General features: G+C 41.5%; 1 protein-coding gene across 1 annotated transcript; it reads right to left on the reverse strand.

Moving 5' to 3' along the window:
• Positions 1-25,006: 25,006 nt before the first annotated feature.
• Positions 25,007-40,369, reverse strand: LOC115049620 (piggyBac transposable element-derived protein 4-like; the record flags this gene model as incomplete). Its single annotated transcript, XM_029511990.1, has 2 exons — positions 25,007-26,097; positions 40,123-40,369. Coding segments are annotated over 2 exons (1,338 nt in total), but the record flags the coding sequence as incomplete, so codon positions are not given.
• Between the last annotated feature and the right edge of the window lie 31,720 nt (positions 40,370-72,089).

Here is a 72,089-nt window from a genome sequence, read left to right on the forward strand (position 1 = left end):
CCAAGATACCATAATGTAGTGTAATAAATTATAGCTGTTGGATGTGGGGGCCAAGTTCCCCTTTCTAATCATTGTAGCATGTTAAATTGCCAATAAACAATCAAAAATATTACACAGTTTTCTTGATCAGGTCTCCCTGAAGAGTCTGAGGACTCCAATGATCCAAAATGCACAGTCTAAAGTGTCCAGGGTTATGTGTGTTTTTTAATTTTGCTAATTTAACAGCTGGAAAAAGGTCACTTTTCTATGTCCATGTTTCAAAGTGTTAGTTTGAGTCTCTTAATTTTCAGGGTAGTATTTTCCGCACAACATGCAATGAACCAGTCAGGGATTCTATATTCCATTCCTTTGGAAAGACAGCAGTGATTTCACCTTTTTGATGATGATGATGACACATTTTTTTTCCAAAAACAGCTGGTGAGTCAATCACATACTATGACTGACCAGTGAATCCCATCCTGATGCACACAGGCAGCAGCTCTGTCTGCCTGGTGGTTAAGGAAGATTTATCTTGAATTAATCATTTGTTAATTATGAAACACTGGTGAATTTAATCATGTAGTAAGAAAGTGATCCTCTGCTGAGAATTATGTGTCATGGATTTTTTCTCTATGATGCACATAGTAGTGCACCAAAACCCACAATATGTTACAAGCAATGCCTTCCCAAAATTATTCAAAGATGAATATGACCTGTGCTCAATGAAAGAAATAACAGTTAGACTGTTGCCTCGCTATTGTGTGTGATTACCGGGCCTGGGTCCTTTCTGTCCAGAGTTGACATGTTCTGCCTGTGTGGGGTTCCTTCAGGTACTTCGGTTTCCTCCCATGCAAAGACATGCATGTTTAGGTTGAATGGTAACACTAAATTGCAGTCTGAATGGTCTGAGGTCTAGAGGTCTGTCTCTATATGTCGCCCCTGTGATGGACTGGCGACCTATTCAGGGTGTACCCCGCCCTCATTTGGAACAGTGGCTGGGATTAGCTTCAGCACCCCCATGACCCTTGCAGATAAGCAGTGGAAAAAGAGAAAGTGAGTGAATGTGTCTTCAAAGATCATACACACACTGCACATCCTGTGCAGAGTAGTGCAGACTAAAAGGTTGACTGTGACAAAAAAAAAAATATTTTCACTTTCTATAATATAATTTCTTACACACATACACGCATTATAAATAAAAACCTGTTTCATTTTCTGGCCCATGTTCGAATGTTCTAACTTTCAAAACCCTGGGGAAGGATAAGATAGTAAGATATGAAAAGAACAATCTAAGGGATTCATTGAAATCAGGCCAGTAAACACAATATACAAATTATACATATTTTATCATCTCCAATTGTCTGGAACATTGCAATATTTGACATGATATTAGTAAAATGTCACAGGAAAAAAAAATGTGGATGTATTTTCATAGCACTCTGGTTCTTTTTACTATTGGCACTGACTCTGACTGTACATAAACTAACATTTAATTGAGAGTAATATAATCAATGTTTGGTTCTCCCGTTCTATATCTGATGATAACAACAACAACAAAAAAAAACAAACAAAAAAAAAAACTATGCAACCTTACTCTGAGACATTCTGGCAGAAGAGCAATATGAGGTCAGCCCTGCAGCTAATTTCCCACTGCGTCACACACATTGGGAGATGTGTGTGTGCAGGGGGATGGGGTTTGTCACTCTGCAACATTAGAGCGTGCGCCCTGTGGTGAAAGGGACAGACTGTGTTTCAGGAGAGCGTGGCAGATGCCCTTTTCACAAGAAAACTCAGGCAGACTGCAAGAGGTCAAAGTATCAGTCAGAGGTGACCCTGTCTGCGGTATGCATGGGGAGGCAAGTTGCAGGGCAGATATTATAATCAGAGGTCACGGGATTACGGTGAAAGTATTAGTTAAGAATCTTTACAATGATGAGTAGACACACACACACACACACACACACATACATTCATAAACAGACATTCATATACAGGTAAAAGCAATGCCTAATGCCATCTCCATGTTTCTGCATGGAAGAATAAAGATTTATTCAAGAAGACAGGAACAATCAACCCTGAGACCTGTTCTCATGGGAAATGTATCTTCTTCTCATCGCTGCATGTGCATAAGTTATTGTGTATGAGTAGAGTGACTTGTAAGTTGCTGGCAGAGGATGGTTGCACACACATATACAAAGATTCTGAATGGGGTTGAATAGTACATCCTACTTTTAGAGGTCTTCAATTTGTGTTCTACTCCTCTTAATCCCAAACACAGTCAAACCTAATCAGCAAAACGTCACACCTGGATTCTCCTGTTTGGAGAAACTACCTGCTTGTCTCCACAGCTTAGAATAATAAAAGTAATGAGAATATTTGTGTAACTTTGTAGGTATTTTGTTTACTATGCATAACACTATATGGTTCTTCTGCAGTGTTATATGCATTTAAATGCATATAAAATGGAACTAATAAAAGTATAGTTTATCAACTATGAAATGTTTTTCTTTGCCAAACTCATTTTTGTTGATCAAAACACTTGCAAAACCTGGGTCAATATGCCACATTCCACTCGCAGTAAATTAAATTGTTGTGCTGAAAAATAAAGCCACTACTGAAGAACAACTTCATTCATTTTCGACCGCTTAGCAGTTTTTGAGTTTGGGGGTTGCTGGTGCCAATCCCAGCTCACATTGGGTGAGGGGCGGGTTACACCTTGGACAGGTAGCCAATCCATTGAGGGTCAAACAACCACTAACACTCACACTCAGACCTAAGGACAATTTAGAGACAATAATTTACCTAAACATGCATGTCTTTGGGGAGTGACAGGGAACCAGAGTACCCAGGGGAAAACTGGATATGCAAACTCTGCACAGAGTGTGTGCCACACTGAACACAGAACAGAGAAGGCTAACGAGAGAGTTGTCTGAGGATATGACAAAGACAATTATAGACAAGTATGTTACAGTAAAGGCTATAAGACCATCTCCAAGCAGCTCGATGTGCCTGTGTCTACAGTTGCTCATATTATTCAAAAGTTATGGGACTGTAGCCAACCTCCCTGGACAAAGCCACAAAAGGAAAATTTATGACAAATTAAAGAGATGTAGAATTTAAAGAGATCCAAATGGAAACAAAAGAACCCAGAACAACTTGCAAAGAGATTAGAGGTGAACTCCAAGGTCAAGGTACATCAGTGTCAGATCGCACCATCTGTTGCTGTTTCAGCCTAAGTGGACTTAGGACCAAGGAAGATTCCACTGCAAAAGCAAGTAAGTAGCAAGTAATAAAAAGACTGTACTTACTGTGAAACATGGAGGAGGCTCGGTTATGTTCTGGCGCTGCTTTGCTGTGTCTAGCATAGGGTAATTTACAGTGGCCTGGAAGTGCAAATCACAACAGCAAAAGAGAAATGACAACGACATTAACCAAACTGGAAAGGGTAGGTACCTTCAGGCGACAAGAATCCGTCCTTTGACCCAGAGGGACATGTTTTCAACACATGAACGGCACTCATGATAGCCTACCTACTTGCTATTATCAAACATAAATATGACGTGATAGTTGACATGCTGTTGACTATTCACAACATGAAGATGAGTATTTGAACGCGGAAGCCCCGTTTTAAAGAAGTAGGGTTATTTAGATGATAGAACTATTCCCTTCTATGTGAGGCATGCAATTTTCACCGAGCTGGAAGGACCACAGTAACTGTTTGGTTATTGGTGGCAGGTTCTTCAACAGAAACATAGACTTCGCATTAAACATGAAGTGGCAATGAGAAGACACAGGAGGTTTACAAGATGTATGTATCATTCCATGAGTCTAAATTATATGTATGACATGTCAATAGATATGATAAACTGAAACCATTTGGCCTGGCTCTCTCTGGATGTATAGATTCATTTTCACAAAGAATCATGTGTTTGTGGACCATCAAGCAGTAATCCATTTGTCATTGCTCATAATTATATTAATTGTGCCTGGGGTGCTGGTGTGGTTCCAATGAGATTAAGAACTGACCTCCTAACGGAAAATTGAACTAGCACTAGCAATGCAATGTACCCTCCACCATGGGTATGATGGGCACATGACTACTATGCAGGCTCGTCTAGCCACGGTTACAGCTCATCAACAGGGAATCAACATCGAGTCATGGTGTTTTTTTTTTTTTTTGTTTGTTTTTTTCAGAAGAGGAAGGTTGGTACATCTGTGTTTGATGGATGAAAAGTACGGTGGAAACTGTGTAGTGATCACCTCTTTCAGTCTTTAATTGACCAGTGCTGATTATTCAAAACACTTTCCTTGTTTGTTACTGTGATTATTATTCACATTAAATGAAAATAACAGCTTTGTTATTTGTTTAATGTCACTGTTTCCAATGACAGTTCTTCAACTGTTTAAAATGAATATATGAATCCATATGAATTATTCTATCCCAAAATTTAATCACATCAGTGGCTGATTACTTTGGATAATCATAGTTGGTTTCCATTCTGAAACTTGTTTGGAGTCCTGAGAGACTCTGGACTTTTCAATAGGCAGCCATGAACACCAGTGCTTAATGACATTTATCTTCAGTAATGTTCTGCAGCATGACTTGGATGAATGTATGGACTCATGGAACAGACACTAGATTCTTTATTCAAGTCCTTTGGATCTGGGGCAGTGATGTCAGGATGTGCGGAAAGGCAGACCTTTCCCACGGTGAGGTTTGATATCACCCCCCTTCCCAGTGGTCATCAAATCAACATTTATCTGAAAGATAAAAAAGTGGACTGTTAGTGGGTAATGTTTAAAGATCAATGTACAAATAATTGGTAATACAAGGGATATTTACATGTCACAGTTACACATTCATCGATAATACAGGACAGTCAATGTAATTTGCAAAGTAAAATGGTTGTGGCAGACCGTTGTCAAGTACAACACAGAGTTGCGAGGTATATCGCCTTGATCAGAGGAAGAGGTTACAGAGGAACTATGCAGGATATTTGCCTTATGATTATTTTTTACCGCAACATAAACGTGCCATGCAAACCATAATTGCTTGTTCATGACATATAAGACAACACAAATGCACACAACATAACACTTATATGATCAATCGTTCCACTGATTTATCAAAGGATTTGTTGAAAACAAATGCACACAGCCAAGAGGGTTGGCAAAACCGAGGAAAGGTGACCAGACTCGCAGAAAGCTAAACTAAATGATGCGATTTATAAATCAATAAAAGTTTTTTTTGTTTTTTTTTAAACAACATTGTGTCTCTAATTAATCATTGCACTCGTAAGGCATTCAGAATGAATGGCACACAACAGTCTTCTCACACTTTTGTAATAAGTTTGTATGTGTATATATACTGTAACTTCCGTAGAGGAATTGCTGAACAATGTTAGGAAACGCAAGTTAGCTAGCTTGGTCAGGTACGCAAATGTCACAACATCCAAAAGTAGCCAAACACAGTGGTTCCCAACCTTTTCCAACTCAGGGCCCACTTTTAAGTCTTAAAAATTTCCATGGCCCACCTCCAACCCCATAAATACACAGGCCATATAATGCATTGGCAAAAATTTGGCAATACATAGCGTTGTGTTTGTTTCTGTTTGTCTGATGTGCCGCGAATGGGTGTCCATCAGGGTCAATGGATGGATCAGTCCAATCAGCGACAATTCATGTCACCTACCCTTTCCTGTTTGGTTAGTGTCATTGTTTCTCTTTTGTTGTTGTGCTTTTTGATTTGTCATTGTCCTTTCCTTTTATTGTGTTTTCTGATTTGCTGTTGTGATTTGCACTTCCAGGCAAGTGTCTCATTGAGAGTTATAGAAATCACCTGATTGCAGTGAAAGGCTGTGCCACAAAATATTAAGTTAAGGGTACCTAATTTTTTGTCCACAACAGTTTTTTAATGTGACTCTGTTGAACCACAATTAAAAGCAATGTCTGATTTTTATTAGTTAATTTTCAATAAATTTTTATTAATCACTTTTGTTAGTTTCAAGTTATTTGAGTGACCAATGTGTGTTTTTCTTTCTTTAACGGAAGGGGACCAATAAGTTTGTCCACATCTGTAAATGATTTTTGAGATTGTGCCTCCTCTGGTGGAGGTAGGAACAGTGTTAAATTTTCCCGGTTTCTCCCCTCTCAAAGAGAAGGCGAGATTAACATCATAGAGCAGCCAACAAATGTGCAATGTGCAATCTCAATGTGGGCCAAAATCTCTGGGGAATTTTGCCAGTGCCTGGTTAATATATATTTTTTAAATATATATTTTTTATAATATATATATATATATATATATATTTATTTATTTATTTATTATTTTTTTTTGGCGCCGTTCTAGCGGCAGCGGCAGCCTGTAGCCGCAGCTCCTCGTTGTGTTTCGTGTATTTCGTGTTTGTTAATTTGTTGGTTCGCTCTTTCGTTGTTTTTTTTCTGTTCAATCACAACCTTTCTGTTAAAGTTGCGAAATGGCTTTAGTTGGTTTGGTTGGTTTGGTTTTTCTGCTACTTTTCCCACTTTTTGTAACTTGGAAGATCGCCGTCGGCAGTTGTGGCATTTGATTGCGCTGTGTAAACCCGCGCTGTTGCCTGGAGACAGGCCTGTGGTCCCGCAGGAGCTACGGAGGAGACGCCGGGGCTGCAGGTCCGGAGCGAAACGGAGGGAAAAAAGGAGAAGACACAAACCAGCGGTCCCAGCGATCATAACATACCGTGACTATAGCATATTTTGCTTCAGTGAAACATGGCTGCACTCGCACATCCCGGACAGCAGCGTTGAGGTCCCAAGTTACAGTTTAGGTACGGGGAGACAGAGACTTTTCCAAATGTCATGAAGGAACGTCTCTATAACCCAGACATCGAACTGCTGGCTGTAGGAATGCGCCCATATTATTTACCAAGAGAGTTCACGTACACCATTGTTATCACTGTTTACATTCCCCCGTCAGCTGATGCAGCGGTAGCCTGTGAAGTCATCAGCTCCACCGTTGCCAAACTACTGACTGAACACCCAGATGCATTCATGTTATATATTTTATTCCCTGTGTGTAATGCTGCTGTTACACTGTAATTTCCCAGTCTGGGATAAATAAAGTATCTATCTATTTATCTATCTATCTATCTAAATCCATAGCACTAAGAATTAAAGTTATCTTAAAGGCAAAGGGGATTCAACCTGGCACTCGCAAGATGTACCTAATGAATTGGCTGGGGAGTATATATATCTTCACAGTAACTGAAAATACCTTTTTAATATGTGTAGATTTTGTGTATTGTAGTTTATGTGCTTGTAATTGGAGTTTCTTAAATTCCAATAATACCAGCACAGAAACTTTTCAGCTCTGTGATAGACCAGCGACCTGTCCAGGGTGAACCCCACCCTTGCCCGGAATGTTAGCTGAGATTGTCTCCACCCCCCTAACACCAAGACGGATGACCAGTTGTAAGCATAGAGGAGTTGGAGTGAGGAATTGTCTGTCTTTAGGACAATGCCAGTTTTGATATTGGAAAAAATAAATCTATATTTTTTTTCCTCCTCTCATCGTTAATACAAACTCAGCTGTTGTGCAATCCCTTTAACTCGATAAAAGAGACAAGATTCCCTCAGCAGATCTACAGTTCTTTGCCAACATCTGCACCATCTTAAGGTAGTACACAAATTTGCCTGCTGCCACACGCATACACACGCACACACACACAATCACTGTAATCTGACTGTTCCAGAAAACTGAATGTGAAATTGCAATTAGTGTAGTGCAATAATTATCTAACGGTCAATGCAATCTTACACTTCACTCCCCCAATGCTGGAAAGCACTTTCACTTCAGGCACAAAGAAGAACAGAACTGGCAGAAAGAAAGACAGAGTAACACAGAATTTAGATGGATGAATCTGGTAGAAATAGCTTAAAGAACAAAAATTAAATAAAGAAGCAAAGTATCTATTTTCACAAGGCTGAAAATATTTGAATACTTACGCTCATATCAACCAGAGGCTCCAAGTTACAGGGGATAGACATTGTTGAACCCACTAGCTGATGTTCTTGAGATCTTACTACAGTTTTCCCAGTTTACTACTCTTTCTACACTGTAAAAACTCTTGCATAGATCCAACTTAAAAAAATTAAGGTAACATTTTCCAATCACTTTTTGCAAGTTTAGTGAACTAACTGGTATTTTGAGTTGGGAAAACTTCATAATATGCATTTCACTATATGCTAAAAGAATAAGTAGAGTCTATGAGAAACAGCCAAGAAATTGAGTAAAATGAATGTCAAAAATGTTAGCATATTAAACAAATCAAACTTAATTAAAATAAGTAAACGGCTTCAAATAATTAGTTATAATGACCATAAATTAACAATTATAGAGGACAGGTATCAATTTTCAAGATTTATTAAATCATTACATGAAAGATCATGTGAACTGTAAACATCTGACCTCAGCTTTGCAAAACATGTTAACAGCAGTGTCTTTAAATTTGTATATATTGACACATTACCTGGAACACTTCACAGACAGATCTCAGCTTTTAAAGTGCATTTCTTTAGTGTGTAAAAAAACATGAAATCGCAATTTACAACCACAAGTTATGCCTTGCAGCATTCTATAAAACTTTCAAAGTACAAACAAGTGTAACATCCTGACAATTTCCACTCATCAGGCTCTGATAAATGTCCTCAAAGACCGGCAGATACCGGACATTATGCACGCATGTCAAACCACATCTTAACTTGTAAAGTGCATTATTTTAGTGTGTAGAAAACATTAATAACTAAAACAATTTACACACCATAAATTACACCCTGCAGCATTCTACAAAACTTTCACAGTACAAACAAGTGTAACATCCTGAAAAATTCCACTCCTCAGGCTCTGATAAAATGTGTAAAATTCTTGAACAGACAACAAACCAGCCGTTCATAAGTGCAGGCTGACAGTCATGTTGGCCTAGGCTAGAAGCTTGTTTTTCAGAGTCATGAACCTGGAAGATGGTTTTGGACGCAGTGTGTCGAGTCCCACAAAAAGTCGCTGAAAGACCTCAAAAGTTTTAACAAGTTTGGAAGGATACTGGAGATTAAGTGCATATGTCAATCCAAGGAGTAGGCTGCATGCTCTAGCCAGATTGCCAAGATCAGTGAGTACTGGGATTCCCTCGAGGATGATGCCCACTCCATCTGGCTCACGACACACATAGATCCTCATAATGTCCGTTTTCAGCTCCTCATGCACACTGGTCTCTGCTGTCCCCTTTAAAACATACAAGCAGTCCAACTGTCTCATTTGTCGATGAAAGATAAGAATACATTAAATAGATGTTATGTTATGTTATGTGATTATGTGATTAACCCTAACATGTAAACGCTACACATATGACCGCCGTTACAACTCACAACTTACTTGGTTTTGGGACTTTTTAATTTCCCCCCTCCTCCTAACCTATCTGCTGCATGCAGTACAGCATCAGAGTGTGTGTCCGTGTGTTCGTGTGTGTCGCGGATGAAAGACCCGGGCCGTTAAAACTACAGACACGACCGGACGGACGACCCGTCACTGTTCAGTAAAAACTTTGTGGCTACGATGTTTTTTGAAACAGTACACCGGTACGACGTCCCTCCGCGGCCCAGCGGTAAAAGTCCCGGTGCTCCAGATGGCCAGTAACGTTACAGCACTGTTCATACCGCCCAGACCAAAACTGCTTCCCCCCATTCAAACGGCTGCAGGCAGCGAGTCACCGCACGGCGGTGTGTAACGCTAACAGTAGACCGCACATGAAAGCAAAACGCTGTACACTCTCACACAGAAATGAAACGCCTGCATACAAATTAGACTACAGTAATAAGATATCATAATTGTTTTATCTCAACCTTAAAAGTTTGGTTGCTAGTGGGAAGGGGACTTTTTGGTCTGGCCTACACGACAGGCCTGTATGTTACTGAAAAGAGCAGCGGATTTATTTAAAATGTCGGACTCCTATAGCGAAAAAAGGAGTGACACAGCATAACATATGATAATTATAAAAAGCACATAAAATATAAACAGTAGGCTATCTGGCTAAAGTTGACTAGCTGTTTGAGATTACAGCACACTTAGGCCAAAGGCCTTTTTGGCGGTAACGTTAAGGCCTAGTGATGGCGGCCGCAAAATTGGCAAATGGAGGAAATATGCTTTTGCAAACAATGCAATGCAATCATGATAATTCGCTTAAAAATCTAAATTTAAACAATGCAAATTGTTACTTACATGTGTCGTAGAAAGTACTGTCCGTCCTAAACTCCGTGAACAAGTGCGTTGGTCCTTTCTGTGGATAGTGCGGTCCAGAGTGAAAAACATACGTACACGTTGTCTATTGCTGCAAGTGGGCGGGAACTCTTCCTCTGTTGAATTTTAGTTCTGATAGAAGCTGTTAAACTGAGTTTCTTGAACATCAATTTATGGTGAAGTCCAATAAAAACAATTTTATGCTAGAAAATACTAAGTTACAAAAATATTCACACTTTTTAGTTTCAGATAACTTAGAAAAACAATAAAAGAAAATAAATTAATTTATCGGAATAAAAACACTTTAAAAAGTAAAGTCATATGTACAGTAACACTGAAGGACTTTTTACAGTGTATCGACTTCGATGAACACTTTATGGATTTCTCACAAGACAAAGTCGATGCGAAAGCTGAGAAGAAACAATCAAAAATTTATTCAGAACTAGCTAATCTGTGAATCACTTTAACTTTGAAGCCAGCCCTCTTATCATTGCTTTTACACTGACAGATCAAATGATTTCATGTTTTTTTTTTATGTATATGAAAACTGAATAGGTCTAAATAAGACCCTGCAGCAGATTCACAGAAGACATTAGATAATAGGAGTGTTTTATTGGGACGAATAATCATACAACAGGTTAGGGACAAAGGACCATGGGATTTGAAGTTTGTAGGCAGGTGGCACTCCTGGTGAGTGCAGAGCACATTACCTTGAAGCTGCTGCAGCACCAGCATCAACAAACTGGGACAAGGAGACTGGTGTTGAGCAGTCGAGGAGTTACCAACAAAGCACAACTGGACAATGCACTGAAGAGTGGATGAGGAACCAGTATCTATATACTCTGGTTAACAAAGTTGATATGAGACAGGTCAAACCACAGCCAAGGTGCACACAAACACACCTGCACAGGTCAGGAAGTTGAGTCAAGTGCTGTTAAATCTTTCAAAGTTACTGGAACAGTGGAACGAAAGAAAACAAGCAGAGGGAATCGCTTCTGAAACCTATATCGAAACCACTGAACTATTCAAATGAAAAAAGCCCAGGGACAACACATCCATTAGTCTAATATGGTAAATATCTCCATGTAAAAATAAAAGCTATGGCATAAAATATTGATATCCACTTCCTAATGGCCTGTTGGGAATGCACATGGAAATTATAATGTACAGAAGCGAGGACATGAGAGGAGGATAATGCAGAGGAAAAGAGACTTGCATCCTCAGGTGAGGACTTTGGAAAGACATTGCAATATGCTGCATAGAATATATTTCATAGCATTGAAAGTTACTGTAACTGTTTTGTTCACACTTTTTTTTGTTGCAGGTGGTCATAAGTCGCAAGACAGACGTTTAATGACTGATATGTGTAAATTTGAAAAGAACACAAAGTGATTAAGACTGGTTTGGAAATTTCCTGAAGTGTCTCTTCAAAAATATTTCCTCCTCATGGTTTTTAATGCATTGTCAGCTGTGACACCTGTTACGGCCGTCGCCGTATTATCGGGGGTTTCTCTGTCTCTCTCTCTCTCTCTCGGTGGTTGTTTGAGCAGATCACCTGACGGATCCTACGAGAAGTGGGGGGATACCAACATCATCAGGAATTCCCCGGAAGCGGCTCCGCCTACCTCTCACCTTCGCTGCGCCGGCTGTAGCTAATAGCTGATCAGCTGGGCCCGCCTGTTGTCTCCACCCCCGACTATAAAAGAACTGTCAACCCTTTGTTCTGGGCGAGCTGGGTTTCCCCATACTCTGACTCGCCGTCGCGCTGTGAACATTTGCTGTTGCTTTTTATTTTACCTTTTACCATCGGGTTTCTATGTTACTTCCGTTTCCCCAAACGAGCAGGTCGTAACATAAGTGGGGGGCTTGTCCGGGATCTAAAACAAATCCGCTAAAGGAGACCCGGAGACCCAGTTCACATTAAATCCAACTTTGGTGTTTTCCAAGTGGTGTTTTCCCTGTGGCTGTATCTCCTACCCTGCCCATAAAAGGCATAGTTCTACTCATGGGTAATGATATTGCTGGGGGTAAGGTTACACCTGCGCTGGAAGTGCCGGCTTCCCCTCTGCACTTGATAACCGATGACGGTGAACCCGACTCTAAACTATTTCCTTCATGTGCTATAACCCGTGCTCAAGCCCGTCAGCGTGACGAATTCACTTTGTCTGATACCGTGCTTAAGTCCGCTTTTTCAGACCAGAGAGATGGGGTATCTGTGACGGAGAATGTTCCTGCATCTCCGCCTTCTAAAGCTGCTGAGCCTGTGCGTCCTTCTAGTCTAAGAGTGACCTCATCGGACAGCCTGACGCTGCTGGTGAGCGACTCGCCACTGAGCAGAGGGCTGACCCGACCTTAAAGTGTTGCTTTCAAAGTGTGGTAAGTGCCGACAAAACAAGTGATGAATCAGTAACCTATCTGATTAACAAAGAAATTCTAGTGCGTAGATGAACTCCTGCTGTGGTTGACCCTTACTCTAGTGCCTATCAGATTGTGGTTCCTGTTGTGTATCCACGTGCTTTCTTTTGCTCATGAAAGTAACTGGTCTGGTCATTTGGGGATAAATAAGACCTACCAAATGATTTTGAAAGATTTCTTCTGGCCAGGACTGAAATCTGATGTTGCAAAATTCTGCCAAAGTTGCCATGTTTGCCACTTAACAGGTAAACCGAATCAAGTCCTTCCACCTGCTCCACTCCATCCTATCCCTGCAATAGGTGAGTCCTTTGAAAAAATAATCATGGACTGTGTAGGCCCATTGCCCCGCACAAAAACAAAATCAATATCTACTCACTCTTATGTGCGCTGCCACTCGCTACCCTGAGGCAATCGCGCTATTTAAAATCACACCTTCCTCTGTAGTCAAAGCACTGACAATTCTTCTGTACATTTGGTCTCCCTCAAGTAATTCAGACAGATCAAGGGACAAACTTTCAGTCGCGACTGTTCAAACAGGTCCTAAAACCCTCAACGTCCAACACTGTGTATCCAGCGCTTACCACCTGGAATCTCAAGGTGCACTGGAACGATGGCATCAGACCTTAAAGTCTATGCTCCGAAAGTATTCGTTAGACACAGTCCTCCGTTTGCAGCTGTAGGCCGTCACCAGCTTGTCCATGTTGTCTACCCCTCCTTTTGTGGCATTATAATCCATGATGATCTCTGGTTTGTGATGTTCCTGGTCACAGATTCTTCCATCCCCGTGCAGTGTACTCATGAGTACCACATTCTTGCCTTTCTTTGGCACATAGGATACCAGGGATGTGTTAGCCGTGTATGCAAACTTGGAAGACTTGACAGGCCTGTTCTTTGAAGTCAGCAGTTGAGGTGGGAGCTCTGACCTGTTTTTCCTTATTGTTCCCACCATGGTCAGCTTCCTCTTCAGGAGCTCCTGTCCCAGTTTGTGCGAAGTAAAAAAATTGTTGCATGTGATGTTGTCCCTGAGACATGTCGAGGACAACTCTCATTCCTTGGTTTTTCTTGTGGGCTCCTCCATCAGGTTTCCCTGTGTAGACTTGTAAGTTCCAAGCATATGAAGAAGTAGCATCACAGGCAGCCCAGATCTTTATACCATACTTTGCAGGTTTAGATGGTATATACTGCCGAAAGGGGCAGCAAACATATCCCCAGCAACCTTGTGTGGGAACTGTTTCTTTTGTGTTTCCGCATCTGTGGTTCCCACACAAAGTTGCAACATTGTTTGTCAACACTGTCTGCTCTCATTTTCTCGCACATTTGACCCTCTGATGTTCTGTGTACCTACACTCTGTCCTCCTCCGGTCTAGGCCTGCTGTGTGTGTGTGTGTGTGTGTGTGTGTGTGTGTGTGCGCGTGTGTGGTACACAGAACATCAATTTCCACACTTCTATTAGCCCCGGGTCCAGTGGACCCGGACATCTTATATGTAATAGAAATGCGTAGGGCGGGTTTATGGTGTGTGGTCATTAAATATGTATTCTGTTATATGTTCTTCACAGAAAATGAGCCAAAGCCAGTGAGTCTCAGTTTGAAAAATTAATTCATTGTATCATTTTTCTTTTAATAAAAAATGAAAACGGGTCCCACAGACCTGAACACCACACAAGGGTTAACCTGAGTTTAGGTTCAGAAGTCATTGAGTTTCTAAATATTTCTGTCAATGGCACTGTTCATGTCATATTCCAGTTTTACCCTTTGCTGTTCACAAACCAACAGATACATTTTAATTTGACCAACGTTCTTTTTTTTTTTTTTTTAACAAAATTTTGTGGATATTCATGGTCCACAGCACTTGAAAAAAATCAATTACATTTAATGAGCAAGTTAAAGCTCCCCTTCATTTATACTGATTTATACTGATACTGCTTACATTAATTGTCTATATTTTCTTTCCTCTTCAGCAATTCCTCTGAATCCTCCACTACTGTGTTAACAAGTGTTTTCTAAAATTCTGTGTTTAGCCCTGGATTAAAATAATTCATTCAAAGTAGCTCAAGCAGAGCATCATAAAATGGATGTTGCTTTCAAAATGATTTATACCAAAGAGGGGACTGTTTAAAGTTAAGCATGATTAAGGTAGATTTAGAGAATATTCCCAAAAACACAGGTTATAAATCTGGATCCTGCATAGATGCTACCCAAACTGCTCTGGATTCCTTTTCCACTACAGTGAGCCTCAACTTCCGGAAGAAAACATTTTATTTTAAGAAGTCACTCCTAACTGCTGAGGAAACTAACACATCTAAAGAGGATGTCAACAGCAGAAACACTCTTATAGCATTCTTATAGTAGTAGTTAAAGAGTCACAGGAATGGTTGTCCTGTTCCTCACTAAGAAAATAAAAAAAGTATTTCTTAAAAAAGGCAGCAGTACGCCTAATACCATGAACTAAACAGTTGCATAATCACTGATAAATGTTTAAGTCTCATATATTTTCTGAGGCTTTTTCTTAAAGTAAAGTTCTGGCTTACAGGTATCAAGGACCAACTTACTTCAGCACAAAACGATGCCCAGTGTCTCATTGGAGCTGACCTCCCTGCTCTGGACAGTGTATACACTAACAGGCTGAGGAAAAAGACTGACAGCATCATCAGGGACACAGCATACCCAGGCTGTCATCCGTCTGAGCCATTACCATCTGGCAAGCAGTGCAGGGCAATCATATTTACCTCCTGACACAAACTGCACTTTCTTGTGTCCATGGACCATCTGAATACACCCTTCCAGTCTACACTGTAAAATACAAGGTAGCTGACCAGCACTGTGTGAATATATTTTGAAAGTACTCCACTGTTTATTGCTACTTTTTCTATCTATCTATCTATCTATCTATCTATCTATCCATCCATCTATCTAAAGCACAAAAATCCATCAACTAGATGGGAAAATTTTAATTTGACAGTGACAGCTGCAAATTGTATGTAATTCAAAATAAGAGCTTTATGTAGAATAAGTCATGCTAAACAAGGGGCAATTTAATTTTCACAATATTTGGAAAAATCTTTTTTTTTTTCTCAAATGTGGTATTTTTTTTTTTTTTTTAAATCAGACAACTTGTAATTGCAATTATTAGTCAAATGATGAATTGCTATTTCAATTGGCTTTACATGATATTCTACAAACATTTTATATAAATTCTCAGATTAAGCAAGGGCAATTAGTAATGGTATTAGATTCTGTAAATGTGCACTACCTGAAAATGCTCAAGACAGAAATAGATACTATTTACACAGCCATTTGAACATGTAACATTTGTACACAGTGTTGTGCAAAAGAAAAAAATATACTCCCTTTGGATAGAGCCGTGCACAACTGTAGACAATATTGCAGTACATATTGGAACTGAACATACACATTACTTTAAATTATTCATGCACATTCCTCTTTGTCTGGCCACATATTTTCATCTACATCACAGCAAATATCATCTCTTGCAATGCAGCAAGGAAAGTATCTCTGGTGAATCAGACTGGTGAATCCACCCTCTGCAGGACTCTGCTGTGATGTCATCACAGGGCAGGGCCATTTGGGTATGTGGATACCGGTCATATACCTTCCACCTCCAGAAAGAGAAAAACTCTTCCACTGTCTGACAACATCTGAGTAGTGACAACAAGACCTCAAACATCAACATACTTGTTCAGATGATCTCCACTTAGACCCCTCTCATTCTCAGGGATTATGTCCCTGTAAAGCAGAGGTCTCCAACTCCGGTCCTGCAGAGCTACTGTCCTGTATGTTTTAGATGTTTCCTGCTCCAACAGTCAAATGATCAGCTCGTCAACAAGCTCTGCTGAAGTCTGATAAGGAGCCACTCATTTGATTCAGGTGTGTTGCATCAGTGGTTTCTCTCTGTCTAATGCAATTCTTTCCACGCCTTCAACCTTTTGCCAGATTGAAACCCGCCTCATCAAGGTATATGAATGTGTGCAGCGGTTCCTTGGCCTCCAACTCCAGTACACGCTTTATCACAGAAGAGGGAGTGAGAAAAACTATAACAGTATGCAGTACAGTATGCACTGTGAATACACATAAACTGTTGTGTAAGTGTAGTGCATGGGACTACACAAAGTAAACAGTTAACATCACTGAGTATGCATAGCAACACATACATGTTTTACCTGTACATGCTGGTGAGGGATCTCTTTCACTCTGACGCTGTTCCATTCAAATGGCACATGTAAAATTGTTTCATGCGCATTTCATTTCTCCTGAGCATTCTGTCAATTGTAGTAATTGAAACGAATGAAATATTCCCAAAGATGCTATCATCTTCTACAACAGCACTTTGCATCTGTCTCAACCTTATGGCATTGTTTGCAGTCACCATTGCACAAATGGCTTCCTCTTGTTGCAGAGACAAAAGGGAGCATCTTCGACCTCTGCAAGGTTGTCTTGCAATCCTATGTGGTGCAGAGTAGAATTGCAGTAAATATGGCAAATCTTTACCGTAACACTACTGTACACAACAATACACTAAATCTGTGCTGCAGCGAAACTCATTCATTTCATCTTCAACCACTTTATCCGTTTCCAGGTTGTGGGGCTGCCGATCCCAGCTCACATTGGACGAGGGGCAGTGTACACCCTGCGCATCTCCAAACTCCACACCCACCGCCACCTCCAAATCTGTACCTCTTTATCTTTCCTTTTTTAATTCTCTGTGTATCTGTTCTTTCATTCATCTTCAACCGCTTTATCTGTTTCCAGGTTGCAGGGCTGCTTGAGCCAATCACAGCTCACACTGGGCAAGGTACACCCTGGACAGGTCACTAGTCCATCACAGGGCCAACACACAGAGACAAACAACCACTCATGCTCACATTCACACCTACGGTCAATTTAGAGTCTCCAGTTAACCTATACATGCATGTCTTTGGATAGTGGGAGGAAACCCACGCAGACATGGGGAGAACATGCAAACAGAAAGGACCTCAGCCAGGAACCAAACCCACGACCTTCTTATTGTGAGCAACAGCGCTAACCACTGTGCCACTGTGCTGCCCAAAAGTCTGAAGTTAAAATGTAAAAGTGGCAAGTTCCTGTCCCACTGCAAACATCATGTATGAAACAATGACAGTGGTGCAGTGCAGATTGTTTAGTGCTGAATTGCTGTCCACACCTGTTCTCCCAATGAAATGTTTGAATAACTGAATTTACAGTGCTTCTCCCAATATTTGGCTGCACCTTTCAACCAGCCTGAGCCATTGTGAGGCTGTGATTGACGACATGATCTAGAATTGTAGCCCTGATTTCATCAGGAATCTGCCTAGATAGTTGGCCTCTTCTTCTATTTTGTCCCCTTCCTCTTCCTCCCCGCATCCTCACCCCTCTTCCATGAGGCTGACCTCCCATTTCTGTGTCACATTTCTGTGCTTGGTTCATATGTGCTTGTAAAGTCGGGGTTAATGGGATTCAGCTTTGAGTGACTGTGGAGAAATCATTGGTTGCAACTAATGCTTCACACAGCCCCTCTCATCAGTGACAGCTGAGGTTCACCTGAGAGAAATTATTCCATTTAGAAGACTAAAGACTAAAGAAAAAAAAAAAAAAACTAAAAATGTATAGAATTTGCTTGACAAATTTTGACAACTAGTTCAATATTTTTGTATGTAATGACTCAAACGATGAAACGAGGACTATTAGTTTTATAGGGAATGACTACTCAGTGTTGACTGACATAAGCGAATGATAAAGTTACAAAACAGCAGACAGTTGTATGAAAGCAATTGATCCATGTCCAAAAGCATTTGCAATTGCAAAGAAACTGCTGCTATGATGTGCACAAATGACTAAATGTTGTGGAAATGTTGTGCAAAATGCACCAAAGCGATGTAGAAAATTTGTAAATGCTAATGCACCTAAAATGAATACACAAGCTAACAATTATTTTTTGGATGTGCATTAACAAATGAAGCAAAGTTCAAGTACAAACACATTTTGAGTTTAAACTTGCAAACTTGCAAAAACACTAGACACATTTCCTTATATAAGATATTTTGTTAAAAATTAAATCTCACAAATCTTAGAATAAAAACTATTTTATTCAATCTGGAAAACACACCTGCATTTTGTACCCCACACACATACCTAAAAAGGTTCATATATAAATTGACCATCAATAAGTCTGAGCCTTGGTGCTACATATTGACCTGCGGTGATATTCTTTTTAAACTTTGCAAAGAGGAAGAGTTGGAAAACCAGAGAGAAGGTTGAGAATGAGGGTAAGAGCAAAGAAGACATGGTAAAAGACACTAACATGTTTCATACTAGATGATGAGATGTGGAGAGGATGAAATAAGGAAGAGTGAGAAGTGGATAAATAGTTATAAATCCAACATTCCTAGTTCCCATACCAAACGTCCACTGCAATTTTTGCAGTGGCTTTTCAATTCCTACAGAAAATCAACTATTTGACTAACTTAAAACTTTGTTCAGCAAGATAGCCTTAACAAATTAACATAACTTTGTGTTGAAATAAATAAAATGGAATGTTAAGCAGGCAGCATGGCAGTGTAGTTGTTAGTGCTGTCACCCACAATAAGAAGACTGTGGGTTTGGTTCCCGGCCTGGGGCCTTTCTGTGTGGAATTTGCATGTTCTCCCTGTCCCTCCCACCATCCAAAGACATACATGTCTAGGTTAAGTGGTGACTTTAAATTGTCCGTAGGTCTGAATGATGTTGGTTGTTTGTCTTTGTGTGTTGGCCCTGTGATAGATTGGCGACCTGTCCAGGGTGATCCCACCTGTTGGTTGGTTGGCTTGTCTCAAGCAAGCCTGTGAACCAGAAATGGAAAAGCGGTATAAGATGGATGGATGGAATGGTAAACTTTAAACATACGACACCAAGAGTGACTGAGACATCATAAAAACCGAAATTCATGTTTCAGTTCAATTTGGCTCTGGCCTCTTCTATAAAAGTTTCTTTTCTCAACAAACTAGTATTGGTTTGCAAAAATGTTAGGTGGGCTGGTGAGTGCATCGTGTTCAATAAGTTGACATGTCACATCCCCAACAACCTTTGAAGCCTTATTTACCTAGCACTTGTCAGGACATTTTTAGATGATGTAACAAGAATTTTAAACAATTGGAACTTGGTTACATTTGTAAGTGTGAAATATATGCTACACAATAAAATGTAAAAATGTTGACATCGACAGAGCTCATTTCTGCTATCTAAGCAAAAACTTCACTCACTTCAAGATGATGGTATGAAATCAAAAAGCAAGTGATCTCTGGTATTATGTTTAATTTCTCAGGCACCCTATTACCATGATTGAAATGACCAAAATATGGAGTTAGATAATGAAAATGGTAAAACAATTCATCAGAGCTACACTGTCACAGGGTGTTCTAAATGTTATTTGGACAGGCTCCTTCACACTCACCAGAATATGCTTCCAGGGGAAAACATTTTTGTTGTAATAATATACTTGCTCCATCCCTTCTGTTAGAATAAATATACATAAAATGATTATCACAGTATTGCTCTACTTTTACTAACCCTGCAAGAATGCAGAAACTTGTGTTTTTCTTACAGGAACTGAGATCATACCTCCTGAGATAAGCAACGACCTTCGAAGAGGAACATGAAGACAGGGAGGAGGCTGAAACCAGATTACTTCGGTTATTAACTAGCTCCTCAAAGTGTTTGTGTGTCATGTTTCAGAGGCATAACTGGAATATGATTATACAACAAGCATCTATTCATCTACTACGTTGCAGCTGTGTGTTCCTTGCCCTTTAGAGCTACAACATCATGTAACTAAGGACCACCCTAAGGAAATGAAAAGGGGGGAATGGAAGAGATACGTCAGAGCAGTTAGAGAATGTAACTGAACATATCTCTGTCTGTTCTCCTTGCAAGTAAAATGAGCGCTGTTGTGCTTTGTCTTCCTTCCCTGTGTGTTTAATAATGTTCTAGGTGGCTTAAACCTGACACCTTCAAATCCACAAGTCAAACACTAGTATGACTCTTCCTTACTGCATTAACTGGCACATTACTTTTCCGTTAGGCTCAGCAAGAGCTCGACCAGCCAAGTTTAATGGAAAAACACAGCAGTGACTACAGCCAGCATTAGATGCTTCACTGCACTGCCAATATTTTGGTCAAATGATTCAATTACTCCTTTAACAGAGCATTGGGCCCAAAAAGAAAGTGCGTATGTATATGCATGTGCAGATGGCAACCTAAAAGCGGACCTAATTGAAACCAGCTCTTCCACTGAAGCGATGCTGGAATGAGGTCAGAGGGCCACATTAGTCTATTATAGACACAATGAGAGACAGAGGGAGAGAGAGGGAGGAGAAAGAAATTAATGTGAGGCTTATGCATACAGTCAGTTTTTGAAGTAGAGAGTACAGAGGGGCAAAGAAGGGAGGGCTTGGTTTAGAATGATGGTTTTCTCTGAACATGATGGCAATTTGATGTCTTTTGAATTCAGAAGTGTCAGACTTTGCAAACTGACAAACTGACAACTCCCTGACAAGAGGAGCTCATGCAAAACAAAACCATTATCGTTATCATTAAGAGTGAGGAAGAAGAAGCTGATTATGAATAGGAACTGATACACAGCACATATCAAATCAAATCAAATCAAATCAGATTTATTTGTATAGCGCCAAATCATAACAAAGTGTACATCAAGGCACTTTACATATAGAGCAGGTCTAGACCAAACTCTTTATAAATTTATTTAAAGAGACCCAACAGATCCCCCGATGAGCAAGCACTTGGCAACAGTGGCAAGGAAAAACTTCCTTTAAGAGGCAGAAACCTCGAGCAGAACCAGGCTCAGGGGGGGCGGCCATCTGCCTCGACCGGTTGGGTTGAGAGAGAGAGAGAGAGAGACAGGCAGGCAGGCATTGGAGATGGGGGGTGTAGGCAGGAACATGTTGTTACATGAAGTTCATGGAGTTGAGCTGTAATACAGAATTCATGCTATATGGGACCAGCAGGTGTTGCAGGAACATGGGATGGAGATGAGTCACCACCTGCAGGATGAGGACAGGGAGAGAGAGGAGAGGAACTGGGAGAGACAGAGACTTTGGCAGAACATGGTTAGTAAATGCAGTATAAATGCTTAGAACTGGGTGAAACTGTTTTTTTTTTGTTTTGTTTTGTTTTGTTTTTTTTAAGAAGGATGGTTTTTATCAGCGCATGCAAGGAGGGAGTTAGAGAGAAAGAGGGAGAGAGGGTGACAGGGAGAGACAGAGAGCGAGAGAGAGAGAGAGAGAGAGAGAGAGAGAGAGAAGCTCAGTCCTTCCCCCAGCAGCCTAGGCCTATAGCAGCATAGCTAAAGAGTAGAGGACTTTAACTTTTTAACTATAAGCTCTGTCATACAGGAAAGTTTTAAGCCTGGTCTTGAAAGTTACTAAAGAGTCCGCCCCCCGGACCGATGCTGGAAGTTGGTTCCATAAAAGAGGAGCCTGATAACTGAACGATCTGCCTCCAGATTTACTCTTGGAGACTCTAGGAACCACAAGTAAACCTCCATCTAGAGAGCGGAGTGGCCTGCTAGGACAGTAAGGAACTATGAGCTCTCTGAGATACGATGGAGCTTGGCCATTAAGAGCTTTATACGTTAAAAGAAGGATTTTGAATTCTACTCTATATTTTACTGGCAGCCAATGAAGAGCAGCTAACACGGGAGAGATATGATCTCTTTTCCTAGTTCCTGTTAATATCCGTGCAGCAGCATTCTGAATTAACTGAAGGCCTTTTAGAGATTTGTTTGGACATCCAGATAGTAATGAGTTACAGTAGTCCAGCCTAGAAGTTACAAATGCATGGACTAGTTTTTCTGCATCATCCTGAGAAAGGATGTTTCTGATTTTCCTAATGTTTCTCAGGTGGAAGAAAGCTGCCCGACTAACTTGTTTTATGTGAGGGACAAAGGACATGTCCTGGTCAAAAATTACTCCAAGGTTTCTTAATCATATATCACATATCAGCATCTCCACAAATTTCCACAAATTTCCATATTTTTGTCTGTTTTAATCACTGTGGCTTAAATATCAGAGCTTTTGAAAGTGGCAGCTGGGACTGAAATGTGAGCTTGGAAGGTTGCCAAGCACCTAGAAAAATCCCAGCATTTCCTTATTCATATACCACAAGCTAGATAGAAATTTAGGAATGTTAGGGATTAGTTCTGATAAAACTAGAAGGAATTTTTCCATTAGACACAGGAAGTATGATACAGGAAGCTATACAGGAAGTCTGGAAGATGCAGTGGCACTCCTGATGTAGACAGCAAATTGTCTGAGTTTTTTACATTTTTGGAATGGTACTGTAGCACAGTAGCATAACGGCTAGCGCTGTTGCAGGAAGGTTGTGGGTTCCATTTCCAGGCCCGTTGCCTTCGTGTGTAGAGTTTAGATGTTCTTATCTTGCCTGTGTGTTCTGGGTATTCTGGTTTTCTCCCAGAATCCAACCACATGCATATCTAGTTTGATTGGTGACTCTAAATTGACTCCAGGTATGAGTGTGAGTGTGAATAGTGGTTCATCTCTGACTGTCTCTTTGCAACCTGTCCAGGGTCCATGTCACCCTCACCCAGAACATTGGCTGGGATTCACTCCAGCACCCCCTGTGACCCTGATAGATAAGCGGAGATGACTGTACATTTCCAGGCAGGGGTAGTGTTTTTTGTTTTCCCTCTCTTTCTCCCTCCCCTGTTTTTTCGCCAAGTGCTGATTGGGGTGGACGGGCTCCACCTGAGCAGATGACTCCTCTACTGAGTGCTGGCTGTCGAAGTGGTCAATGAACTGCCTGGAGTCCTTCATATAGGGAATCTGAATGAGGAGCTGTGTCATTTTTTGAGCTGTTTTGGAGGTATGTGGTGGGAATTACAGGGAGGGTACTTGGGGATACATCATACATTGCAGCACATAGCTTATTGTCTAAATAGTATATATATCTTTCGCAGAGGTCTCCAGTCCTGGAGAGCTACTCTCCTGCACATTTTAGATGGTTCCTGCTCCAACACACCTGATTCAAATGATCAGCCCGTTATCAAGCTCTGCTGAGGTCTGATCAGGAGCCACTCATTTGAATCAGGTGTGTTGGAACAGGAACCATCTAAAACATACAGGACAGAAGCTCTCCAGGACCAGAGTTGGACACCTCTGATCTATTATATGGTTGAGTTGCAGAAAAGCAGGTAGCTTCGGTCTCATTTTGTTTTATTGAATTTATTTTGTTGGCACACCACCTTTGCCCTGCCCTCCCCCACATTTGAGTACTTTGTTCGATCTTTCAGTCCATGTTTGAAATAAACCATCTCCTGCCAGCTGGCTCCTCTTTGATTTTTGAATTGTCAGATTCCTGTTCCTCATCACCCACAGGAGCTGAGGAATGTAGAAGATAATAATCAAAGGGAACTTTTTATCTTGCAAATGGTTTGACAAAGACATGAGTAAAAGCAAGTATAAAAAGCAAAAGTCAAAATTTTAAGGACAAATTAACCCTCGTATTATCCTCAAATAACCCCCTTGGGGTCAATTTGACCCCAGGTATATTTGCCTCCAGAAAATGATTTACAGAAAATTGTTGACCAAGTTTTTGTGTCAGGGACTTTGTTTATTTGTTGAATACATAAATAACCCCTTGATAATGAAACCTATCAGTGAGTTTACCTGCCCTCTAGCGCCACCATCAGGCAAAACTTTTAAATTAGAATTAATTTATCTTGAAAACTTTTCATACAAATCTTCTCAAATTTACTGACAACATTAATGACCACAAGAGTATGAATCCTATTGGTTTTGGTGATGATATGACCTTCCCTGTAGCGCCACCATCAGGTCAAACTTTCAGTTTTAGAGTTAGTGTATCTTGAAAATCTTTCATCCAAATCTTTTCTAATTTGGGGTGCACATTCATGACTCTCACAGAATGAACCATATTGACTGATGTTGATAAGCCCCCCTTTCCTCTCATAAACATATTTATTTACTTATTTTTATCTCCTTTTCTTGTAACATATTTGTGGTTAGTCACTATGAAGTCATACTCACCCCTCCTCTTTTGTTATCCGGGCTTGGGACCGGCAGTGGCAGAGTAAAAGAGTTTTTTTTTTTCCTTTTTTGTTTTTTTTTTGTTTATGTTTTTTTGGTGTTTTTTTTGTGTTTTTTTTGGTGTGTGTGTGTGTGTGTGTAGGGGGGGGGGGGGGTTACATGTTTGAAAATTCACCCATTTGTGAAACAGAAACCATAATTAGAACAACAGTCAGATAGTCAGAACATGGAACAGTTCTTTATGCCCACAGTCAAGCTTTTAGTCTGCACTACTGTACACAGGATGTGCAGAGAGTGTGTGCATGCTCCTTGCAGACATATTTCTTGCATTGCGAACAGGTCATGCTGGTCTTGGAATCATTTCGGGTGGGACAAACCTGACACCTGCCGCGTTTCTTGCCCGCGGTTTGTACCATTGGAGGAGTTGGGGTGTTTGTCTCTGTCTGTATGTCCCTCACAATAGCTGCAGCAGCTGTTGATGCTCTTGGAAGGCATCGTCTTCTCTCAATCTGTGGTTTCACCAGTGCATTACCAAGCTGCTCCAGGAAAATCCTCCTGCGGCTCAGTTTTCCCCTGTTCCAGTCCTTGTTTATTTCACACCATATCACAAACGCATTGTATGCACTCACATCAATGATGTGGAAGAAGATGACAAGGGGCCAACGGGCAGTCATGCGTCGACAGCTGTATGTGGCTGTGACCTTGTCCAGGTTGTCCACCCCTCCCTTTGTCTCATTGTAGTCCAGCACCATTTGTGGTTTTTTGTCTTCTCTGCTGCTCAGGGCATCATCTTTGTGCATGGTGCTAAGCAGCAGGACATTTTTCCCTTTCTTGGGGCAATAGGAGACCACAGTTGCTTTATCAGTGAAGGCAAACACTGAAGATGTTACCTTCCTGTTCTTGACAGCAAGAAGTTCAGAGGGAAGCTCTGGTTTATTTTTTCTCACTGTCCCCAACACCGTTACCTTCCTTTTCAGCAGTTCCTCACCCAGGGCATAAGATGTGAAAAAATTATCACATGTAATATTATGCCCATGCAGTCCTTCAGCCATATCAAGCACAACCCTTGTGCCCTGATTTTTTTCCGGTGCTTCGCCAGGAGATTTGCCTGTGTAAACCTGCATATTCCATGCAAAGCTGGACTGTGCATCACATGCTGCCCATATTTTGATGCCATATTTGGCAGGTTTGCTTGGCATATATTGTCGGAATGGACAGCGCCCACGAAACGCAACCAAGCACTCATCGACAGTCACGTGGGGGCCTGGATTGTAAAGCAGGGGTAAACGCTGCACCCACTTGTCCCACACATCCCTTATTGCCGCAAGTTTGTCACGTTCGCGTCGGCCGTGCCTTGTTTGTTTGTCATCAAAGCCATGGAAAGGATCGTGTCTGCTGGTGGTTGAGAAGCAACAGGAGGGTCAACACTCTCATTCTCATCAGATGAGAATGCCTCAAAATCAGGGTCCTCCTCAACACAATCCTCTGTCTCAGAAACATTCTCCTCTATGTCACTTTCACTGTCAAAGAGCTGTTCCAAAACGTCATTGACAGTAAACCTTTTCCCAGAAGACATTTTCAAATGAGAGAGCGTGCAGATTGCAGTGTACACAGAGCACAAAGAAGAATGATGTGGATAGAGGGCTGCAATGCAAGCTTTTATATGTTTGCTCCTCCCTTATTTTGCATGAACTACCAATGTCCTTGCAGGAATACCCCGCCCTCCACAGAGCGGGAAAGTCCCCCCCCCCCCCAGAGCGGGAAAGTTTCCCCCCATTATGTATCAACTCAAAAGTATCAACTCTGCACCTGCAGGTGTGGGGATGTTAGGTCACACACACAGACAGACAAGTTTTACACAGCTAAAACAGCTTGGGGTCAAATTGACCCCAGAGGAACACCGATGCGTGGAATATGCGTTCAGCACATTGAAAAAATATTATCATGATAATTTCACGCTTAATCAGTTGTCCCCATCAAATTAGGAAAAGTCATGAAATATGGAGCAAAAAAAAAAAACTATTGTTTTTTGAATGATAAACATTGATTGGGGTCAAATTGACCCCAAGGATAATAGGAGGGTTAATTAGTTTACAAATCTAGATGTAGGTAGGGAAGTAGGTGGGTAATCTCTTTAATGTCCTTTTGGGCAACTTAGTATAAGTCAGCAATCAATGTAATAACAATGACAATAACAATATCACTATACAGTACAGACAACACAAGGCACAATACATCATTTAAGGAAGCAAAATGTAAAAGAAAAATGACCTTAAGTCAGTGTTAGTTAAAGATGGTCTCCTATCCCATATGCTATCTCAGCGCTTAACAATTTGTATATCACTTAGGAATGTTAAGCCTACACCCAAAAGGAAGTAAAGACTTGAGCGTTCCTCCATCCAACTAATGTAAATTATTAAACCTGAGGCCCCATTACAATGAAAATATAAAGCATAAAGAAGGGTTTGCATTATTGAGTGGCCATCATGCGATTGACAGGCTGTTCCACACACGACAGGGATACCAGGCCTACCAACAAGATTTAAAGAGGAGGGGGAGACAAAGGTAACAGAGCATCAGAGCTGTAACAACAAATTAAAACTGGGAGGAGCTGTCAGATAAAGGTAGGTTTAAAGATTTCAGGTGGGATTTAAAGGACATCAAAGATTCATTCAACCAGATTTATGCCCCCTTTCTTTTTCAGACTAGCTAGAACAGCCATAAGACCTCTAGGCACTGACTACAAGGTGCATGCTGTTGTGCAAAGAGCCAGGAGAGATTACAATTGTAAATTGAGACTATGTTGATAAAAGCATTCAAATTGTTGCAACTCTGCAGTCTTGTTCAAACAATTGAGAAATTATTTGCAATCTTTGAGTACTTTTAAATAACCTACCTTAGCTTTGCAATATAGTTGGTCCCAGTGTGAACAACAAGAAATCCGCTTAACCATGTCAAGAAAACTGGTGCTGAGGGTAGGATATTCTCTGCGTCAGGTGGAGAAAGCTGTGTGACCCAGATGGTAAAGTATGTGAGGGCATGCCTTAGAGTAAGTTCCAGGATTGTAACTGTGAAAAGAAATAACTATGGCCTGCAAATGGGGTTTTGACAGGCGTAAAGATGGGGACACAAGATAAGACTCACCTGAGAGGACAAGAACAAAAGCCATGGTTATGTGACCAAGAGTCCACTTGCAGTAGATTGTTCTGATCTGAGGCCTCATTTATAAAACTATGTAGGATTGTCACTAAAAGTGTTCTAAGCCCAAAAGCCAAAGTTTGCATATGCCAGAATATATTCAGATTTATAAAACCCTGTGTAAAGGAGACCAGGGATTCCATTAATTTAATGAATAATTGAATAATTGAATTTCCGGTCACTGGCGGTTGTGCTCTCTGCTCTGCTCTCTGCTGTGCTCTATCATCTCGTGTGTTGTTTCCACTGTTCTTCTGCTATTATTTCCTAATTCACTCGATTAATCTGACAGAAAAGTATTTTCACACCAACACTAGGTTTAGAAGTCAATATCTCCCCTCTCTCTAAAGGTTATAACCGGTTCTGCTCCTCCGCTAATCAAACTACCCGATTAGCAATGTCCTCTAGCTCTCTGTCTCCACTCTCTGTTCCTCCTTCTCCTCCTCCTCTCCTCTCCTGTTCTCTGTGCCTCATGTGTAGTTATTCTTCTGCCTCCTTTTATGATAGCACCTCTTGTCATAGATGTAGGATGATGGTAGAAATGGAGGCGAAAATTAATGAGTTAGAATCCCGGCTCCACACTTTAGCTCGCCCAACCTATGCTAGTGTAGCTAGCCCCCCCCCCCCGTAGCCGGTGCGGGCCAACCTAAACGAGCTCATACGGCAGTTAAGATAGTCCCCCCCCCCCAGTGGCTCCCGAGCAGCCGGAATCTAGTCAGGGTGGCTGGGTGACTGTCCGAGACAAGAGGCATAGTCGTAGGCAGCAGCCCCCGGTTCACCACCGACCAGTTCACGTTTCCAACAGGTTCTCCCCTCTCAGCGACACACCCGCTGAAAAGCCGACTCTAGTGATTGGTGATACCCTAAGTGTATCCCGGGGGCCAGAGCAGGCGACATCCAGTCTTATCTGAAACTGCTGGCTAAGGGTAAACGTAAATATGCTAATATTGTTATTCACGTCGGCAGTAACGACACCCGACTTCGCCAGTCGGAAGTCACAAAAATTAATGTGGAATCGGTGTGCACTTTTGCTAAAACGATGTCGGACACTGTAGTTTTCTCCGGCCCCCTCCCCAATCGGACCAGTGATGACATGTACAGCTGCATGTCGTCATTTAACCGCTGGCTGTCGAGGTGATGTACCGAAAACAACGTGGGCTACATAGATAACTGGAAGTCTTTCTGGGGGAGACCTGGTCTAATTAGGAGAGATGGTGTCCATCTCACCGTGGACGGGGCCGCTCTCATTTCTAGGAATATGGCCAATTTTATTTGAAATCGAAAACCCTGACAATTCCGGGTCGAGACCAGGAGGCAGAGCCGCAGTTTAACACGCTCCTCTGCGCCTCAGTCAGAGCCGAGAATAGAATAGTCTCTATAGAAACCATGTCTGTCCCCCGACCACCTAAATTTAGAAAAGTTAATAAACCCAAATTAAACAGAAGAGGAGCTAAAAACAAAAACTTAACTGAAATTAAAACAGCCACAAATTCAGTCTCAAATAACACTGCGATCAAATGTGGACTGTTGAACATTCGATCATTATCATCAAAATCTCTACTAGTTAACGATCTCATAGGTGATCATCATATTGATTTATTTTGTATAACTGAAACGTGGCTGCAGCAGGATGAGTATGTTAGCATTAATGAAGCTACACCCCCAACTCATGTTAACTTTCATATCCCTCGTACCACAGGTCGAGGAGGTGGGGTGGCTGCAATATTTCAGTCAAGCCTATTAATCAACCCCAGACCAAAATCTGGCTGCAGGTCTTTTGAAAGCCTCACTCTTAGTCTTTCCCACTCAGACTGGAAAGGTGGAAAACCAGTTCTGTTAGTTACAGTATACCGTCCACCTGGTCCGTACTCAGGATTCTTATCAGAGTTTTCTGAGTTTATATCAGAATTAGTACTCAGTACAGATAAAATCATTATTCTGGGAGATTTCAATATACATGTTGATGTAGAAAGCGACAGCTTTAGTTCTGGATTTCTTTCCCTACTAGACTCAATTGGCTTTTCCCAGATTGTGAATGAACCCACTCACTTCTACAATCATATCCTTGATCTTGTTCTAACATATGGCATTGAGATTGACAAGCTAACAATTCTTCCCCAAAATTCTCTCCTGTCTGACCATTACCTTATTACATTTGAGTTTACTTTAATGGGCTCCACAGCATTGAAGAATAACTTCAGCTATAGAAGATGTTTATCTGAAGCAGCTGTGGCTAAATTTAAAGAGAACATTCATTCATTCCCAACAATGCCATATCTAAATCTAAATTTAAATGAGGATTTCTCCCATACGCAGGTTGATGACCTTGTGACTAGCACTATGGCCACACTGCGTTCGAATCTCGACAGTGCCGCCCCTCTCAAAAAGAAAGTATTCAATCTGAGGAGGATGGCTCCCTGGTATAGTTACCAAATCTGTACCTTGAAGCAGACATCAAGGAAATTAGAAAGAAACTGGCGTTCCAGTAAGTCAGAAGAGTCTCACAGAGCCTGGAAAGATAGCCTCAACACATATAAAAAAGCTCTCAGCAGAGCTAGAAGTTCATATTACTCAGCACTCATAGAAGAAAACAAGAACAACCCCAGGTTTCTCTTCAGCACTCTAGCCAGGCTGACAGAGAGCCATAGCTCAGTTGAACCAGTGATCCCCTTAGCTCTGAGCAGTGATGATTTTATTAATTTTTTCCAGATAAAATTCGACACCACTTTAACATCTGGAATCATTCTCACCTCTGAATCTCTCAGAGCTAGCTTCTATAGTTTCATCATCCAGACCGTCAACCTGTCTATTAGACCCAGTACCAACTAGCCTCTTTAAAGAGATCTTTTATTTAATTGAGCCGTTCATTTTATATTTGATTAATCTGACTTTATTTCTGGGTTATGTACCTCAGGCACTTAAGACTGTGGTCATCAAACCCCAGCTTAAAAAGCCTAATCTTGATCCAGATGTTTTGGCAAATTATAGACCCATATCGAACCTTCCATTTATTTCTAAAATCATTGAGAAAGCTGTAGTAAAACAACTACACGAGCATCTGGATGGGAACAGTTTGTTTGAAGAGTTTCAGTCAGGATTTAGAGCCCATCATAGCACAGAAACAGCGCTGGTTAAAGTCTCCAATGACATTCTAATGGCCTCAGACAATGGATCAGCCTCCATACTTCTCCTTCTAGATCTTAGTGCTGCATTCGACACCATAGATCATAATATTTTGCTACAGACTGGAACATGAAATTGGAATTAAAGGAACTGCACTAAGGTGGTTCAAATCCTACTTATCAGACAGACATCAGTTTGTTCATGTAAACAACAGCTCCTCCTCATGTACTGTAGTCAGTCATGGAGTCCCGCAGGGTTCGGTACTTGGACCAATCCTCTTTACGCTTTATCTGCTTCCTCTAGGCAACATTATCAGGAAACACAGCATCAACTTCCACTGCTACGCAGACGATACTCAGCTGTACCTATCAATGAAGCCAAATGAAGTCACTCAGATAGTCAGACTGCAGGCATGTCTTGAAGACATAAAAGTCTGGATGACTGGAAATTTTTAACTTCTCAACTCTGACAAAACAGAAGTTATTGTACTCGGCCCTAAGCACCTCAGAAAAATTCTATCTAGTAATTTTTGACCAGGACACGTCCTTTGTCCCTCACATAAAACAAGTTAGTCGGGCAGCTTTCTTCCACCTGAGAAACATTAGGAAAATCAGAAACATCCTCTCTCAGGATGATGCAGAAAAACAAGTCCATGCATTTGTAACTTCTAGGCTGGACTACTGTAACTCATTACTATCTGGATGTCCAAACAAATCTCTAAAAGGCCTTCAATTAATTCAGAACGCTGCTGCACGAATATTAACAGGAACTAGGAAAATAGATCATATCTCTCCTGTGTTAGCTGGTCTTCATTGGCTGGCAGTAAAATATAGAGTAGAATTCAAAATCCTTCTTTTAACATATAAAGCTCTTAATGGCCAAGCTCCATCGTATCTCAGAGAGCTCATAGTTCCTTACTGTCCTAGCAGGCCACTCCGCTCTCTAGATGGAGGTTTACTTGTGGTTCCTAGGGTCTCCAAGAGTAAATCTGGAGGCATTTTGTTCAGTTATCAGGCTCCTCTTCTATGGAACCAACTTCCAGCATCGGTCCGGGGGGCGGACTCTTTAGTAATTTTCAAGACCAGGCTTAAAACTTTCCTGTATGACAGAGCTTATAGTTAAAAAGTTAAAGTCCTCTACTCTTTAGCTATGCTGCTATAGGCCTAGGCTACTGGGGGAAGGACTGAGCTTCTCTCTCTCTCTCTCTCTCTCTCTCTCTCTAGCTCTTTCGCTGTCTGTCTCTCCCCCTCTCCTTCTTTCTCTCTCCCTCCCTCTCGCTCGCTCTCCTTTCCTCCCACCTTGCATGCGCTGATAAGAACCATCCTTCCTAAAAAACACAGTTTCACCCAGTTCTAAGCATTTATACTGCATTTACTAACCGTGTTCTGCCAAAGTCTCTGTCTCTCCCAGTTCCTCTCCTTTCTCTCCCTGTCCTCATCCTGCAGGTGGTGACTCATTGCCATCCCATGTTCCTGCAACACCTGGTGGTCCCATATTTCATGAATTCTGTACTACAGCTCAACTCCATGAACTCCATGCAGCAACATGTTCCTGCCTACACCCCCCCCCCCCCAATGCCTGTCTCACTCTCACTCTCTCTCTCCCACTCTCAACCCAACCGGTCAAGGCAGATGGCCGCCCCCCCAAGCCTGGTTCTGCTTGAGGTTTCTGCCTCTTAAAGGAAGTTTTTCCTTGCCACTGTTGCCAAGTGCTTGCTCATCGGGGGATCTGTTGGGTCTCTTTAAATAAATTTATAAAGAGTTTGGTCTAGACCTGCTCTATATGTAAAGTGCCTTGATGTAACTTTGTTATGATTTGGCACTATACAAATAAATCTGATTTGAATGTCTTATTTATGGATACAAACAATACATTGAAATAATAGGCTCACACATGTTAGTGGTAAGCTGGAGCTGGGAAGCACAGGACTGGCCAACCTTTTCTGTGTAAAATGAAAACCACCATGTCAGTCAATGGTAATCAATGTACAAGGGATGGTATTTTGTGTGTAATTACTTTGTTTCATTTGTACATCGCAATTTTAGCAAATAAGGTCAGTACTCACCTCTTCCTGGTTGTCTCCTCAGCAGCTCTAGGAGCAAACCATTACTCCTAGATGGGGGAAGGGTTACAAGCATGTGCAGTGTTCATGTAGAAGAGTAGGCATTTGAATGTATTGTTGAGTTAGTATAGTAGTTTGTAGTTTTTATGTAAATATGTATTCAAAGGATGCTATTGCGATGGTGTTGGTTTTATGTAAGTACTATGGTTTTGTGTCTCACCTACACTCAGTGGGCTGATCTGTCTAATTTCTTGCAGCAGAGACGGTATAAAAGGCAGCCAGGGTTTAATGGTTGTTGATTTTTGGTGCCTCATGTTGTGAAAAATAAATGGCACCTTGGTGTTTGCATTTTAAAATGCCATCTCATGCCTCTTTTTTAAAAAACTTAAAGCCACTGCCAGCCAATGCAGCACCCTATATACGCACACTTAAAGCAAACTTTCTTTAATAAAACACACACATGTTGGTCCTCCTTGAATTACTTGTAAGGAGAAATAAATAAAACCATAAATAAAAACTACAAGTGTGGGCAGCTATGTTGGCGTCATGTCACGCCCTGTACACGCCCATTTTCAACCATAAATGGTCAACGCAAAGCACCTCATGAATATAAAATAAGTCTCAGATACTAAGTGCTATGTCTTGTTGGAACCGATGTCAAATACAGGAAGAAAAGGTAAAAAAAAACAACTTTCTGAGGTGGAGGCCCGAAAAGCCATCCTGTTTGGAGGTCACGACACTGATGGCATTGCTCTAACACCATGAAAATTAAATATGCGATGGGCAATCATAAATAGTTAATTGTTCTTCCCACTCTTCATTTTTTCACTCTGACTTCAGTTCACCACCGCACCAATTGTGTCGCCAATTCCCCTTTTCCTCCAAACTGTGTGTGTCAAAGTTTATGTAGGGGAGCGCACATTTTCCGTTAAGTCTATTTTTTTATAGATCACAACCTTTGCATAGAAAGTGACATATGCAAGTTTTTGTGCGTTTTGTGCACATTTATAAATGAGGACCCTGGGCCTTAAAGCTTTCAAGGATTTTTTTTTCTTAATTTCAACCAACCATGATATACAGTGTATGCAGAAAATTTTGAAACCCCTTCGAGTTATGCCTCAGACTGGTCTTAGAATGGATTATTTTTTTTCTCATCAATCTGCACACAATACTCCACAATGAAAAAGCAAAAACCTTTTTTGTTTTTTAATTCCCAAATGCTCCAAAAACCTTTGACTGAAATTACTGAAATACATGTTTCCCCTCTTCATAATAAAAGGACATTTTCAAGGTAAAAGTAAATGGTGATCTGGTTTTATATTAAATTCACAATTTCTTATAACATGTTTAATGTCTACCCAAAGCTGGTATCTCTCTAAGTTTCCCCAGTCTTAAATTTGTCTAGTGGCAGAAATTTGTAAAGATGTTGTGAATTATTATTTGATGATAACATGAAACGTGAATTTGTCGTAAAAAAAAAAAAAAAAGAAAGATTTAAGAAGAGGAGGGAGTTCCCAAGTTCTCCCTGTGCGCATGTCTCTCCCGGTATTCTTGTTTCCTGGACATGGATGTTAAAAGTAATCGTTGACTCTATAAATTGCTGGTAGGTGTGAGTGTGATGGAAATAGTTTTTTGTCACTGTAAGTCCCTGTAATAGACAGTTATAGACAGTAGATGGATTTATTCTCATCTCCCACTCTATTTTATGTCCACTGCTTTCTTTCCTGTTTTCTCCTCTTCTCTCCCCTTATCTCATTTTATCTCATCTGATTGCATCTCCTTCTGGTGATGTGCTTTGATTTGTGCTGTCACCTGGGCTGTTTTTATATGTCTTTAGCTTCATGTTTTTGTTTTCTTCATGACTGTCTTTGTGCATCTCTTGCTCTCCTTTTGCCTTCCTCTCTTTTGCGGCAGAGTGCAAGATTTGTGAGAGACTATCAGCAGCCATTTTTCACTTTGCCATTTTTCAGGTAGACAGCCTTTGATTCATGTGCCCATCATTCCATCTGCCTAAGGGGCCGTCAGATCAGCCACAAAAAACACAAGCCACCAAGCATCTCATTCTCTTCCCTCTGCAGTCAAAGCTTTCTTCTCATGTTTCTGTCTCTTTCTTCACCTCTTACTCTACTGATGTACCTCAGATATCAGCCTTGCTGTGTTTTTCTCTCATTGTCTATACTGTGGGCTCATATACACTCCCATTTTCTCCCTCTGTCAATTTAACTTTTTTTTTTTCATGGCCTTTGTCTTTCATCTGGTTTAAGCCTTTTTTTCACTCTCTCATCTTTGTATATTCCATTTTCTGCAACTGTCCCTCATTCATTTGTTCATTTCGTGGAGTAGAAAATATTGTGGCACAGATTAATGGGGTCTGCCAAAGTGAAATGACAAGACTTGTGTGTGTTTATTTAAGAGTGAGATTCCCAGATTTCTGTCAACTGCTAACCATCCAGCAGCAAATCTTGGTTCAGTCTTTATTCTAAACCACAACACTTCAAAATAGCAACATGAAGTTTTAAATTTCTAAAAAAATAAATAAATAAATCAGTAAAGAAATAATAAATAAAAATCAACAAGTACAAGCATTTTGTCGCACACAAATAGCAATGCTGAGATATAGGCTGTAAAATGTGACATCTTAGAGGATGACTTTGAATAACTTGGATACTTCCTGTGTGAATGTATGTTATCTAGGATCATTGCTAGTCTAATCTAATCTAATGTGGACAAAGTGGATTGCTATCCAAATTACATTCCTTTAGCCTACTGCTAGTAGACTATTGATAGATGAAAACACACTTTTTGTAGCCTGACACTCACTCTTGTGAGTTATTCAAAATAATTTTCAGTTTATGATACATACATATGTTCACTCTAAGTGACTGGTCAATTTGGGGGTGCTATCCTGGTTTGAGAAGTATTTTGTCTTCTTTTGCTTCTTGTATGTGTGTTTTGTGTATGCATGTATGACAAAGAGAAAGCGAGTATGTGTCACATCATGTCATGTCATATCATGTCATCCATTACAGGATTGGAAACAGCCATAGCTAAGGACAAGCATTTCTCTTCCATTAATGAGGCCGTCAGCATAAAAGCCAGCCAAGCATCTTAATGACCTATGACTCAGATCCAAGAATAATGTGGCACACACATGCACATACACAGAGAAGACACAAACAGGAACATACTAAACACAGTCATACTCCCAGCAAAAGACATCATCACAATCTAAAGTGGTACTACCACGCAAAGATGATGCCTGAAAATACGTGTGACCTATTTTCCTATTGACCTATTTTCAGGCATAAGTTTCTTCAGCGAATAGAATCAAATGGTAACAGTATGGTGTGAAGATGACAGTTATAATAAAAGTCTTGATAATAAAGTATATTCTGGTAGCAATATACACTGTGCCTCAGTCTTTTAGAGTAACAAAATGGTGATGAACAATAACTGTAAGAGCTCATATAATTTAGGAAAAAAAAACTGTTCTATACCAGGTTTGAGGCCAAACTATATTCTTAATGTCAGGGAGTGGTTGAAGTCATATTGTAGATTACAGGATAAACTAGAACTACTAAAATCGACAATGAGTAAAGTTTAATTTTATGGCCTGCATGGAGTCCTGGCAGGTGGGGTCGTATGCAGGGCAGAATGAGAGCACCTAAAGCACCTCTGACAGCGCCGTTGGGTTAGCTGCAAGGTTATCGGCTGGGGACCACCCATCAATGGTGTTTCGCTGCTTTACACCCAGGACACCTCCAGGGGGTGGAGCAGCGACATGGATGCCTTGCAACCAACACTAGGACAGTTATTTTCCCCAAGTGCCAAACATTTTCTTGTGGTCTGCCTGCTCTGCCAGATCTTTCATGGCCTTCCTGAGTTTGAAACCTGTGATCCCCGGAGACCTCAGGAATCGCTGGGTGGATGCTCCAGTGTAGCCTCAACAGCCGACTTCCACTGGGTACATGTATGCCTTCCACACTAACTGGGGGAATATAGGGTGGCCAGCTCTGCATACCTTTCTTTCTTTCTCTCAAAGGCTGCTTCCATTCCCTTTTCCAATGGGACAGTAAATTTTTCCATGATAATTAGCCTCATGGGGCGGACCAGATCACAACGTCCGGACACAAGGAGGCTGTGGTGATCTCCGGGGGAAATTTAGTTGGCAGTTGGGATTGGCTATGATGTTCCATTTGGCTCTAGGTGAAAGGAGAGAGTGGTGGCTTGTCCTGGAGTTGTCGGCCTCACCCACTTGCCTGGTGAATTGTCTGGCCCTATTTACCTCCAGCCTGCGCATCTCACTTGTTTTGGCTAGTTTGCACAGGACCCAGTCATGATGCCATCTGCGTCAAAACTGGCTTTCACCAATACAGGATCTGCTGCAGGCTTCACCTGAGCTGTACCACAGATGCAGATTCCGGGGCCTGTGGAGGGTGTCATAGGTAGCACGGATCAGGAAGCTCAGCCTTGCCTGGGACATCCTCTACATATCTGCCTACATCACAACTGCAGCCTCCCAGATTGTCCATTTCCCTTGCTTTTGCTGGCACATAGCTCTGGGGCCTCATTTATAAATGCTGCTTATGCGCGAAACCAGACCTAAAACTTGCATATGTCATTTCTACGCAAAGGTTGTGAGCTATAAAAACAGACTTCACAGAAAATGTGTGCACCCTAAGCAAAAATGCACAGTTTGGAGGAAAAGGGGAATTGGTGGCCCAGATGATGTGGTGGTGAACAGAAGTCAGATTGAAGAAATGATGCCTAAAATGCAGCGGTGATGCTGCACTATGACCGCTGGAACTGCTGGGGGACTATGCCAATGGCAGAATTAGCAGGGAGAAGGTCTTCAGGGACCATAATGACTTATTGGCCTAAGATGATGACTGTCTTATGAGTCTTTTTAGATTCCCTAGAGCTGCTCTTGTATCTATGAGCTGAACTGGGTCAAGCAATAGAGAGGGCAACACGCCAGAACCATGCAATCCCAGTGCAGACACAGGTCCTCACCCCATTTTTAAATGTGCAAAGTGTAGAGAAAACTGTCTTCAATGAGGTCCATGCCTGTGCAGGGTCAGTGATGGAGTGGCCATTGGCATCCTGAAGTGCCGGTGGTGTGCTTTGGATTCGTCTGAGGATAGGCTTCTTTACCATCCTGCCAAAGTGTGCCGCATTATAAGAGCATGTGGCGAGTTACACAATGTGGCCTTCACTCCCTCCGAGATCACCAGCTCTCTCCTTTCTCTCTCTGCGGTTTTGACCACATCTTTGTTGCCGTTCCCCAACCAAGGCCAGCCCTCACGGGCTGCAGCAATGGTCACATCCCAGCTGTTGGACAGTCTGAGCAAGACTGACAGCAGCTCACTTCCAGTGAAATTAAAGGTCTGGTGTTACCAGTTCAGCTTGTACCAACAACTGATGTGGTCGTTCAAGCTGTGTGACATCACCCTATCAACAGCCTTGAAGTTGGAAGCCAAGTCCAACAACTACATCATGAAATGGCTGGGTCTACCCACGTGCAGCCAGGTGCCTATCAGAAAGGTCGGCTGTGCACTTGCACTGAATTCAACATGGCAAGAACACTTTACAAACCTTAATTTTGGTGAAGCAACATTGACTTATAAAGAATGAGCTCTCAAAACTCAACATAATGTGCATTTGCACCAGCACAAGTAGGAAAACAAAATACTTCTCTGAATGCATAAAATTACACTTATTTGGTTTCCTATCATTACTGCTTTCTAACTCCCAATCTCTCACATGAAATGTGACTTCATTATTTATGTAAGGTAGGAGCAAAGGAGTTATCCGTTGCAATCCCCAGAGGTGTTTTTAAAAGTTTTTAAAATTGAAGGATAATTATGATTGCAACAAGTGTATCTATGAAACACTTGTGAAACCTCTATACTTTCACTTATTTAGGAAACACATTCATGTTGAGATATGTACAAATAAGGAACATCCCTAATGACCTTGGACAGTCTTAACCCTCCTTTCGTGTTCACCTCCCGCCCTTTACTTTAGTGTTCCCGGTCAAAATTGACCGGTCTGTTTTAACTGCTCTTAAATTAGCACAACAACCATTTTTCACCACCAAATTTTTATTCAACATTTTTTAGCTGTGAACAATATCTCAAAGTAGTGTTTAAGATGAATTTATAGAATTAGACATAAAATAAATGCAGCAAAAATACAAATAGGCACTGAAAATGTATTACAAAATGAACATGTAATGTAAAAACTAAATGGAAAACCGAAGACCAAACTCAACATGAAGTTGTGTGTGTGTGTGTATACATGTGATTCCAGGTTGGGTCGATGGCTGTCCACACCACATATGCGTTGAAAGCAGACACATCAAGGATGTTGTGGAACAGTGCCACAGGCCAGCGGGCTGTCATTCGCTTGCAGCTGTATGTACCAGTAAGCTGCAATAAAAGGAACAATAAATAAGAGATTGGGAACAATATTGAATCTGTCGTACACAAAATGCTATGATTCACATAAATAAGAATAAAATAAAATGCATGATGGATGAAACTTTATATTACCTTATCAAGGCAGTCAATGCCTCCTTTGTTCTTGTTGTAGTCCTGGATCATAAGGGGCTTCCTGTCCTCTGTGGTGCTGACAGTGGCGTCTTTGTGTAGCAAGCTCATCAGGATGACATTTCTATTCTTCTTGGGAACAGATGACACAAGAGTGTGTGTGACAATGAAAGCAAATTTTGATGAGAGTTCCTCTCTTCCTGTGGTCGATACTAGTGCAGAGGATAGAAGCATAGCTGCTCCTGGCGTCACATGCTGCCCAAATTTTTATTCCATATTTCCCTGGTTTGCTTTGAATGTACACCTTCAAGGAACAGCGACCTCTGAAAAGAGGCGCTCATCAACTGTCACGTCAGGGCCTGGATTGTACATAAGTACAAGCGATCCACCCACCTGTCCCAAATGTTCCTGATGGCAGCCAGTTTGTCATTTCGCCAGCAGACGGGTCATGTATCTCTGTTATCAAATCGAATAATTCTTGAAAGGACATGAAACTGTTGTAAGGACATAGGCGCCAGGAATATAGGCCTCCCAGACTCTGCATCCCACAGAGTTTTTGTAGCCTCATTGTTTGAGCGATATACTCCAGCTAAAATCAACAGATCTATGTAGGCTTGGAGGTCTACCAGGTCGATTTCTCTCCAGGTGTCCCCAAACACACACTTCCCCTCCAGGTTTGTCATCTCGAGTATAATTCCCTCAAGAGATGGGTTCACATAACAGACACCTGTCTAGTCTGTGTGAAGATATGATACATTGTTTCATCGGGAAGTTGGTTCACATGGGAGGATTGGCACATAAGCTCGGGAAAGAGATGTGTACCCACAAAAGATATTGTTCAGTCCAAAATGTGTGTGTGAGTGAGTGAGTGAGTTGGGGTGGTGTGTATGGGGATGTGGGTTGTTTCTGTCTGATGGATGAATATAGTCTGGATACCCATTAATTTCCTATTGCAGTCACTTTTGACCAGGAACACCACAGGTGTAACAAGGTTGATTAAAACACTCAAAATTCAATGATAGAGGTGATCATCACTTTTATATGTCCAAGTGCATAGTGTGGAGGATATCATCAGGCCTTGAGGCAATCAGATGTAAAATACAATATTTATGAGTGTTTTACGTTGTAAATCGGTCAGATTTGACCCAAACATGACAGGAAGGTTAATCATTGAGCAGAACTTGTGCTCAACAAAATGCATCAGTAATGCTAAAGGATGGCAATGCCAAATTACATTAAGAGCAATATAGCAATGTACTATATGTATGACTGAGTTCAAGCAGATGCTTGCTGTCCCAGAAGTAACACTATAGTCTTGAATTTTAAATGAATGCCCATGTGTAGCCAGTGGAGGTCAATGAGCGTATAATATTATAAACATGAGCTTACAGACAATTGTGCATAGCTGGCTGAGTGTTAGTGAGTCCTTTCCCATTGAGCAATTTGCCTGTAAAACACATTTTGCATTAACAGTTTCTGCTACGATCATGAAGAGTCAGGGACACAAGTTGCAGACCAACACAAGTGTGAAGCTTAATTACAAAAACAAGAAATGAGTCTGAAGGTGATCCTTTGGCCCAAAAGAAGAGTGGTTCAGGTTTGGGGTGAACTAGGACACAGAGGGAGGGAGGGGAGGAGAGGTAGGAAGTACAGGAAACACACAGAACTCAGAGCCTGGAGGGACAATGAATGCTATTTTGCAGTATGATGCCCCATTTCAGTCTCTTCATATTTAGTATGTTAAAGTTGGATAAATCACTTATAAATCAACCCAATACTTCAGTCAATCTAGCCCATTCATGTCCTAAAAGCTCTTACTGGTGCGCTGAGCCACAATGATTGAAATGTCTCATTTCTGATTACTCTTGTTTCTGCTGTTTACAAGCTGGTCAGATACGCGAGTATGCTAGTTTCTCAGTTCGCAATGGTTTCCCTCTCTCTCCCTCTTCCCTCTCTGTGTGCTTTATGTTTGCCTCTTTTAGTAATAAATGCTGGGCTCTGCCCCCTATCAGTTCCCATTCACAGTCCAGACACGCCTTCACTTTATACCCAGTGATGTTCCCCTCACTCAATCTGTCTCTGGAAAGTTTATTGATCTCCGCTGAACATGACTTTATTTACTCCTCAAGGTTTACGATGAACTCTTAGCATGCTGGAGAGCTATATTTCTAATATATACATTATTTTTGTGTATATTATAAGTGTGTTGAGGAAACATCTAATGGATGTTAATAGATATTAACTGAATAATTTAATCTGTTCTTAGACTGTCAGGAGCAGATATATTAACATAAGCAGGTCAGTTTCATGCTGTCATGTTGTGTTGCCTCTATACATGAAAGACAATATAAAGACATCTAAAGGACATGAGTGTTATGTGTCAATGTTCATCATCAAGTTGCTTCTCATCCAGGTAGAAAGCATAATTTTGGTAATGAAGGTCTCTATCTGTGATGTACTGTATGTTAATGATTTCCATGCTGTGACTGCAGGTGAAATACAACCTACAGTATGTGAAAACCCTGTTACACAGATCTTACAAACACCCCAGCACTGGTTTACCAGTAGGATAGAGGAATCCACTGACAGAAGTGAATCTGCATAAACCAGAATTATTGTGACAGTACTTTTCATGGTTTTGGTTTTCCATCTTACAACTCACTCACAGTTTTGATTCAGGCTCTCATAGGTCCTCTATCTCTCAATGTAATACTTTCAAGCAGCTGCATTGAAAATGTGGTTTGTCTGCTGATGTGACCCCAACAGCTATGGACAAAATTAGTGAACATATTTAAAAAAGCTAACAAATCAGAGCTCTTTATCAGACCAGAACCAAACTTAAGAGGAGACTGAATAAATATTTACGAATTTATTAATTTATTGACAAAACTCTGTTGTATGTGTTAATAGGCACTTACACTATTACAGTGAAACATGGTGTCTCCACATGCCAAAAACAATATCAACTATTGACCTATAACACTTTATATCATTAACAATATCAACCAATAGCTTTTGAATGACCCATTTTACAGGAGATTTTTGCTTCTCACTTTCATTAGGTCACTTAATAAGCCATTGGAGTGAGTTGATGTTTACCACACTTGGACACTTGATGTAAGTCCATTGACTGTAGCTTTAAAAACACCCAAAGCTAACCATAATATATATATATATATATATATACATATATATATATATATATATATTCAGAGATTATCCACAGCACAGCTCTCATCATGTTTGTTAAGCAGAGAGAATGAAAAGAGCTATTACAGCCTCCACCTACTATTCTAGAATAGAAAAGGGTCCAAAATACTGCTGTGAAATCAAGGCTTTCCCAGATGCAATTAGGGATGCACCAATACCACTTTGATCCAAAACAAGCAGTGTATGAGTACTTGCATTTGAGTTCTTGCCAATACCAATACCAATACCAAGTACTTAGGCCATTACACACAAGTTATTTTTATTTATTTTTTTTTTCCACATATATCGTCATTTGAACAACATTCCTCAGTATGATTTCCTTGTACATGGGTGACTGTACTGCAGTGAAACTTGTTACAAACGTAGATTTAACAAAATTGTCATATACTGATATTAAAGAGTAGTGCTTTTATAAACATGGCCCTGCCACACATAATCTAAGAGTTCAGTAAAACTTTGTCATATACTGATTACTGATATTTAACAAATGTGCTTTACACATGGTACTGCCACACTGCCAACATGCTTCATTAAGTTGCTTGTGTAGTAAGTAGTAGATTTTGTCCCTCCTCTCATGAGTTTTGTTCTACATAATTTGCATTCTTGGACAAAGAGGTTAGCACTGTCGCCTCACTGTAAGACAGTTGCAGGTTTGGTTCACAGCCTGGGGCCTTTCTGTGCAGGAGTTTGCATGTTCTCCCCGTGTCTGTGTGTGTTTCGTCCCAAAGATCACAGACATCATATTTAGGTTAATTAGCTTTGTTTTAAGACATCATGTATCCTTACTCTGTACTTTTCCACTGAACCTAAGTTTCATGTTTTGCTCATGTTACACATGACTGGATAGCTCCATACTAGGAGGAAGATGAAACATTTCTATCTATTCAGCTACAGTAGGTCTGTTGCAGTAGATACACGCCCACAAAAACAAACACATTGTTTAACACATTCTAAAAACAAGGCATGGACAGTGGTTGGCCTGTCCATGACCCCGGTAATTGACTAGTTATATTCGGTTATGTGAAAGTCCAACCTCTGTATGGGGCAGGTCCAGTCCAAGAAGACAAATGTGAAAGTTTTCCAGATATCGGGGCTCTTACTGGCTGAAATTCTATGGGAACTCTGACATGTCGAGCCCAGTGCTGCTTTACTTAACCTGTGACCATAATAAATGTTTCAACTGTGAACTGAACATTTCTCCTGCTTGTTCTTGGGCTTCCAATAAAAAAATTGGGTCAACAAATTGGTGACTCTAAATTGTCCATAGATCTGAGTGTGAGTGGTTGTTCGTCTCTCTCTGCCTCTGTATTTTGGCCCTGTGATGGACTGGCGACCTGTCCAGGGTGACCCCGGCCCTTGCCCAGAGTGAGCTGGGATTGGCTCCAGCACCCCTGTGACCCAGACAGGGAAAAGTGGTGGAAGACGAATGGATGGATGGATAGTTAGCATTTTCCTTTGCTTTTGTTATTGCTCATTCAGCTGAAAATAGTTCCACACTGTTGGAATGACTCCTCACTTCCCGCCTTGCAGTCAAGTGCTGTAAACTGTGCTTTGCCAAATCAAATCAAATCAGATTTAGTTGCATAGTGCCAAATCATAACAAAGTTAAATCAAGGCACTTTACAGATAGAGCAGGTCTAGATCAAACTCTAATCATTTAAAGACACCCAACAGATCCTCCAATGAGCAAGCACTTGGCGACAGTGGCAAGGAAAAATTTCCTTTAAGAGGCAGAAACCTCAAGCAAAACCAGGCTCGGGGGGGGGGGCATCTGCCTCGACCGCTTGGGTTGAGAGTGGGAGAGAAAGAGAGAGAAAGAGAGAGAGAGTGAGATAGGCATCGGGGGGGTATAGGCAGGAACTTGTTGCTGCATGAAGTTCATGGAGTTGAGCTGTAGTACAGAATTCATGAAGATATGGGACCAGCAGGTGTTGCAGGAACATGGGATGGTGATGAGACACAACCTGCAGGATGAGGACAGGGAGAGAGAGGAGAGGAACTGGGAGAGACAGAGACTTTGGCAGAACATGGTTAGTAAATGCAGTATAAATGCATAGAACTGGGTGAAACTGTGTTTTTTAAGAAGGATGGTTCTTATCGGCGCATACAAGGGGGGGGGAAAGGAGAGAGAGGAGGAGAGAGGGTGACAGGGAGAGACAGACAGAGAGAGAGAGAGAGAGAGAAGCAAGAAGAGAGAGTGACTTCATTTGGCTTCATTGATAGGTACAGCTGAGTGTCGTCTGCATAGCAGTGGAAGTTGATGCTGTGTTTCCTGATAATGTTGCCTAGAGGAAGCAGATAAAGCATAGAGAGGATTGGTCCAAGTACCAAACCCTGTGGGACTCCATGACTGACTGCAGAACATGAGGAGGAGCTGTTGTTAACATGAACAAACTGATGTCTATCTGATAAGGATTTGAACCACCTTAGTGCAGTTCCTTTCATTCCAATTTCATGTTCCAGTCTTTGTAGTAAAATATTATGATCTATGGTGTTGAATGCAGCACTGAGATCTAGAAGGAGAAGTATGGAGGCTGATCCATTGTCTGAGGCCATTAGAATGTCATTGGAGACTTTAACCAGCGCTATGCTATGATGGGCTCTAAATCCTGCTTGAAACTGTTCAAACAAACTGTTCCCATCCAGATGGTTGTGTCATTGTTTTCCTACAGCTTTCTCAATGATTTTAGAAATAAATGTAAGGTTCGATATGGTTCTTTAGTTTGCCAAAACATCTGGATCAAGATTCTGCTTTTTAAGCTGGGGTTTCATGACTGCGGTCTTAAGAGTCTGAGGTACATAACCTAAAGATAAGGTTGAATTAATTAGATCTAGAATAAACGGCTCAATTAAGTAAAAAATCTCTTTAAAGAGGCTAGTTATTACTGGGTCTAATAGAAGGATGTACAATTTGCACAGTTTACTTTGCAGTTGATTCAGGAGTTGCTGTATTCAGTAGAAGATTATTGGCTAATGTAGGTAAGAGCTGATGAATTCTTTCTCTGATTGTGAGAATTTTATTTGTAAAAAAAGTCCATAAAATCATCACTGCTGAGACCTTAGGGGATCACTGGTTCAATTGAGCTATGACTCTGTCGGCCTGGCTACAGTGCTGAAGAGAAACCCAGGGTTTTTCTTGTTTTCTTCTATTAGTTCTGAGTAATATGAACTTCTAGCACTGCGAAGAACGTTTTTTTACATTTAGAATCTTTCTAGGCTTGGTGAGACTCTTCCAACTTTCTAGAATGCAAAATTCTTTCTAATTGACATCTGCTTCAAGGCATGAGTTTGGGAACTATGACCTCACTGGAAATACTGAATGTTAAAAAATATTTGACCAGCTTATGTCAAAGTAAACATAATAAATGAACAGGAAAAAAGTAAAATGAAAAACAATGGTATTCAATGATGACTACTAAAATATCATAACTTTGCCAATATAATTTGTATATTATTCTTGGGCATCCATCACAAGCTCAGACAAAGAAAGGCCCACATGTAAACCATGAGGCCTGACTACAACCTCCGTCCATATGTTTTCTGGAGACAAAAGAATCCTGTCATATCCACATTCTGTGCACGTGTTGTTTGTTTTGTTTTTTTTCTCCCGGTCCACGTGTGTTCTCTCTCCCCAGGGGGCGTGGTTCCAGGCGCAGGCAGCGGCAGCAGGTCCCTATCACACACCTCAGTCTCATTGGTCATCAGTCCTGTTTAAATACCCCGGTTCTTCACTCACTCATCACCAGAATGTTACAGTTAAGCTAAGCAGTAACCTGTGAACCCTCTCAGTAATTTATCCCTTTGTGTTGTTTTGCTTCTCCTTGTGCTCCCCACCAGCCCTCATTTTCCGATCTCTCCTCAGGAAGAACTGCCTTGCTGCCTCCCCAGACCCGCTACTGCTTCCCCCTCTCCGTCACCTGCCTTTCACCTCTCTCCTCCACGGAACCGTCTCCATTCCACCTGCACTCCACTATCAGCCCCCTGCTCACTGGCATCTCCCCATTCTCCCAGACTCCATTCTCCTCCACCCTCACCTCAGCACTAATAAACCTTATTCTTAACCACCATCTCAGCGTTGGCCTCTTTGGTCTGAATCACACCTGACCTCACAAATCCATCCACAGATTCCATTTCCCTTCATCCCATGCTTTTCACATCTGGATGTGAGCTCACCAGGAGGTGGTAGGCTCTAGTCTCTGAATGCCAGAGATTTTCGATCACCTAGATCACTGACGAAAGTGAATTGTACACATGTGCTTATTCCCCCTTCTTTGGAGTTTCACCCTATGAGGTTAAACTCATAGCTCAGTTGAACCAGTGATCCCCTTAGCTCTAAGCAGTGATGATTTTATGGACTTTTTTACAGATAAAATTCTCACGATCAGAGACAGAATGTATCAGCTCTTGCCTACATTAGATAAAAATCTCCTACTGAATACAGCAACTCCTGAATCAGCTGTGACACCTCTTTTACATCTGGAATCATTCTCACCTCTGAATCTCTCAGCGCTAACTTCTATAGTTTCATCATCCAGACCGTCAACCTGTCGATTAGACCCAGTACCAACTAGCCTCTTTAAAGAGATCTTTTATTTAATTGAGCCATTCATTCTAGATTTGATTAATCTGACTTTATTTCTGGGTTATGTACCTCAGGCACTTAAGACCGCGGTCATCAAACCCCAGCTTAAAAAGTCTAATCTTGATCCAGATGTTTTGGCAAACTACAGAACCATATCGAACCTTCCATTTATTTCTAAAATCATTGAGAAAGCTGTAACAAAACAACTACACGACCATCTGGATGGGAACGGTTTGTTTGAACAGTTCCAGTCAGGAATTGTACACATGTGCTTATTCCCCCTTCTTTGGAGTTTCACCCTATGAGGTTAAACTCATAGCTCAGTTGAACCAGTGATCCCCTTAGCTCTAAGCAGTGATGATTTTATGGACTTTTTTACAGATAAAATTCTCACGATCAGAGACAGAATGTATCAGCTCTTGCCTACATTAGATAAAAATCTCCTACTGAATACAGCAACTCCTGAATCAGCTGTGACACCTCTTTTACATCTGGAATCATTCTCACCTCTGAATCTCTCAGCGCTAACTTCTATAGTTTCATCATCCAGACCGTCAACCTGTCGATTAGACCCAGTACCAACTAGCCTCTTTAAAGAGATCTTTTATTTAATTGAGCCATTCATTCTAGATTTGATTAATCTGACTTTATTTCTGGGTTATGTACCTCAGGCACTTAAGACCGCGGTCATCAAACCCCAGCTTAAAAAGTCTAATCTTGATCCAGATGTTTTGGCAAACTACAGAACCATATCGAACCTTCCATTTATTTCTAAAATCATTGAGAAAGCTGTAACAAAACAACTACACGACCATCTGGATGGGAACGGTTTGTTTGAACAGTTCCAGTCAGGATTTAGAGTCCATCATAGCACAGAAATAGCACTGGTTAAAGTCTCCAATGACATTCTAATGGCTTCAGACAATGGATCAGCCTCCATACTTCTCCTTCTAGATCTTAGTGCTGCATTCTACACCATAGATCATAATATTTTACGACAGAGACTGGAACATGAAATTGGAAGTAAAGGAACTGCACTAAGGTGGTTCAAATCCTACTTATCAGATAGACATTAGTTTGTTCATGTTACCAACAGCTCCTCCTCATGTACTGTAGTCAGTCATGGAGTCCCGCAGAGTTCGGTACTTGGACCAATCCTCTTTACGCTTTATCTGCTTCCTCTAGGCAACATTATCAGCAAACACAGCATCGACTTCCACTGCTATGCAGATGACACACAGCTGTACCTATCAGTGAAGCCAAATGAAGTCACTCAGATAGTCAGACTGCAGGCATGTCTTGAAGACATGTCTGGATGACCCAAATTTTTTTACTTCTCAATTCTGACAAAACAGAAGTTATTGTACTCGGCCCTAAGCATCTCAGAAAAATACTATCTAATCATTTCATCAGTCTGGACGGCATCACTTTGGCTTCCAGCTCCACTGTAAGAAACCTTGGAGTAATTTTTGACCAGGACATGTCCTTTGTCCCTCACATAAAACAAGTTAGTCGGGCAGCTTTTTTCCACCTGAGAAACATTAGGAAAATCTGAAACATCCTTTCTCAGGATGATGCAGATAAACTAGTCCATGCATTTGTAACTTCTAGGCTGGACTACTGTAACTCATTACTATCTGGATGTCCAAACAAATCTCTAAAAGGCCTTCAGTGAATTCAGAACGCTGCTGCATGAATATTAACAGGAACTAGGAAAAGAGAACATATCTCTCCTGTGTTAGCTGCCCTTCATTGGCTGGCAGTAAAATATAGAGCAGAATTCAAAATCCTTCTTTTAACATATAAAGCTCTCAATGGCCAAGTTCCATCGTATCTTAGAGAGCTCAGAGTTCCTTACTGTCCTAGTAGGCCACTCCGCTCTCTAGATGGAGGTTTACTTGTGGTTCCTAGAGTCTCCAAGAGTAAATCTGGAGGCAGATCGTTCAGTTATCAGGCTCCTCTTCTATGGAACAAACTTCCAGTATCGGTCCGGGGGGCGGACTCTTTAGTAATTTTCAAGACCAGGCTTAAAACTTTCCTGTATGACAGAGCTTATAGTTAAAAAGTTAAAGTCTACTACTCTACTCTTTAGCTATGCTGCTATTGGCCTGGGCTGCTGGTGGAAGGACTGAGCTTCTCTCTCTCTCTCTCTCTCTCTAGCTCTCTCGCTGTCTGTCTCTCCCTGTCACCCTCTCTCCCCCTCTCCTTCTTTCTCTCTCCCTCCCTCTCACTCGCTCTCCTTTCCTCCCACCTTGCATGCGCTCATAAGAACCATCCTTCCTAAAAAACACAGTTTCACCCAGTTCTAAGCATTTATACTGCATTTACTAACCATGTTCTGCCAAAGTCTCTGTCTCTCCCAGTTCCTCTCCTTTCTCTCCCTGTCCTCATCCTGCAGGTGGTGACTCATCGCCATCCCATGTTCCTGCAACACCTGCTGGTCCCATATAGCATGAATTCTGTACTACAGCTCAACTCCATGAACTTCATGCAGCAACATGTTCTTGCCTACACCCCCCCCCTCCAATGCCTATCTCTCTCTCTCTTTCTCTCTCTCTCTCTCGCTCTCTCACTCTCAACCCAACCGGTTGAGGAAGATGGCCGCCCCCCCTGAGCCTGGTTCTGCTCGAGGTTTCTGCCTCTTAAAGGAAGTTTTTCCTTGCCGCTCTCTCCAAGTGCTTGCTCATCGGGGGATCTGTTGGGTCTCTTTAAATTAATTTTATAAAGAGTTTGGTCTAGACCTGCTCTATATGTAAAGTGCCTTGATGTAACTTTGTTATGATTTGGTGCTATACAAATAAATCTTATTTGATTCGCTGGATGAGACGATACCCAATCCGTGTTTCTCTGAACACACACTCCATGGGAGTCACCTGTTTGCAACCCACTGACCTCTCAGTTATTACCTGCAGAAGGAAGAAAGAGTTTCTTCACACAGACGCACTTCTACGCCCTGTTGTCCATCAATTGAGTTGACCACCCAGCATTTAATCACTGCCCCCCCGAGAAACCCACACCGTCAGTACCACACACAAGAGGACCCACTGCTGGATCTATGCACACACCGGTTTGGTTAGGAGAGTGGCACAAGTAAGAAGTTGTCTGGTCAGACACGTTAGATTTGTGTGTTTCTCTCTGTAGGCAAAACAATCGCTGCTCTCCTCTCACGGTCGCGTATTTATGAAGTCGGGGAGGTGGTATAGTGTCCCACTGTGCAAATACAACCACTATAAACATTCATTCATGAACCAATTTATTAATAAGCAAACGGAGGCTGGACAGAACCAGTAGCTTTTATGGTTTTTATAGTGTGATATTTCTCTGGGTCTGGATTGTATGTAAAGTAGTATGTGTGTGGATATGTATGGAAGACAGTGCTGTATGGTTGTGTGTTATTAGGTTTATTGTATGTCTTTATTGACTGTTGGTTTGCATGTGTTTTTGTTTGTACACTATATGTATATGCAGTAGTTTCTCTTATTTTGAGAACAATCTCTCCCACAAGGAGACAAATAAAGCTGACTTTGACTTTGAATTATGAAAAGCAATCAGGGGTTTAGCCTTCAATGTACAGACTTTCAACCAAGGATTGATAAATTTGCAGCTGAAACTTTGTCCCTTATACAGTTTACAAATTGAGAAATGTATTGCTCTGCCAGTGGCTGAATCTACATGAATAATCTGGGGAAGTAAGTGGGATAATAAGAGGCCCCCCCGAACACCATGTTCATCTCTCTAACCCTGGAAAAAAAAAAAAAAAAAAAAAGACAAACCACCGCACCTCAAACTTGCAAGCATAAACTCAAACAAACAAACAAATTCAGGAGACCATGTTGCTCTTTCCTTGCATGTCGCATGTCGAATGGTGATTGAGGGTGATGCTGGATGACATGCTGTGCACAAGAACACAAACCTCCTAGCAGACAGACAAAGTGTGTTTGAAAGCAAAAGAGCAGGGGTGGAATAGTGCTGTGTGATTTTATGTGCCTGATCTGGGCTGAAACTAACGTGACTCTAATAAGAAAAAAGAGACAGAGGGCCTCTTTCTTGTAATTGCATCAGGATTTAGTTCAATTTCATCATTGTTAACAGAGTGCTCTAGAAGTCCACACAGCTAGCCTTATGTGGGAAAACACACAAGACTTGCTGCATAGAGATATGTTAATGTTAACTGGATTTACCTTGTTATCTCTCCAGCCTGTCTAATCTGATCCATGAGAAAGTCAGGGTTGGGATGTCGAGTCAGTCAAAATTTGGCTGATAAGATAGAGTGAGAATTTTTGTTCCAACAAAGATGCAATATTGCAATTCAGAAAGAGATGTTGGATTGGATTGTTGCATGTGGGAGGACTAGTTGGGCAGTATGGGTGGATAAATTTGTAACTTAAAAGCTAAATGTTTGCAGCCTATGAAAAGTCCCTGCAAATAGTCCCACCTCGATTCAAGCTAAAATATTTGAACATTTGATTTTGATATATTTACAAACAATGCCATCTAGTGAAATGCTCGGTCTACTCGGTCTCACAACATTATCAGATGTGAAAAATAAAATAAAATAAGACTAAGGTTTTACAACACAAAAAGTGAAGGGAAAAAAATTTAAACTGACATTGGAAGAACATCTACAATTTCGGTACTTCCTCATTCATAAATGTGTATTATATTACTTAAAATAATTTGGAAAAAAACATAAATTTACTGAATTAAGACTATTCAAATTATTTATTTCTTTCTCCTGCAATTCACTGCCATTTACAATGTAAAAGAGTTAGATTCTGACAACCAGAGATTCATGTTGTTCCCATCTTCTGTTTCTATGAGGCTTTTATTGCAGTGCCATGGTGGAACTATTAAATTATGCTAATGACTGAGATTTTCAGATTTGTCTTGTGTAATACAAAACCATCTTATGAACAAGTAAACAAGGTTAAACTTGTGACTTTCATTGGAAAAATGTCTTTAAACTTTGTTATATTTAGACTCTCACACAACTCTGACCTTGAGTCACAAGTTTAGGTCAGGAAAGGCTCATGGTCATGTTTAACCCTCCTGTCGTGTTTGAGTCAAATCTGACCGATTTACAACTTAAAACACTCATAAATATTGTATTTTACATCTGATTGCCTCAAGGCCTTATGATATCCTCCACACTATGGACTTGAACATATAAAAGTTATGATCACCTCTTTCATTAATTTTTGAGTGTTTTAATTAACCTTGTTACACCTGTGGTGTTTCCGGTCAAAAGTGACTGCCATAGGAAATGAATGGGTATCCAGACTATATTCATCCATCAGACAGAAAACATTCCCATACACACCACCCCAACTCACTCACTCACTCACACACACATTTTGGACTGAACAATATCTTTTGTGGGTACACATCTCTTTCCCGTCCTTATGTGCCGATCCTCCCATGTGAACCAACTTCCCGATGAAACAATGTATCATATCTTCACACAGACTAGACAGGTGTCTGTTATGTGAACCCATCTCTTGAGGGAATTATACTCAAAATGACAAACCTGAAGGGGAAGTGTGTGTTTGGGGACACCTGGAGAGAAATCGACCTGGTAGACCTCCAAGCCTACATAGGTCTGTTGATTTTAGCTGGAGTATATCGCTCAAACAATGAGGCTACAAAAAGTCTGTGGGATGCAGAGTCTGGGAGGCCTATATTCCCGGTAACTATGTCCTTACAACAGTTTCATGTCCTTTCAAGAATTAATCGATTTGATAACAGAGATATAGACCCGTCCGCTGGCGAAATGACAAACTGGCTGCCATCAGGAACATTTGGGACAGGCGGGTGGAGCGCCTACCCCTTATGTACAATCCAGGCCCTGACGTGACAGTTGATGAGTGCCTGGTTCCTTTCAGAGGTCGCCGTTCCTTCAAGGTGTACATTCCAAGCAAACCAAGGAAATATGGAATAAAGATTTGGGCAGCATTGGTGAATCCTCTTTTTCAAAGGCGCCAACGCATTCCCCGCACACCAGCCTCTGCCAGTCTGGTTAGGAGTGTGCAAGCCCCAGCCCCAGCCACTGCCCTGGCTGCTCTCCCCCAACAAGGACATGGGCAGAAAAGGAAGCGCTGTGAGCTCTGTGCCCCTAGAGACAACAAAACAAGCCTGAGATGCTGCAAATGTGATGCCTATGTTTGCAAGGCCCACTCTGACCTGAGTGTTACATGCCACTCGTGCATGAATTCACATGCACACACACACATGACTTCATGTTGAGTTTGGTCTTTGGTTTTCCATTTAGTCTTTACATTACATGTTCATTTTGTAATACATTTTCAGTGCCTATTTGTATTTTCACTGCAGTTATTTTATGTCTAATTCTATAAATTCATGTTAAAGACTACTTTGAAACATTGTTCACAGCTAAAGAACGTTGAATAAAAATTTGGTGGTGAAAAATGGGTTAGGGTTTTTGTACTAATTTAAGAGCAGTTAAAACAGAACGGTCTGTTTTGACCAAGAACAACCAAAGTAAGGGGCGGGAGGTGAACACGACTGGAGGGTTAACACAGATTACAGTGACTTCAAACAAGCCAATAATATAATTAACCAAAACTATCTTTGATTAACTTTAAGCAAAGCACTGATGTTGCCTGTACCTAACCACCGACAAGAGTCTGGACATTAATCCAAGCTCTCTAGCTGAAGTCCTGCTTTGTGCTGACAGCCATGCAGGACTTGTCAGCCTTGTAATTTCTGCATACCATGTTGCAGTTAATTTATTTAAAAAAACATATTGCCTATGGGAACGATGCAGCCAACAATTTATCACCACAATATCAAAAATGTATTACTATGTGTAGGAGAAACGTTAAAAACATATCTTTCCATACCAGAAATCAGACTGTCTTTGGTTGAAAGTGTACAAATTCCCTAACAATGATGGATTTTGTCATCTATGTATGCAAATCATGCCCGACTACACCCAAGAAGGCCTCCCAGTCAGCCATGCTAATGTTTTGGGTGGCAAATAAAAGGGGTGGAGAAACAAAAGGAGGCAGGCGTTTGACCTTCTTAGTATGCAAACGTATGTGCTGATGCAATAGAATGTTAGTGATTTCAGGCTGTGAAACAGAAAAGTCCTGCCACCCTTCATTCATCTATTCACTTCTGCTGCCTTTTGTGCCCTGTAGCCCTACATCTCCCAGGCCTACATTCACTTCCAGACATCTTTGTGTATCAGGCAGTTGGAGGATATGGCCAGGCGGTTGAGACCTGACAGCCACAGACTAACATGTGAGAAAGTAGAGAAAGCAGGGCAAAAGCCTATACTGTATTTTCGCTTGTGATGTGATCAACAGTTGTTAAAAGAGCTTTCTTTGTGGGCCTAATTTCTCGCATTTCCCTAGACCAAGATTCATTTAGTCAAGCATCAAATGATCCTCAGGCTCTGGAAGACAATAGACATTAATCCTCACCATCAACTGAATACCTCATTCTGTAGACTCCCACAAAGCTGCAGTAATGATGATGTTCGTCTAAAAAAAAGGTACAGAGGAGAGAAGGAAAAGAGAGACTAAATGAGTATATTGGCATTTAGTAAGAAGTACATTTAGAGACTCCTGCTGTTTCACTGCATCTTGCATCCCAGACACACTTCTCATCACATTTGGCCTTTGGAGTGAAAGACATTGGTGCTAATTGTCTCTGATGGTTTCATTCCAACGAATGATTCCAGGAGTCAGAGAGGACAAGGAGGATGGAGACCAGACGAAGGGCAGACAGGATGGAGTGCAGGGGAGTGGTGGAGGGAAGGAGGGTAATGAGGGAGAAAATAAAGCAAAATGAAAGTGAGAAAAGGGCAAACTGAGTGGAGACAGACTGGAGGACAAAGGAAAGAGACAAGGAAACCGAGAGGGTGTTATTAATGTTAAATGTTATGAAAGATAATAAATAGAATTAACTAAAAAATTGTTTCATCCACTAGTACTACTGTATGCAAAGGATGGACAAATCAGTCCATAACCGGTACTAACGTGTAAGTTAGGAAGGAAGTGTGACAACAGGGAAGACAAAAACAAGATGAGAGGACAGGCAAAAGGAGAAGTAAAGTACAGGAAAGAAAAGACAGAGGAGTTTGGAGGAAAACAAATGTCTGTAACTATAAATTACTCAGTAACAGGTGTACACAACAAACACAGGTTATGACTGTTGAGGTTTGTCAGCTAATGCTTGTGATCCATGAGACTTTTAGACTGTGAAAGCTGTTTTATTAGCGCTCTCTCCCTTCCACTTGCTGGCATTCACTCTTTCCATTATAGCTTTTAACTTAGCGCATCCTCCATAACAGTACACCTGCTAATCATCCCCACACACTCCTCCTAATTTTTATTCACAATGGATTATCCTCAGTATCATTTTGCATAGGCTCCCTTCTAGTTACTGTTACAGTTCAGAACATGACCAATGGCAAACAACTGAACATGGTGCCAGGTATATGCTCCTTAAGCATATAACTGACACAATTTGACAACTTTAGGCTGATGCTGAGTTCACCCAGGAAAGTCACAGGTCAAAATAGAGTACCAGCCAGCATTTTGATGATTTAACATCAAAATACTAGAACAAAGGCATGCAGCCAAATCATCTGCAAGGGCTGGAATTCAAGTCATTAGCCTAAAGTAGCTCAGGCACTATAGGTTTAATGAAATGAGGAAATAAAGCCAATGCAATGAGAGGATAATTCTACATATTATACTGTAATAATGTATACTTTTTCCTAAATATTTCATCTCATTTTATTTTTTCTATGAATCTTCGATGACCATGAATTACATGAATTCAGATTCGGAGACAGGCAAAGCAGGAGGATGAAATGCTGAGAGAAAAGGAGAAAGAAGGGGAAGTTGGCAAGTATTATGCTCGAAGAAAGGTGGAAAGGTAAGATGAGGGGGAATGAGAAGGTCAGGTTTCACAGGCATTAAAAAGAAACAAGAAAAGGAGACACAGAGTCAATACATTGTAAAAAAAAAAAAAAAAAAAAAAAAAAAAAAAAAAGTGGAAAAAAAGTAGAAACAGAAAGAAATAAAGAAGGAGCTGACATACCAAGTAAAGAGAAAAACACAGGGGTGGGTGGGCAAAAATATGACGAGGAGTAAACAAGAAAAGTTTGGTGGAGGAAAGAGGAGATAAGAGATGAACAGACAAATCACATGCTATCAAAATCTACTGGTCCAGTCAAAATTTTTTTCTTTTTTACAGAGAAAGTGTAAACGCCAAAATCCATGACTCGCCAGTGCAGGAGATTTATAATACTGTATACTTTTGAGTAATATGTCATCGCTATTCAACGATCAACGTCCAGGACAGACACATAGCCGTAGCAGATTTTGTACTAGTTTTGCTGAAGTCACACATGTGATTTTTGCTGTGTCACAACACCTCAGGGTCTTTCTGAAAGTGCAATCCAGGCAATGGCTGATCACCACTTATCAGGTGGTCATTGCAGTAGGTGGGGAGAAGGGGCGATATCTATGAAAGGGAGGCCTATTTATTAAAATCAATGATGCATCTGGCTATTACTAGAGAACTGATGTCTGTTAGAATGGAAGCCACTTGTTGATTAAATACAGCATTGCAGAAGCAGCATGGGATATCCTGAACAGAGAATGAATTAAAAACCATAAACCTAAAGAACTCTGTAAAGCACTGAAAGAAGCCTGTGATGACAAACCAGAAGAAAGAAACACTTTGCTAAAAAGAAAGCTCAAGTTGGCCAATGACCTTTGCACAATATGGTATATATAAACCTTTTTTGGTGTTGGAATTGGAACCCATGTGCAGACTCAACACAGCAAGGCAAGATAAATCCAAAGTTAAAGTTCTCTATTCTCAGCCAAGCAAGGTAGTTAAAAGGCAAAAAAAATGTCCAAACATAGGAATAAGCCAAAACTAGCTGGAGTCCAGCTGGAACTGTTCAGCAGTCTAATCAGACTGGTCCTCACACACGAGTCCCTAGTCAGTCAAACATAAAGACATATAAGGAGGAGGTAGAGTGCATGGGGCAGATGTAACATTAAACCCACTCAAGGAACTGCCACATTAGTAGGTGAGTGGTCACTGGAGATGACGAATGAGGTCCAGCTGAACGGTTAGGCTGGAGAATGAGTTCTATCGAACATGGTTTACTCACAAGTCTCTTCAGACAGCTGGAAGCAGGCCAAGTACTCTGCAACCTTGGCAGTTGTGGAGGTAAAAACTCAGACTCCTCCTCCAGCAGTCTACGCCCATGGCAGCATAACTAAAGACTAGATGAAATGTAACTTTTAACTATAAGCTCTGTCATACAGAAAAGTTTTAAGCCGGTATTGAAAAATCAAGTCCGCCCCCATGGACCTGATATTGGAAGTTGGTTCCATAGAAGAGGAGCCTGATAACTGAAAGATCTGCCTCCTGATTTACTTTTGGAGACTTTAGGAACCACAAATAAACCTCCATCTAGAGAGCGGAGTGCTTTATATGTTGACAGAAGGATTTTAAATTTTGGTAGAATGGTAGCCAATGAAGAGCAGCTAACACAGGAGAGATGTGATCCCTTTTCCTAGTTCCTGTTAATATTCATGCAGCAGCATACTGAATCAACTGAAGGACTTTCAGAGATTTGTTTGGACATCTCGATAGTAATGAGTTACAGTAGTCCAGCCTAGAAGTAACAAATGCAAGGGCTTGTTTTTCTGCATCCTCTTGAGAGAGGATGTTTCTGATTTTCCTAATCTTTCTCAGGTGGAAGAAATCTGCCCTTCTGATTTGTATTATGTGAGGGACAAAGGACATGTTCTGGTCAAAAGTTACTCCAAGGTTTCTAACTGTGTAGCTGGAAGCCAAAGTAATGCCATCCAGACTGATTACATGATCAGATAGGGTTTCTCTGAGGTGCTGCTGAGGTGCTTAGGGCCAAGTACTTCAATTTTGTCAATTTTCTAACTTAATTTGGCTTCATTGATAAATAAAGCTGAGTGTCATCTGGATAACAGTGAAAATTGATGCTGTGTTTCCTGATAATGTTGCCTAAAGGAAGCAGATATAGGGTTAAGAGGATTGGTCCAAGTACCAAACCCTGTGGGACTACATTTATTAGCTATAATGCATGAAGATAAGTTGTTGTTTACATGAACAAACTGATGTCAATCTGATAAATAATATTTGAACCACCATGGTGGAGTTCCTTTCATCCCAATTTCATGTTCCAGTCTCTGTAATAAAATATTTTGATCAATGGTGTTAGATGCAGCACTGAGATCTAAGAGGAGAAGTATTGTAGGCTGATCCATTGTCTGAAGCCATTAAAATATCATTGGAGACTTTAACACCCTGTTTCTGTGCTGTGATGAGGTCTAAATCCTGACTGGAACTCTTTGAGCAAGCCATACCTATGCAGATGTTTGTGTAATTGGTTTGGAAATGATTGGATGGTTCAATATGGTCTATCATTAGTCAAAAATCTGGATCAAGATTTGTATTTTTAAGTTGGGGTTTGATGGCTGTGGTGTTTAGAGTCTGTGGAAATAGGGCTGCAATGATTAGTCAATGTAATCGATTACATCGACGAGAAAAACTTGTTGATGAAAAAATCTAAGCGTTGACGCATCGTGTTATTGTCGTAAATTATTGTATGATAAAATTGCACACTGGCCACTTGATCATCTGTAACTGCAGTACACTACAGGAAACACATTAAATGCAAATTCTGTGAAGCTAAACTCTCATTCCATCGTAGCACTAAATTGATGCACCTTAAACGCCAACACCCCGGAGCCGGTGTATCATCATGTACTGCAGAGAGGTGAGTTCACAAATAGCGTTGCTACTTTGGAGATATTTTTAAATTGCATTGTCACGATCTGGCTCATAGGCCTTGACAAAAAATGGTGAGAAAGAAGTAAAGGTTAGCAAATTTATTTAAATCATGAAGCAACTTGGCCGAACCCAACAAAGTAAAACGCAATGCGGACGGGATCACAGTTGAGAGGCGAGAAGAAACTGAGGGCTGCGACTGCCAGTTCTTAAAAGCATCCAGCGAAACTGGTCAGGTGCACCTGGTTAAACAAATTGAGACCCACCCACTAAGGTACCTGCAGAAAACAGACAAGCAACACAGTTCTCCCGTGCAGGCTCACTTAGCCCTTCTCCCAACTGCCCTGCTCTGCCGTAGCAGACAGAACAGCTAACTGTTGGTTTGTTCTCAAGATTGTTGAGAGGCAGAGAAGCCCTGTTTGAAGCTATTTTACAGTGATGTGTGACATGCAAATTGTTCAGGAAATGAATACCATATTGCAGTGACACCACAAATTTATACAAGCACATGAAAGCAGCACACCCAAAACAGAGCTCTGAGCTGCAAACTAAATAGAGGGAGGAGTATCTCCAAAGCCAAATCAGACAACCTGCACAGAGACAGAGGTCACTGGCAGAGGCCTCTCAGCAACAAACTCAAAAACATCCAGGTAGCGGATTTATAGAAGTGAAAATAAGAGTTAGTATTAATTAATGTTGTTTTTCAATTGGTAATCAGAGGTGTAATTTTAGCAGACTGATTCAACTATTATCATGTATCCAGCCAGTTGAAAAAGTATTGGTATCAACAATACTGCCCTGTATTTACTTGGTATCAGATCAACACCAAATATGAAGTAACATGTTATTGTCACCATATCCACATGTTTGTCTATCAACAAGTGTGGGGTTCTCTTTTGCCAGCCAAATCTGGTAGAAGAACTTAAACTGGTAATTATCCTTGCCTGTGAAGCTCCTGATTTTAATGGTGTTTCATGGCTACTACATGGTGAAGACTGTTGTCACCTTCTCCGAATCTGATGCCACCCCCAAGGTTGCCACAATCACAAGCTGCAGAAATATGTATGTGCATTGTTCCCACTGTACTGACCTGTTAAGTTTGAGCAGATTCACATTCTCCCAATGTGTTTGGGTGCAACTTGGGCGCAACTGCCATCCTGGCCTGCCATTCAGCAACCCCATCCTTGCTAGATATTCTTTCACTTTAGACAAGAGCGGTAGGGCTACATCCCTGAGTTTGGCGATTTAATGGGGAGACTGTGTTGGATTTCAAAACAATGTTGTATTCTCCCTTTTTTTTCCAAGACCATGAAGCAGATTGGGAAATGTATCTGGTTGTAATTCTAATCCAGAAGCAACTCTGTCACTTTAATCTTTTCTGCACTTTAGTCATTCCTCCAGCTTGAAAGTGAATTTATTTGTGGGCAGCGTGTGCAACATATCCGATTGTCTTGCTAATGACAACACTTGTTGTAAGTGATTCATCCAATGAATCATGGTTGTTTGTGACTGTAAAGAGATGGGATTTTCTTTATTCATTGAGTCCTCATGGGGGATTGGAGTTTGAGCAAATGGAAATGTGTGGTTGTTTTTGTTTTAAAATGCAGAACAGACCACAGAAAGAAGTGTGTAATCCAGAACTCTTAGCTGCTAGCCTACAGATTGTTGAGTAATTGTTTTTGATCAACAGCCCTATCAAACCCAGCGGAGAGGAAGAGAGAGAAAGAGAGGTGTGGGGAGGGAGAGAGACAAGCAGACGGTGGACAGGGGGATGTTCAGGTGGACTGTTGGAGATGTTCTGTTCTACTGTGTCCTCAGTGATAGTGCTCAGTCTTTTCTAGTAGGACTAGCAGGATGAGCCAATGAGCAGGTGAGTATGGCAACACAGGCACAGTAGGCAAGAGCACACGAGGTAGAGCCAGGAATCGGAGTTACTGGAGTTCCCAAAATGGTACATAGACCAACACTTGTCTCAAACACACACAGCATGCACTGCAGCCCCAGGAGCTGGTAGAAAGGAACCAGGAAGGCCTGTGGTGATACTCATAGTTGAGCTCAAAAGGCAGGCAGTATGAGAAACAAGGCTTGCGAGTCATGCATAACACAGAGGAACAATCTGGCAACAAGTCACTGGGGTTTTATACCAGGATAATTGGAGAATAGACAGATGAGTACATCGGGTGAGTAGTGAGAGGAGGACTGGCTGAAGTCAGAGGGCTGGAAAACTAGGTGGAAGATTACAGGGACTGAGACTGCAGGCAGGGTAAGTGAGATTCAGAACCATGACATTAATATTTGGTAGCACTTCCTTTAGAATGGATATCTGAAATGGGATACAGGTGTCATTTGCTTGTGCTTTGTCTTTAAACATTTCTGAGTTCTTTTGTATTATGTTTTGGGTCATTGTCCTGCTGGAAGACCCATGGCCTCTGATGGAGATCTAGCTTTCTGACAATAGGTCCTACATTGTATCCCAAAATTCAAATCAAATCATTCATTCATTTATATCCAACCGCTTATCCGTTTCTGGATCACGGAGGGGGGTTAGCTGGAGCCAATCCCAGCACACAATGGGTGAGGGCAGGGTACACCCTGCACAGGTCACCAATCCATCACAGGGCCAACACACAGATGAATACAGACACAAACACCCAATCTCACTCTGACCAACAGACGATTTGGAGTCACCAATTGACCTATAACATGCATGTCTTTGGATGGTGGGAGGTAACCGGAGGACCCAGAGGAATCAAATCAAATCACATGTTTTATACAGTTCCAAATCATAAAAAAAACTACATCAAGGCACTTTACACAAAAGCACATCTTGACCAAACTCTTTATGAAAAGGTTAAAGAGACCCAACAAACCCCTCCAAGAGCAAGCACTTGGTGACAGTGGCAAGGAAACACATTCTTAAAGAGGCAGAAACCTTGGACAGAACCAGGTTCAGGAGGGGCGGCCATCTGCCTCAACTGGTTGGGTTGAGAGAGGAAGGAATGGGGGTGTGGGCAGACAGAGAAGCAGAGGCAGTGAGAGATACACAGTGAGAGCAATAATCATCCAATTTTACAATGCCATTCACGTAGTCAAGGCATTGGCAGTGCCACTAGCAGTAAAGTAAACCCAAAACATCGATGAAACTCCACCATGTTTGAAATGTACAATATGTATTCTTTTGGATTGAGGCCTCCATTAATATTCTGTAAACAGTGCCATTATGTGCTATGTTTTGGTTTCATTTTGGCTCGTCAAACTCTAGTTGGGCTTTTTTATGCCTCTTTCTCAGCAGTTGGGTCTCTTACCGTGCATCTAATTTTATTCATATCACAATGGATAATGTGAACTGACACTGTTGTCCCATGTCTCTGCAGGTCAATTACTGTTTGTTTAGAAGTGTAGAAGTACAATGTAACTTTGATGGTGGCGAACACAGTGCTCACAGGAACATCCAGATCTGTGGATATCTGTGGTTGCCTTGGGATTGTCCATACTTTTCCAATGTATTATTTTATTTCTGAAATGTTCAGACAACTCTTTGTTCTCCTTTCTGTTCTCCATGCTCAGTGTGGTGCACGCAGACATGGAGCAACTTTTACAACCATAACTCTTTATTCATGCTTAATTAAAGCTACATCACATGCTTGACATACAAGCTTACAATTTTAAAAGGTGAAAGGTGAAATAACTGTTTCAAAAACCCCATGATTGCCTCCACCCTCTCTGCTTCGTGTAAAACTCAAGAGACCACAGATTCCCAACTGGAACGCTGTATGTCCCCAATCTGGCACAACCCTGACTTTGTAAATAACAAAGTCCCTCTTTTTCTTGGCACAATCCCCCACCTCCATCACCTCTTCCAGGAAAACTTTATTTTGAAACACACATATATTATCTGAGACTTTTGGTATGGGACATAGAAACTTTCTCCAATACCTGCCGGTAAGACAACAAAGAAGAAAATTCCAGCACTCCAGAATACCATACAGAATCCAGAATTTGTCATTAACATCACAAAGCTTTCTCCAAATAGAAAAACCTCTCTATAAAAATATATAAGTTACTCTCAAGCACCCATTCAATATATCTACTGATATCAAAATGAGAAACAGATGAATTTACATCTTATCCAGTTCAATGTACTTAACAGATCACACACAACTCAATACAAGATGCAGAGAATGGGCTTCTCTCACTCTGATATGTGCACACAATGCACTCAGAACACATGAGACTCCTATTTCCAAAATCTCTGGCTCTGTACTCCTGTGCAACATTCTGGTCAATTGTAACAGAGAAACTTTCCTCCATCTTGGACTGCAGAATCCCATTACCCCAAACTTTTGCCCTGTTGGTGTCAACAACCAATTTACCTAACCATTTATCCCGATCTGTTCTCGTAGCTCTAGTCATGGCCAAGAAAAAAATCCTAGTTGAGTGGAAAAATAAACAGTCCTTTAATATCTCCAAGTGGTTGAACCTTATTGCAGAGTATATATCATTGGAGAAAATATCTGCTACCCAAAAAAGCCAACTGACCTTCTTTACAAAAGAAATTGGCTGTATTCAGCAACTCCCTGAAACTTAATTTGCATCTTGATCTTGCTTGCAAGCATATGCATTTTTTGCTCATACATTTACCTTCCCTGCACTACAATATTATTCTTTCTGCTAAAGTGATTACTATTGTTTATTGCAATATTTTCATTACCCTCTATATCCACAATCACAACGGTAGATCCCCAGACCACAACACCTTGAGCATGCCATAGGGGTGTTCCCCTGGGTTTATCTCTGGCCCAGGAGTGTTCACCCGGCTGACCCCCCCGTGGGGGTCTGCTCTGGTGCCCTGCCTGGGGTTCCCTGTGGATCCTGGGCCCACTCGTTGTCTTGGGGTCTGTGGGTGTTGAGGGCCAGCTTCTCCTGTGTTGTCCTGTGGACCTTGGCGGTGTGGGTGAAGGGCTCTCCGGTCTTCCCTCTCTTCTCCTCCACTGCTTCCTCTTCCCTTCACCCTGCTCCCTCCATAACCTCCTGCTCCCTGCCCTCGTTCTCTCTGTCCGGCTGGCCCCTTTGGCTGGGCTCGTTTCCCCAGGGTCGACTCTTCTGTGGGGCGGAGGGGGCCACTCCACATGCTGGGACTGCGGGGCTTGCAGTGAATGGAGTCTCCATGCATCCAGGGAGGGGGGGGGGCTCCTGCCCCTGGGTAGTGGCGGGAGGCTGAGCCCTTCAAGGGCTGTCGTTCCCCTGTTGCTGTGCTGCACTGGGAGGCAGGGTCTAGATGGGGGACTTTCCTGGGCCCTCCTGTTAAGATTAAGGGTTTTTATCCTTCTCCCCTTGTGTTTCCTGCTCCCCTCCCCTGCTGGCTCTGTCTGTGTTTTTGTGCGTCTTCCCCTGTGAGTCTTAGGCTGGGTGTGGCTGACATGCTTCTGCTCCTGACTCCACCTTCACTCACCTGCTGCTCATCTAGGCAATCAAATCAACTTTTGGCTCCCAAAAGATTTGCTTTTGTTTCTTGACGGTGGTCTTTTCCTCCTTGTTCCTAACTCCCATTTTTGTCTCCAGCCTGCCAGCATCCATCAATCCTGGCCTGTCGCGACCAACCTTGCATTTGTCTGCTCTGCCATGCCCCTCATCCCTGGACAGCTCACCCACTCATCTCTCATTCCCCTTTACCTCTACCATCTCTACCAGTAACCTGGACCATTAATAAAATTCTCTTATCAGTCCTCCTGTTGTTGAGTGTTTGCATCATGGGTCTTGGGTCTGGTTGGGACTCCAGCTCGGGACTGCATCCTCACTCACCTGCCTCATAAATTGCACTTACATCACACTTCACCCACCACACACACTTTCCGCTATGTTACTCCTCCCAGCCTCAGTTAGGTACACCACATCCTGCACAAGGGACAGACCTGGTCAGGCTCAGGGGGCACTCCGTCGGGGTAGGCTGCAGGAAAGAGGTGTGCTGCTCCCCCCTACCTTATCTCCTTTCCCCCAATCGTAATGCGTCACACCACATCCAGGGTCACAGGGTCATGTGGTAAGGCAATGCTTCCTCAACAGGGATTGAAGAGGCACAGGAAAAGGGACACTTTCACATGTCATGACATGGCTCGGAGGCCCTGGTTAGCAGACAGTTCTGTCAAGTTCCATGTCCTTGTGGCCGAGCTTTGTCTCCTCCTGTGTGGTTCTGGGTCCATGGTGGCTTCCCTAGTAGCCACTGTCGGTCCGATGCTAACCAGTTTGTGATGGCTCGCTGCTTCCTCTCTCCCTTGTGTGGGGGGCACCTCCCTGCACCTGGTTGGTTTTCTCCTCCTGTGGTCTCTTTGTGTTTGAGTCTGGGACAGTGGCCCCCAGTGGCCCACCGACTGACCCAACACAATCAAGAAATGGCATAAATACATATGATAGTAACTATAAAATATTTTAGATCCAGCTATCCTAGTGTGTGTGGTCTAGTCACTTAAAGCAGTTACATTTATAGTCTAAGGTGATACTCTTCTTCAGACTGTCATGAAAATGTTGTTAATGGGTTTGAAAAGTCAACTTTTGAATATTTAAAAAAAGATACAAAAATTATTGGAACGTAAATATAGTTCTTCCTTTTTATTCCATGTCACCTTGACGTCCCTCAGATTTTTTTTTTTATTTCTGTGAAGTAACTTGACACCCAAACTTTAAGAGTTCACATCTAAGATGTACCAAGGATGCATTTGAGATCTCCTCACTTAGACCACATTCAGTGGTAGTATGGGTCACATGTGGCTACATTCTTTTAGCTGTGTGAACATAAATATATCCAGGGTCACACTAGCTGCTGATTACTCACCTTTGACTAGACTGATTCATTTGTCCCAACACAGTTTCATCATAACAAAACACAAAATGGATAAAAGCTTATTACACAGCTCTGAGCTGTGAATTGATTTGCTGAGCCCTTCTGTAGGGTGCTCTTAGATGCTAACTCTCACACATATGCACAAATACACAGAAATAATTAAAATTTATAAGAAAGTTTAAACAGTCACTGGAGAACATCCGTCTCAAGTTTTCAGGTATTTCCAGTCAAAATTGGATGGCCATATAATAATAATAATATCATAATAAGACAATTTATTTATGAAGCAAATTTAAAAACAGAGCAGCACAAGATTTCTAGTTTCAAGCCCATATTAAGCCCAGCAGTCACTGCCACGCTACTGCTCTGCTGCTGATAAAATTCTGAGATCTCTGACATTGTCTGACAAGTCAATATCAGCTGTATATACGGTAAAAAAAAAAAAAAAAACTCAAGGTCTGCGTACCAAAGGAGCTAAGCTGGAAAAATTGTGGCCCACTCATTTTTCAAGATCAACAACCAATGAAGAAACTGTCTCTGCTTTTGGGGTCCAGCCAAAAAGGACCTTCTCTATGAAATCTTTATTTGTCTATGTTATTCTGTTATTTGTCTATATCTGCTCATACACATTCTATATGTTTTACATCTGTGTTTACCTCTGCAATAATCTCATCACACTTAGGAACCAACTGTCCTGCTGCCACACTAATAATGGCGTTTTGGACAAAATCTGCTGGAACCCTTGATGCCTTATGCTGAAGATGTTTATTCAACATTAATTTACATCTCTGATTCTTCTTGGTTTTTGCTTTTCCTGCACCTAAACTATAAGGAAGGAAAACAAAGAAAAGGGTTAGGAAAAATGAATGCTCCCCACCATATGCCCCAAACATATGCTCTTCCCCTTTCCTCTCTGTCTCTCATTCATCTTATTGTGAGAGAGGAAACTCAAATCATGTGAGACCTGACATTGACTGCCAATGTGCTGATGTTGCCATCAAAATATTCACTTCTGATGAAGCCTCATATGTTTCCTATTTTCAGACTGTGGAAATATTTTTCTTCATGTTTTTCACTTATAAAGTAATATGTTTCCATCACTGCTCTGAATTCACCCAAGTGCATCCACATAGAGAGAGAAGGTGTGAGAGCTTAATGGCATAGAAAGTCTTCTGGGGAAAGCCAAGATTCTGGCTGCTTTCTCTTTTCCTTCTATACTGTAAAATAATATGAAACTGCGCAAGAATGAGGAAATTTGGCAGAGGCCACTGCGTGATTTAGCACATATATGAAAGAATTCACATCTCTGTTCATCAAATATTTACAGTGGTGGTCAGGAGCTTACATACACTCATCATGGGGATGAGTGTCATCCCACCTTGCCTTAAAGCCTCCATCATCATCCCCATCCCCAAGAATTCAGCAGTGGAAAGCATCAACAACTACAGGCCTGTTGCACTTATGCCTGTGGTCATGAAGTGCTTTGAAAGACTGGTCTCTAAACACATCAGGGCCTGTCTGCCTCCTGCTCCCACCATTTTGCCTACAGGGCAAACCGTTCCACAGAAGATGCTACAACCATAGCACTCAACATCGCGCTCAGCCTTCAACCACATCATCCCGGAGATCCTAGTCCAGAAACTGTCCCACCTGGGCATCTCCAACCCCATCTGACAGTGGATCAAGGACTTCCTCACAGACCGCCCACAGTCCGTGAAACTTGGCCCCCACCTCTCCTCCACCATCACACTCAGCACTGGTTCACCACAAGGATGTGTACTGAGCCCCCTCCTGTTCACTCTCTACAAAAATGACTGCTTCCCGATTCAGCTCTCATCTCAGGGGGGTATGAGTCTGACTACAGAGATGAGGTCAACCGACTGACAGAGTCGTGTTCAGCAGCAGGTTGTTGGCTGAACACAACAAAAACAAAAGAAATTATCCTGGATTTCAGGAGGGGCAGGGCTGGCCCAGCCTCACTGTACATCCATGGAGACTGCGTGGAATGGGTCAGCTCCATCAGATTCCTGGGAGTGCAGCTGTCCGACAACCTCTCCTGAACTGCTAACACTACAGCAGTGGCGAAGAAAGCCCAGCATCGACTCCACTTCCTGAGGGTGCTCAGGAGGAATAAACTAGAAGAGAAGCTGCTGGTGATGTTCTACAAAGCCACCATCGGGAGCATCCTGACATATTGCATCACAGCATGGTACGCGGGGTGCTCAGCAGCAGACAGGAGAGCACCGCAGGGGGTGATCAACACGGCCCAGAAGATCACTGGTTGCTCTCTGCCCAGCCTAAAGGACATTGCCAGCTGTTGCTACCTCAGCAGAGCTGCCAACATCATTAAGGACACTTCCCACTCCAGCAGCCACCTGTTCGACCTACTACCCTCAGGCCAACGGTATGGGTCTCAAAAAACTCTGACCAACAGGCTCAAGGACAGCTTCTTCGCCAAAGCCATCACTACACTGAACAATAAGAAATGTTAACTCTCTGCACTTTAACTTTAACACGGCTCATGCAATATCCAGTGCAATATTTTCTAGTGAAATACTCCTGTGCAATATCAGCCAATGAGACAGTTCTGAATATAATTCTGGCTTACATCATTGTACTTTTTCATATTTTTCACATTTTATATTTCCTATTTAGTTGTATATATTTTGATTATTTATCCTGTACATATATCTATTATTTCTCACTCTCACTTCTCACGACCGATCTAAGGTACAATATATTCTGGGGTTACTAAGAGCATCCAAGGAGCAGAAGTAGTGCAGGCCTCACCCGCCCTATACTGCGGCCAAAGGGCCCATTTTGTGCGGGCCTTCCCAATTTGGCCAAAAGACTTGACGCACCAGTAGATAGAGGGACACTGGTGGGTCACTCTGAGGTTTCTGCTTCCCCGTCCCTCCGTTTTCAGCTTCCTGCCACCCAGACCTCCCTCCCACTGCAGGCTATGTTGGATTCTGGAGCAGAGCACAATTTTCTTGACTCAGAGGTGGTTAAGCAGTTAGGCCTGGCTCGCATAGCACTTGACAAGACTTTGAGGCCTAAAGCTCTAGATGGGAGGTTGTTAGCTAATATAACCCATCAAACGGAGCCAGTTACACTGATCCTATCTGGCAATCACTGAGAGGTAATTAGTTTTAAGGTAATCTCCGCGCCGGCGACCGCACTTCTGCTGGGTCTGCCCTGGCTCCAGTTACATAACCCCCATATTGATTCGTCAACAGGAAGAATAGTTAGCTGGAGTACATTCTGTCATGCTACTTGCCTCCAGTCAGCTTCCCCTTCTCATTAGCTGCCTGTAGTTAGCCCAGTAGAGTCTCTGGATTCTACCGACCTGTCTTACATTCCTTCTGAGTATCATGGCTTGATAGAGGTTTTTAGTAAGGAGAAGGCACTGTCACTTCCCCCTCACCGACCCTATGATTGCGCTATTGATTTGATCCCTGGGGCCCCTCTGCCCTCCAGTAAGCTGTATAATTTGTCTAGACCAGAGAGAGAGGCCATGGAGGGATACATTAATGAGTCCCTGGCAGTGGGTATAATTCGGCCGTCTTCCTCCCCTCTTGGGGCAGGGTTCTCTTTTGTTTCTAAAAAGGATAGGACACGCCATCCCTGTGTTGACTTTCATGGGTTGAATAACATCACCATCAGAAACAAATACCCCCTACCATACCTCCATTCGGCTTTTGAGCCCCTCCGAGGTGCGAAGGTGTGCTAAATTAGACCTCAGGAATGCGTACCACTTAGTGCGTATTCGAGAGGGGGATGAATGGAAGACCGCGTTTAAAACCCCCCTAGGCCATTTTGAAAACCTTGTGATGCTGTTCGGTCTTACCAATGCCCCCGCAGTTTTCCAGGCGCTTATAAACGATGTGCTCCGGGATTTCCTTAACTGTTTTGTGTTTGTATACCTTAATGACATTTAGATTTTTTTTTCCAGTGACCTGGACGAGCACGTCACCCACATTAAGCAAGTCCTGCAATGCCTTCTGGAGAACAAACTCTTTGTGAAGGCAGAGAAGTGCTGATGACATTTGAAGGAATAGTTGATAAATTTAACACAACCAACTCAAAAGTTATGCTTTCCCCGAATGTCTACCATAGAATAACTAATGGCCCTGAATTGTTTGGGGAAGGGCTTAATTTCCAAAATATATAATTGCTTGGTAGATGGACGTACACAGACAGCTGTTGAGAGACTGGACACATCGAGAGAGGACCTCCATGACGACATCTTAATGGAAGAATGGGAGGAGGCATGTATTAAAGCTACTAATGCCTACCTGATATTACTACAATACAACTGATTGATGTGAACATATATAACTCCAGAAAAACTCAGATAATTGAGCCATACCCAATAACTGTATTAAATGTATTAAATTCTGTGGGAAACAATGTGTACAAAACATCTTACAGATTCAAGTACCCTTGTGTAGCAAAGGAGGTTATGTTGGGTTTATACCCAGATAATTTGAGGATTTAAAAAATTCAATTAATTTTAGTAAAGGGGGAGAGGCATTACTTGGCTATGGGTTAGTTCAGTACATTAAACTGTTTCTTTTGTTGTTCATTCATTCATCCATTCATCCTTCTACTACGTATCCATTTCCGAGTTGCAGGGGGTGCTGGACCCAATCACAGCCCACAGTAGGCGAGAGCAGGGTACATCCTGGACAGGTTGCCAGTCCATCAAAGGGCCTGTTTTGTTGTAAAAAAACAAACAAACAAAAAAAAACCTTTAGGGGAAAACAAAAAAAAGGAGGGAAAAAAAATCAGGTTTGATATACAGTATGTAATATGTGTGCAGAACATTGTCACTAGACTTAAATTTCCTTCTTTAGAAATCACTTTGTATAAACCTGGTGCATGTTTGGACTGTGTATAGATGGATGACGACTGAAGGCTTTCTGCTGCACCTGGTAGTCTGGTGACCAGATCAGGCTTAGGAACTGCTTGGATGTAGAGGCAGGAGAAAATGACGGACTAATCCCTGAATTCTGAAGACAGCAGTGTCAGGCAATCACATGCAGAGATACCGACTTTATTAACAAAACTCAAAATAACTCAAAAAAAAAAAAAAATGGAGGCAGAAAAATAAACAGAACAAAACAAGAATTCAAAATGACTCCAAACGGGAGGAAACAAACAGGGCAAAATGCAAGTACAAAAAAAATAAAACAATCACTCACTCAGAGGATCGGAGGAGAACAAACTAAGGGCACAGATGTGGCTGTGGTGGGATACAAGGATTTAAGGCAAAAGGCTGGGATGCACAAAGAAATGAGACACTCTGGTGCAGGACGAGGGGATATGAAGACTATTTATACACACACATGGGGAAGGGGAACAAGTGGAGACAATTGGTAATCAAGGGAGACAATCAGACCAGGACAGATGAGGAAGAGAAAGTGACCTGAAACGAAGAAGGAGAGTTAAAATAAACAGGAAGTCACAAGACGAAACACAAATAACAACTTGGCATTGGCATTGTCTTAAATTTGTGTGTAATTTTTTGACAATGTTTACATGTTTAAATACTCAGCTTCTCACTCTCACTGTGATTTAAATATTATTTTTACGACATTTTTATACAACCATTTATTGAAAAAAGGTTATCTCTCTACACCTATATATGCATATATCTGTGTTGTCTTTGAGTGCAAGGGGAAATTTATCTGGAGGTAGTTGTGGTTAGAAGAGGGATAAAGCTTGAAGTGAAATTTTATATTACAGCATTTTTCGCACTACAAGGCACACTTAAAATCCTTAAATTTTCTCAAAATCGGCAGTGCGCCTTACAATCTGGTGCTCCTTATATAAGAATTCTTGTTGTCCTTACTTCGAGTTAAGTAATTTGTAATTTTAATTAAGTAATTTCATGTGCTACACTGCGCTCAAACATCTGTCAAAATGCTTTAGTACGACTATGGTAAGTGATGAAGCCGCTTCACTT

The sequence above is a fragment of the Echeneis naucrates genome, chromosome 10, assembly GCF_900963305.1.
Source record: "Echeneis naucrates chromosome 10, fEcheNa1.1, whole genome shotgun sequence".
Taxonomy (NCBI): domain Eukaryota; kingdom Metazoa; phylum Chordata; class Actinopteri; order Carangiformes; family Echeneidae; genus Echeneis; species Echeneis naucrates.